Here is a 71,612-nt window from a genome sequence, read left to right as displayed (position 1 = left end):
TTTAAAACATTTTTAAAATGCATGTTTACTTTAAAGGCACAGAAGAAAATGTTCATTGTCAACAAATGATAAGACTTCTTATTACCAGCTGCTTCCTGAAGAGATTATTTACCTTACTGAACTGGTGTTAAATTAATCAAAAGAACATAGCAAGCTTATATAAATCCTATATATTACTTAGCTGTATATTACATTAAAAAAATCAATGGATCAATTTTTTTCTCTTAATGCCAGTATAAACAAAGGGCATCATTTTGAAAAAAATGCAGGAAATGCAGGGGTTGTGCCCTGCAGTGACTGTTTAAGTGAATATTTCAACCGAAGGTCAAAGCGCCTGCCTTACATTTGAAAATGCTACTTAACTGGCTGTCTCTTGTTTCATTGCTTCCCGAATCACTGACCTGGAATGAGCAAGTCAGACCTTCTTCTCTGCATACTTGTTATATGTCAGTGACTCAAAGTATTGAACTCACAGTAATAAAGCTATTTACTTTCCCAAGCTTTTTTTTGTGTTGGCAGTTTTTGTCACATACATTTTTTTTTTTTTATGGATTAAAGTGATATTTAGACTTTTTAACAGAACTCTGGACCAGTCAAAATCTTTTCATATTGGGTCTAGTATGGGCACTCAGCACTTTTTTTTGCAAATTCTATTTATTGAGTATTCAGATGTGTATTATAATACCCAGGCTTGGGTAACAATATATAAAAACTTAAAAGACATAAAAACAAAACCAACTAATTACATGGCAACCAATCCCCTCCGGCACTCAGTGCACCATTCACAGTAGATTTGTCATGGATGGAATGACAAAAAAAACTTCCAACGAAACAAATGAATGCCCCCCCACCCCATGAGAGAGAAAGAAGTAGCACCACAAAAACGAATGGGACATATCAATGGAAGCAATAGTGTTAGTGGAATCCATACAAAAGATCCCAGACCTTACAAAAAATTTAAGTAAATTTATATAGCACCACTCCTGCATTAACTAAGTGTTTTCAGAGATCAATTGTGGGAACCAGAGGGGACTTTTGAAAACAATAGCCTTATACGCATAAAACAATAGCAAGCCTAGTAATTTTCTCCAAGAGATGGACCAGACCCAGGATGAAAACATCAATAGTTTATATATATATACACAGTGGCCCAGATTCACAACCGAGATACGACGTATCTCTGAGTTGCGCGGTCGTATCTATGCGCCTGATTCTTAGAATCAGTTACGCATAGATATCCATTAGATCCGACAGGCGTAAGTCTCTTACGCCGTCGGATCTTAACTGCATTTTTTTTTTTGACCGCTAGGTGGCGCTTCTGTCGAATTCCGCGTTGAGTATGCAAATTAGCTAGATACGCGAATTCCTGAACGTACGCGCGGCCGACGCAGTAAAGTTACGACGTTTACTTTAGGCTTTTCCCGGCGTAAAGTTGCCCCTGCTATATGAGGCGCAGCCAATGTTAAGTATGGCCGTCGTTCCAGCGTCGAAATTTGAAAAAGTTACGTTGTTTGCTTAAGTCGTCCGTGAATGGGGCTGGACGTCATTTACGTTCACGTCGAAACCAATGATGTCCTTGCGGCGTACTTTGGAGCAATGCACACTGGGAAATTCCACGGACGGCGCATGCGCCGTTCCGAAAAAACGTCAATCACGTCGGGTCACAGTAGTTTTGCATAAAACACGCCCCCCTGATCCAAATTTGAATTAGGCAGGCTTACGCCGGCCAATTTACGCTACGCCGCCGCAACTTACGGAGCAAGTGCTTTGAGAATACAGCACTTGCCCGTGTAAGTTGCGGAGGCGTAACGTAAATCAGATACGTTACGCCTGCACAATTTTACGTGGCTCTACGTGAATCTGCCCCAGTATATATAAAGGTTATGGAACTTATGCACCTGGACACAGCTTCCCAAAAAGACTGAATAACAGGGCATTCCCCGAAAACCTGTATAAACGTTGCCAGATCTTCTGGACAACACCAACAGTTAGAAGGATGTGCTGGAAAAAAATCTACCTGTGTAATTTTTTTGAGGGGTAAAATATATTCTATGGAGAAATTTAAATTGTATTAATTGATCCAGGGTAGAAACCAGTTGCTGTATAGGGTAATCCCATATGTCCTACCAGTCTTCTGTGCACCGGTACCCTCTCACACCAACAGGACAACAATTTGTCCGTGCCATCATGGAGATGATAAAAGGGCCCTATATATAGCTGAGAGAGGTTTCACAAGTGAATCATCAAGCAGTAAAGACTCAATCCCCGGAACAACTAAGGTGACCGGTTGATTGTGGAAAGCATGGCGTAGTTGGAGGTACCGGAATAGGCACGAGTTTGGGAGAGCATATCTGCATCTTCATGTCTGCAGTTGTACTTAAAGAGGAAGTAAGCCCTAATGAGTTTTACTTCCTCTTTATTCCCCAGCAAAGTAAAAGCATAATGGACTAGTATGCATCGCATACTAGCCCATTATGTGGCACTTACCTGCAAAAGAAGCCTGCGATGTCCTTGCTGGTGGACGCATCCATATTCATCCCTCTTAGTTCACGGGCCACGGACTCCGGCTCTGTGACTGTCCGGAACCGCGTGACGTCACTCCCACGCATGTGCACAGGACCCGCCAGTCACAGCACACGGTGGGGAAGAAACGACAAGGAGGGCCCATTCTTCACTGTACATGTGCCGATTACATCATCGGTGCACTACAAGGTAAATATCTCCTAAATGGCGCATGTTTAGGAGATATTTTCAGTACATGATATAGGTAAGGCCGCGTACACACGGTCGTTCCAAACCGATGAGAATGGTCCGACGGACCGTTTTCATCGGTTCACTGCTGAAGTAGCCTGATAGTCTGATGTGCGTACACACCATCAGTTCAAAATCCGATCGGGTCAGAACGCGGTGACGTAAAACACACGACGTGCTGAAAAAAACGAAGTTCAATGCTTCCAAGCATGTGTCGACTTGATTCTGAGCATGTGCGGGTTTTGAACCGATGCTTTTGTGTACTAACCATCGGTTTGAACCTATCGGTCAGCGGTCCATCAGTTCGATTTTAAAGCAAGTTCTATAATTTTTGTCCGAAGGACAACAGATCGATGGGCCGTACACACGGTAGGTTTGGACCGATGAAACTGGACTTCAGGCCCTTTTCATTGTTTTGGACCGACCGTGTGTACGCGGCCTAAGCCTTATTATAGGGGGGTTTACAGGCACTTTACATATTTTTTACCTTAATGCATTCACTGCATTACGGTAAAAAAATGTCCCAGTAATTGTATTGCCTCCTCTCCTCCCTTAATACTTACCTAATTCTTATCTCGACCCAGCGCTGTGCTCATCTGCAGAGATGCTGATCTCTGTTGCTCTCCTCACAGGACACAGTTTCAGCAGCCAGAGCTATTGGCTCCTGCTGTTGTCAATCAAATCCTGTAAGAAGGTTGTGGGGGTGGGGGTGTGGGCTGAGCCACACTGTGTGTGTCTATGGGTCTACAGTATAGACACACACAGCCTGGCTCGGACACAGGTGTGCCCCTATTGCAAGTAGCTTGCTATGGGGACACACACAGAAGAGGAGGAGCCGAGAGTACCAGCAAGAAAATCCACAAGAGGAGGTTTGGGGTCCACCTTGTGGAATGGTAATAAGCAGGTAAGTATAAAATGCTTATTATTTTAGGGAAAAAATCCTTACAACTGCTCTAAGCATTATCACTTACTTCACTTATTTTAGTAAAAAGAAATTGCTAAATACCTTTTCTCATCAGCAGTCCAGCCGAGCAGTGTATTGGTTAAAGCTTTTTTCATTCTCATCTCACTGTCTGTACAGTGCTGATTGGCCCTGCGACGATCACATGCACCCCCCCCCCCTAAAAAAAAACTCTCTAGCAATAAATACCAAACTAAGCATGTGCAGAGTGCCTCCAATGCTCTGTACTATCAGGAGATGGATTGGAGACTGTGGAAGCAGGGGAGGATCAGAGAAGACAGGATCACACAGCCTTTTTACACAATGCGCAGGATTAACCCCTTAGATTCCACAGTGAGCTTAACAAGTATTCTTTACTGCATATAAAGATTGATTTTTACTGTTGGCAAAGAAGATTGATTGTTACTATCCAGGGAATAAAGATAATGTCAGTAATGTAAAAACAATTTTGTTCAAAGAGCTTGATATTCGAAAAATCACATGAAGCAAATTACAATTGAAATGAAAAAAAAGCACGGATCGTATGTTGTCAAAATATTACGTATAAAATGATAAGCATTTAGGGCCAGATTCAGGTACCTGCGGCGCAGCGTAACGTATCCCGTTTACGTTACACCCCTGCAAGTTTTCAGCGTAAGTGCCTGATTCACAAAGCACTTACCTGTAAACTTGCGGCGGTGTATCGTAAAGACGTCCGGCGCAAGCCCGCCTAATTCAAATGGGGCGTGTACCATTTAAATTAGGCGCGCTCCCGCGTCGAACGTTCTGCGCATGCTCCGTTTGTAAATTTCCCGACGTGCTTTGCGCGAAATTACGGCGCCCCGACGTGTTTGTGAATGGCGACGTGCGTAACGTACTTACGCCGAAAAAAAAAATTAAAATTTGACGCGGGAACGACGGCCATACTTTAACATGGCTTGTGTAAAGTTAAGCAATGAAAAAGATTGCTTAACTTTGCGATGGGATAAACCGACGTTACGCACGCGAGTAGCTTCGTGGATCGCCGTAACTGCTAATTTGCACACCCGACACTGGAAAAAGACGCGAACTCCACCCAATGGCGGCCGAGGTACTGCATCCTAAGACCCGACGGTGTAAGTCAATTACACCTGTCGGATCTTAGGGCTAGCTATGCGTAACTGATTCTATGAATCAGTCGCATAGTTAGAACGGGCGGATCACAGAGATACGACGGCGTATCACTAGATACGCCATCGTATCTCTTTTGTGAATCTGGCCCTTAATGTCTAAGGGGCCAATTTTCGAAGTTCGAAAATCAGAAAATTTGGAAATTCGGAAATCCATAAATAAGAATGAAAATCCTAAAATTCAAAAGATCGAAAATAAGAACTAAATTTTCAAAACCCAAAAAATCTACAAGGTGGTTACTGATTCGAGAGAAATAATTATCTAACTGTATAATAGTCAATATTTAAAATAACACAAATGAATATAAGGTGAAAATCAATACGGCAAAAATGACCCTTTCCAAAATGGCTACTGGTCTGAAATGCTGGTTACCAGAGTTTTAAGATGGCTGCCGTGGCTTTGAAGGTGGCTTCTGCTTAAAGAGGAATTACTTATTGTGACCTCCGAGTTTCAAAGCATAAGGTGTCGAGGAATCTTCATGAATGTGGAGATATTAACTGATGAATGGAGTGTGTGTGTCTGATTGAGTGTCCTTCCATGGCATCTATCTTGATCCTACATACCATTTCGGACAATAGGCTCAAAAAAATAATAATAAGCCTAGCCCAGAAGGTGTAACTTCCTTTCCATTGGTTGAACAATTTATTGATTTCCTTATAGTATATTTAGGTAATACGGTACCACTTCCAACCCCTAAGCATGTTTAAGGGCAGAAATACTTGTTCTGAAATATCTTTTAAATAATATGTTACATTTTCATAAAGTGTATCTGTCCCTTTCTCATGGTACAGGTGTGGTCATCTGATATTTTTAATATACTGTATATCTATAAGGTTCAGGAGGTCTGGTAACACCATTTAAATGATTATGTATTAAATTATACTGTTTAGGAAAAATTTTACATACAAATATATATATATACAGTGACCAGACCACGGCTTGCTCCCCTCCTGGTGGGGTGACCCTGAGGACCGTGACCTGGTACTAGCATGCAGTAAAACCCATCTCCACCATCAGAAGCAGCACACAGAAGTTTTTTTTTTTTACCTTCATGCATAGAATGCACAAAAGGTAAAAAACCTTCAGCCTTTACAACAACTTTAACAAATCTGTTAAATATGTGTTTTGTGATATTTAGCACTTAACTTTAGTGTTATTTTTTCATTGATTTGTTGTATTTTTTTTACAGGCGAACACTGCATTAGAGGATTGTTCTCAGAAATGTATTTAGGTTTTGTGCTGCCCTAGGCCTGACTAAACTCGTGCACTCCCTAATTAAAATATGACCCACCCCTTCCTGTCAAGGCCACACCCCTTGCTGTTTAAGACCTGCCCTAAAACTTTCAAATGGGGACAATAGTTCTGAGGGCTGGTGGGGGGGCACAAATTTCTGATAATTTTATGAAGAGGACTAAGAAGATATAACCACGCCAATGGTTCAGCAGAAAACATATAGCACAGTGAGGAAGGGTTGTGGTCCAGGATGATAGGACAGTCAAAATTAGAAGCGCCCCCCCCACAGTTGCTGAATGCCAGCCGCCTGCATATCGGAAACAGTGCGACCGCTTTATGGGGGCACTAGACTAATTTGCCTCTCAGCCCAGTCTGCCCCATAAGACTTTTGTTACACTAACAGTGTATCGCAAGCCAGCGGGGACTCTTTTCACACTGCCCCCCTGCAAAGTCCTGCCCTAGGCCTGGGCCTTGTTGGCCTAGGCCAGGATACAGCATTGATTGTTCTATGAATGAAGGCACACAGAAATGTTGTGAAAAAATGAAAACAGTCTTTGTATGCCTTTAATCACAGAACAATCTCCTTCTAGTGAAATGTTACAATGTATTTACATCCCTGAGCTAAGGGCATACTATTTCCACATTGTATACTTTTAACTTACTGACCAGTGCAGAGTTCTTTTCATTGTTAGTTTGTACACTTCCAAAATATCAACTTCCTGTAACATGAGATAAATAATGAATGTGTATTTCATTTTTTCTTTTCTTTTTTGTGAATTGACTTTGGGGTATTGTTCTTTACCAGTCTTAGATGTGGTGGCTGCATTAGGTTCCTTTCTTTCTTAGGTTTATTACCCTGCATTTTCTCCTGGTGATCTGGGCAGTAACACACCTTGGGGCAGATCCACAAAGATCTGCACCGGCGCAGAGTATCTAAGATACGATACGCCGCCGTAACTTACTTGGCTTTGGTTTGAATCCTCAACGAATTTGCGCCGTAAGTTACGTAAGGGCGCTGAATTCAAATGCGGCGGGTAGGGAGGCGTGTTTCATTTAAATTAAGCGCGTCCCCGCGCCGAACGAACTGCGCATGCGCCGTCCCTAAAAATTTCCCGCCGTGCATTGCGCTAAATGACGTCGCAAGGACGTCATTGGTTTTGACGTGAACGTAAATGGCGTCCAGCCCCATTCACGGACGACTTACGCAAACAACGTAAAATTTTCAAAATTAGACGCGGGAACGACGGCCATACTTAACATTGAGTACGCCACCATATAGCAGCTTTAACTATACGCCGGAAAAAGCCGAACGAAAACGATGTAAAAAAATGCGATGACCGCTCGTACGTTCGTGGATCGTCGGAAATAGCTCATTTGCATACTGGACGCGGATTACGACGGGAACGCCACCTAGCAGGTATTAAGGAAGTCCTAAAACTGCACCGGAGAGGACTGCCTACTCCAACTTCAAGCGGGGTGTCAGGCATATTAAATAGTCCCTAAAACTTATTAATAGCTCCCCAATCGTTCCAGAAATCATTGCAAACACTTGCCTTATATCCTCCAGCTCATGTTGTGGCCGTTTCCATCATATGTGTGGGCATGTGAAGCCCAGTTCCTTTTTCTTCCTGGTTTTCAGGGAGAGGTGCATGCTGGGTGATTTTTAGGCACATCAATGCCCAGAGACTCCTGGGAAATGAGTGTCATCATTTCCCAGGAGGCAATGGGGTCTTAGGACAGGAAGTTGAACCACATAGAACCAGGAACTAGGCAGATTACGAATACTGCCAAGTAACAGCCAGATAGAAGCGAGTAAAAACATTTTTATTTTTTTTTTATTTTTTTTCCATTGAGGCTGCATTCACACCTGAGCGTCGGTCGTTTTTTCCGGCGTTTTGTCGCGCGTATTCATGCTTATTTGCACGTTTGCATACAGCGTCGTCCGACGTTTTTGTACTTCAACGTTTTTTATTTTAGCCAATAGGAAAAGTTATCATGTTTTCATCACTTGTTGCTATGTTGGTAGATTTTTTTAATCTTCTGCCTGGGTGAAAAGTTCTATTGATTAAAGCGACGAAACGCCCGTAGCAAACGCTCGTTGTCGCGCTAGTCGCTTGAATCGAGCGTTTCCATTACTTTCTATGGCAAATGGAAATGCTCAAAAACGACCAAACCGCCCAATACGCGGGTCCGGAACTTGTTTGAGCTTCAGTCGTTCAGCGTCAGGCTTATTGGCGGGGAGATGTGAACCATCTCCATAGGGAATAATGTATTTTTTCCCCTCTAGCGTATTTGAGCGTCGCGCTTCAGGCGACAAAACGCTCAGGTGTGAATGCAGCCTAAAGGCAAGCTGTTAATAGAAAGTTCATTTTTAGTGCGGAACTCCGCTTTAAAGGATAAGTTCCCCTTTCAACAAAAAAATAATAAATACACATTTTTTTGGCATGTAAAAAATGTGCATTTATTATTTTTTGTTTCTAAAACCTCTAAAGCATTGCACCAGCGATCAGCAGATCACTGGTGCCATGCAGGTCTCCTGCAGATCTGTGTGCCCGGGCAAGCAGATACAATCTAACAGAAAGACTCAATGAACTACAACGCTCTACAGCACCATGGTAGTTCACTGAAAACTACAAGCTGACAGCCGCAAAGGTTGTTGGGACTTGTAGTTTTCCATCAACCCAACTGCGTTTTTTTAAAATTGTGATAGCTAGTGGAGGGGGAAGTTCCGCTAGCTGTTAGAGCAGGGGATAGGGTGGGAGCAGGGGCCGCCAGTGCCGTAATCGGCGACCCCCATGCACATGCGCAGGAGTGACGTCATCGTGGCTCCGGTAAATCACTTTGGGTCCATGAACCCGGAAGCAAGACGGTAAAGATGGGAACGCCTGCAGTGCTGACATCTTGTCGCTGGAAGGCTTTGTTTTAAGCTATTTTTTTAACATAATGTGCTAGTATGTGATGCATACTGGAACATTATGGGGCAGATCCACAAAGCGAGTACGCCGGCGTATCTACTGATACGCCGGCGTACTTTCAAATTTCCCGCGTCGTATCTTTGTTTTGAATCCTCAAAACAACATACGACAGCATCTGGGTTAGATCCGACAGGCCTACGGCTTCGTACGCCTTCGGATCTTAGATGCAATACTTCGGCGTCCGCTGGGTGGCGTTCCCATCGTTTTCCGCGTCTAGTATGCAAATTAGCTATTTCCGATGATCCACGAACGTACGAGCGGCCGTCACATTCTTTTACGTCGTCTCTAGTCGGCTTTTTTCGGCGTATAGTTAAACCTGCTATTTGGTGGCGTACTCAATGTTAAGTATGGCCCTCGTTCCCGCGTATAATTTAAAACATTTTTTTTCGTTTGCGTAAGTCGTCCGTGAACCGGGATGGACGTAACGTCCTTGCGACGTCATTTAGCGCAATGCACGGCGGGAAATTTAGGGACGGCGCATGCGCAGTTCGTTCGGCGTGGGACGCGCTTCATTTAAATGAAACACGCCCCCCTACTTGCCGATTTTAATTAGGCGCCGTTACGCCGCGAGAGATACACTACGCCGCTGTAACTTACGGCGCAAAATTCTTTCAGGATTCATAACCAAAAAAAGTAAGTTACGGCGGCGTAGCGTATCTCAGATACGCTGGGCCGGGGCAGATCTTTGTGGATCTGCCCCTATGCCTTTACCTTGCAGGATGTGGAGAAAAAAGAAAAAGTCCAGTGGATTACAACCACTTTGAGGTTGCAAATTGGATGTGAGTTTTCCGCATCCAATTCGCATGACAGGAGACTGTGACTGGCTCTCACTGAGGGAGGTTCACACACCCCTGGGGCAACCGCGGTCCGCATTTGGAAAGGGTCCTGTGCGTCTTCTGGTCCATTTCAGGTGTGAATTCAGCCATGAATTCAAACCTGATTTGCACCTGAACCGGAGAACAGGGAGGCACCGGACCCCCTACTGTGAGCCCCAGCCTTAGAGCTTATTTACATTGATTGGTGATGTTTATCTTTCTTATGCGCTTTCCATTGAAACTGATAGAAATGCATGCCTATTTGAATTGAGGTGATCATGATACATGACAATGCATGTGATGATATACTTTTTGACGCATTTCCATTTATATAAACCATAAAGAGATTGGGGGAGATTTGTGTTAGGAGGGGGAATTTGGGGTTGATGGGGGGGTTAAAAATCATTCTAGGAGGACACATTTTTTTGGGGGGGTGCTAAGAGTGTTGATTTGGGGGGATTTATGTTGGGGTGAGGGAACAGGATTTGTGCTAGGATAAGGCGACCAGATTTTTAAAATTAAATCTGGGGATATTTTTTTATACTAGCAATCAGCGACTCTCTGCCAGTTGCCGCCTGCCTCACAGCCTGTCAAATCTTACTCTTCGGGCCCCGGCTACTTCTGGGTGGGGAGCGGAGGAAGATCACTCCGCCAGGGAAGGCAAGGAGATAGGCAGGTGGCTGGCCGGGACTTAAGCCAAGGCAGAAGAACATGCGAGCGAAGCTAAATGGTCATGCACCTGAAACTGAAGGAATAGTCCCTCCGCTCTGACCAGCACATGGTCATCAGAAAGGGGCACAGATAATGGACAAAAATACACCCCCTCCCTAAGGTAGTAGGTGCGGCAGAGCAGGGGGTGTAATTCAGATTTTTTTTTCAATTCTGCACTGACTGTCTTTGAAATTGCCCCAGGACCTGTTCAAATTCAATCCAGGGACAAAACCGGGGACATTGTCCTCAATCCAGGGACTGTCCCCTGAAACCGGGGATGTCTGGTTACCCTAGTTTAGGGGTTAAGCATACAGATTAGTGCTGTTTTTTTGCTGACATATAATGCTCATACATCTTGGGGGGAGGGGCAGTTTGGCATGTTCGCCCTGGGCTCTAGTGATACCATGAGCTTAATGAGAGGCGGTTGGGGGGCACTACAAGCGTGGCTCGGCCGAGCATTTTTTCCCCCCCCCCCCCCCAACGAAACATGGTTGGCTGATCATTGCATATAATACAAAAATCGTAGGGCTTACTGCGTCTCCACCCAACAACAACCATCACAGATCAGGGGTTTTTCCTTTCTCACTGCCTGGTTGCATACCTCCCAACTTTCTGAGATGGGAATGAGGGACATCTATCAGCAAATGTATGCAGGCATAGGACACACCCCTTGCCACGCCCCCCTTAAAGAAGAATTGTACAAAAAAATAAGATTGGTTAAACCCACAAGTGCTTTTTTTACCACTACTATTCCTTTATATTGGCTTTTGGAATTTACAAATGCAGCAATTTAGATGAAAGCTTTAGCACTGGGAAACACGTTTTGATAGATAAAAAGTGCATTTTATATACATTTATATAGATCAGACCAAAATGAGGGACAAATGAGGAGAATGAGGGACATTGCTCCAAATCAGGGACAGTCCCTCCAAATCAGGGAGAGTTGGGAGGTATGCTGGTTGTGACACAAATAACTAAGCCCACAAACAGGCAGATGGTATTTTCAAAATGAGGCTTGCAATGGCAGTCTAGTAATGCTCCCATTTCCTCTAACAAAGGACAAAGCTGGTCTACCCTAGGGCAAGCAAGGTTTTGTGAATGGCCATGATGAATAGACAAAGGGCGGGAGCCTCGTCTCGCGATGAAATCTCGCGATTCTACAAATTGGAGGACGAGGGCGACCAGCACGAGCCAACCTAACCTCTCAACCAACCCTTTCCTGAGAGGGTGATGAATGAAGCTCCGCCTCAGCCGCACTGACTGTCTCTGCTATTGGACGCTTCCCTGTCCATCAAATCACCAACGGGCAACGCCGCTCTGGCATAGGATAAACGTGCCGGTGACGTTGATGAGCGCTGGCTAGTCGAGTGCTAGTGGATCCGGAGCCCAGAAAGGAACATGGCGTACACACAAGGAACAAAGAAGAAAGTGTGCTATTACTATGATGGTGAGCGTGGCCTGGGTGAGAGGCGGGGTGGGGGATAGAGTCAGAGGTAGGAGGCACATGTGGGGGAGGCGAATGGGTTCCGGGGTTACCATTGGGGCGGCTCTGTGTGTACCGAGACCCATTTCACTTCCGTCTCCTTCTTATGGGATTGTCCAGGCTTTTTTTGGCTGCACGGGGAACGTGTAGTTGTGTCTGGAAATGGGGGTCGTGCCTTTCAGGGGCAGTGTGGGGGTCATGCTACACATGGGGGGGAGGGGTGCTTGCTACACCAGCCCATTTATTTATTTATTTATTTATTTATATATATATATATATATATATATATATATATATATATATATATATATATATATATATATATATATATATATATATATATATATATTTTCCTCTGGGCAATGTAAATGGTGTATCCCATTTATGACATCAATAAAGTACGGGACACGTAATAACCAATTATTGTACTTCTTTATCTTCACTGTGGATTCTGATTGGCTGCTGTGGGTTAGCGCTCTTTGCGCTTTATAGTGAACAACACTTTCCCCACTGCCCCCCCAGTGTTCAGTGTATGCCCCAAATTAATAATGGGTATGTCACCTGCTAATAAGTCACAATATTTTTGTTTAATGTAATTGGGAATATAAAGTTTAGTGTGTGTATGGAAGAATATTTTTTTATATATATATATATATATATATATATATATTCTCAGCCACTTTTACTGGTGTGTATCCCATCTCTTTCTGCTTAAAAATATCCCCCCCCCCCCCCCCTCTGACGCTGTGAAGTTATCTGCAGCCACTGCTCCTGAGAAAAGTTGCACCTCTCCCTTCCTCTGCCATTCACAGGTCTCGTATTCCTGCTGTCACACCATGCATTGTACTCTGTAGATCTCCTGTCCTTCAGCTGCTGCTCCTCCATTCACAGATTGTGATGCATCGTGGGTGAATGGTTATATGAGCAATACAAATGGCAGAAGGGGGTGGGTGAATGGCACTTTTTTCTCTCTAGCAGAGGTTGCTGTGAAATTGGTTCTACAGTTTAAGGCTCACACATGTACGGCTGCAGTTTGCAGTCCAGTGTGGCTTTGTTCACCGGTTCAGGTGCAAATGTTTACTAGAATTCGTACCTAAACTGGGCCCAGAAACGGACCGTGGCTGCCAGAGATGTGTGACCTGCTCTATTAAAAGCTGGTCCGATTCACGTGTTATGCAAATCTGATGTGGTTAAAAACGCATCGGATTTGCATATGTGAACCAAGCCTAATATAGGCCATAGTGCAAATTTCCCGTGGTTGCAGGAAAGGAATTTGCACAATTCCCCCATCAACACAGACATACTGAAAAGGAACCCCCCTGCCAAGCTATTTTCTCTATGCTGGGAGAAGACATTGACGGCGTGCACTGTGCCCGGCCACTGAGGAGGCGATCTTCTGGGACCTGTGATGTGTCCCAGAAGATTACAAGGGGAGAAGAGAACTTCCGCTTAAGCAGGTATCTGTCAAAACTAGGTACCTGCCCCCCCCCCCAAAAAAAATTACATGCCACATGTGGCATGTAAGGAGTCCTTAAAGCGAAAATGTTTACTTTTGGGTGAAATTTCGCTTTAATGTAGGTGTCAATTTCATTGTAGGCTGCATCAGCATTATGGTTGCCCTCAAAGAATCGTTTGTGTCTAACACTAGATGTCCAGCGCACCACCTCACCCTCCTCCCTTACATTATATGTCAACCCTCCCTTGCCGCACATTCTGAAGGAGGGCTGGAGTCTGCTGAATTGACGAGGCGGAGATGAGGGGGTGCTGAAGCTGCACAGAGATGCAGGATCTGTAGGAGTTTTTGGCGTTCTGTTCTCCACTCTGCTGCCAGCAGCTGAGACAAGGTGGTGGGGTCCTGCAGGCGAAGTGCGAAGGCCACATGTAATGGCCTGTTGGGCCGGATTCAGACCATGGGCCACGTGTTTGACACTTGTACCTTAATGCATTCCCTGCATTGGGTTAACAACTCCCAGTTAACTGTCCATCCACCCCAAACACTTAGCTGGGTCCTGTCAGCCATCTTGCACTGTTGCGGCTGCAGGTCCTCCTGCTTCATTTATTGATCTCGCAGGCAGCGGTGGGATCCGTAGACTCCTGCTGTCGGTTAAATCATGGGTGCCCCCTATAGCACAGGGCTTGCTATGGGGGGCACTGCCAGGATACTCCAGGAATGAAGGTAAGGGATCATGCTGTGAAATACCATTGCACGGAGAGCAGGTACATATAACACAGGGTTCGACAAAATCCGGTCGCTGTTGCGACTGGAATTGGCAACCTGGCGCCCGGGGAAGGAAGCTTGGGCCTGCAGAAAGCCACGGCCTCAATTACCGTCCATTCTGTGTCTCCGTGCGATCGCGCTGGCTGGTAATTGAGGCCGCGTCTTTGCGGTTTTCTGCAGGCCTAAGCTTCCGTCTGATCTTGCGCTACCTTGTGATGGCCGTTGGCATGACAAGTAAACCAGCAATTCTAATGGAGCTTCCCCAGTGTTTTCACTGCCATCTCCTTCCCTCTAATTAGAGCCCCCAAACATTGTGTATTTTTTTTATTCTAACACCCTAGAGAATAAAGTGGCGGTCGTTGCAATACTTTCTGTCACACCGTATTTGTGCAGCGGTCTTGCAAGCGCACTTTTTTGGGGAAAAATTACACTTTTTTTTTAAATTAAAAAATAAGACAACAGTAAAGGTTTTTTTTTTTTACATTGTGAAAGATAATGTTGCGCCGAGTAAATTGATACCCAACATGTCACGCTTCAAAATTGCGTCCGCTCGTGGAATGGTGACAAACTTTTTACCCTTTAAAATCTCCATAGGCAACGTTTAAAAAAATTCTACAGATTGCATGTTTTTGAGTTGGAGGTCTAGGGCTAGAATTATTGCTCTCGCTCTACCAATCGCGGCGATACATCACAAGTGGTTTGATAACCGTTTACATATGCGGGCGCTACTCACGTATGTGTTCGCTTCTGCGCGTGAGCTCGGCGGGACGGGGTGCGTTTTCTGGCTCCTAACTTTTTTAGCTGGCTCCTAGATTCAAAGCAAACTTTTAATGGGGGGGGATGAGGCTTTAGAATCACTTTAACTCTCACGGTTCTGGAAAACGGATGCTCAGGATAATATCCAGTGGCTCTGAGGAGGCACTGCAAGTATGATTTATTTTTAGCAGAAGCAGTCACCTGAAGGTAATGGGATACACACAATTCTACTTATGTGTTTGGTACTGTATCCCGAAAACGATGTATTAAACCTCAGCTTTAAAGTAAAGCTTCAGCCAGCCTTTTTGGTCTTGAACAGTGTGGGTAGGGCTATAACCTGTGTTGGGTTTCTATTGCTCCCTGGGGAGCTTTCTAAAAAGCGGAGGTTCACTTTTGGGTCAACCTCTGCTTTAATGCATTAAGAGAAAAAACCTTGTGTGCAGCAGCTCCCCTGAGCCCCATCTCTGTCCATCCTGTCTTGGCCGTCTGGGACGCAGTTCCCGATTGGCTGAAACACAGCATTGGTGCCATTGGCTCCCACTGCTGTCAAAGTCAGTTAGGCAATCGGAAGAGAGGGAGTGGGGCCTGGGCTCAGTGTCTGAAAGGACACACAGAGCTGTGACTTGGCTCGGGTGCCCCTATAGGAAGCTGCTTGCTGTGGGGGCACTCGAGAGGAGGGAGAGGCCTGGAGCAGTGAAGAGGGACCCGAGAAAAGGAGGATCCAGGCTGCTTTGTGCAAAACCAACTGCACAGAGAAGGTAAGTATAAAATGTTTGATTTATTTTTTTAAACAAGACTTTACAATCACTTTAATGTCTGAAGAATGCACTGATGAAGGAGGTAGAAGGACAGGTTTTGGGTGGAAGTGAGCAAGGCTTCCCTGATGAGATGAATGTTCAAGGATCTCCTAAAGGCAGACACAGTAATAGAAAACCAGACAGATTGGGGTAGTGAGTTCAAGAGGATGGATGAGACATGGAGAAATCCCGAAGGTGAGCTTAGGAGGTAACGAGAGATGGTTCTCGGGAGGAGCAGAATGCGCAGTTTTGTCGTTACTTTGAGGTGTAGCCAAGGACAACCTCGGAATTGGTAGACCTAGACCCAAAAAAACAGGTAAAAATGAAATGTTTGACCACTGTTTTTACTTGCAGAGCAGCAGTCTTCTCTACAGCCTGCTGCATTTGTTTTGGATTTTGTCTGGTGCTCAGGAGCTAATAAAACCATTCACTTCTGGTCTCTGTGTCCAATAGAGAGGAATCAAGGGGAAATCAAACCGGCAGGGACGTATACTGCAATTAAAGTATTACAATAATTCAAACGGTTCTTCACCCTATGCTAAAGTGAAAAACAAACAAATGGCTTAAGTCGGACTTTAAAGTGAACCAATGTCTAAGCTATGGACAGTAAAGTATTTAGATCTTCTTGTCGAGCACTAAATTAACATTAGTGGTTCTAAAGCCTAAAGTTTTTTTTTTTTTTTTACCCTAAAGTGGTTGTAAACTCAGTTCATGAAATTTGACCTAAGCACATGTATAGGTAATGTTTACTTGTCTCTCTCCAAAGCTCTAAGTGCAGTTAAGCTCTGTTATCGGCAGAGTTGCATCTGACAAGCTCTCTGACACACAAGAAAACAGCAGCTAAAAATTTGTGTCGGGCATGAGCTTGGAGGTAGATTGGCAGAAAGGGGAGGGAGGGGCCTGTAAAAGTTTGTTGTAAAGCTACTTTTTGTTTTGTAAGTTAAAAACAGACATGTTATATTTACCTGCAGAGTTGACCTCCTCTTTTGGTGTCCCCCCACAGCATGCTCCTAAGCCGGGCTCGGTGCATTCATAGACAGTGTGACATGGCCCGCCCCCCACTCCCTCCTTACAGGATTTGAGTTGACTGACATCAGCTGGAGCCAATGGCTCCCTCTCCTCTCAGTAAAGCTTGTGAATACAGGAGGAGAGGAGATTGAGGCTGCACTGGATCTAGAGTGGTGCCAAGAGGGGGGAGGCACAGAGATTGGAAGGTTTTGTTTTTACATTTTGAAGGGGTTGTAAAGGTTCATAAATTGTTATTTTTTAAAAAAATGGCATACTTGCCTCCCCTGTGCAGGGGTTTTGCACAGGGCAGCCCGATCCTTCTCTCCTGGGGTTCCTCAATGGCGCTCCTCTTTTAATGGGGGCACTCATGTGGATGCGCTCCCGAGTCACTAAATTTGATTGACGGCAGCGGGAGCCAATATCTCCAGCTGCTGTGCCCATCCCAGTCGCTAGAATGATTTGGTTCAGCCTGGTAAGCTAAATGGGGGGGGTTCTGCTGCACTACACGGAATTCATGAGTTTACAACCCCTTTATTGCAGAGAATGCCTTAAAGGGGTTTTGTAAACCTTCGGTTTTTCACCTTAATGCATTTCTATGTATTAAGGTGAAAAACCTTCTGATGTGCAGCTGCCCCCAGAGCCCCCTTTACTTGCCTAAAACCGATCGTTTCAGCGACCGGGACAAGCACAACAGCTCCATCTGCTTTATTAAGTCTTCATTGTATAGACTGATAGCAGCAGGTGCCACTGGCTCCTGCTGCTGTCAATCAAATCCAGTGACACAGGAGCCGGGGGCAGGGCCGAGTTCTGCTGTCTGTCAATGGACACAGCAGCGGCACTCGGGAGCGTGCCCCCATGGACAGCGGCTCTCTGTGGGGGCACACGCGAGAAGAGGAGTCGGGAGCACCCGCTGGGGGACCCCAGAAGAGGAAGATTGGTGCCGCTCTGTGCAAAACCCTTGCACAGAAGTGGTAAGGATAACTTTACAGCCCCTTTAACCACTTCCAGAACGCCCACCTTCATTATACGGCGGTACTTTGAAGAGGAATATTGTTATGGCAGCAGCTGGCATCCTCTTCAGCACGTGGTCCACTTTCAGATAAGTGGTCTCTGTGGCGGATTCGCCACAAGATCACTTTTTATCGCTAGGGGTAGAGAGGGGGGGGGCTTCCGCCGTGCTCCGGAGCCCTCTGCCGCTTACCGTAAGCCGATCCGATCCTGTGTCCTCTGTGGTATGGAGCGGAGTGAGGGGAAGATGGCCCCCACCCGGCTCTATACCAATTGCAGGGCGGAAGCGACATAAAAATGTCACTTCCGCCCATAGCTCTTAAAGCAACTTTATTTTTTTATTGCTTTTTAGTGTAAATATGAGATCTGAGGTGTTTTTGATCTCATATTTAAGAAGTCCTGTCATGCTTTTTTTTTTTTTTTTCTATTACAGGGGATGTTTACATAATATTTGGGGGTTCTAAGTAATTTCTAGCAAAAACAAAAATGATTTTAACTTGTAAACCACAAGTTTGAAAAATAGGTCTGGTCTTAAAGGGGTTATAAAGGTAAAAATATATATATTTTTCCCTCTAAATGGCTTCCTTTACCTTAGTGCAGTCCTCCTTCACTTACCTCATCCTTCCATTTTGCTTTTAAATGTCCTTATTTCTTCTGAGAAATCCTCACTTCCTGTTCTTCTGTCTGTAACTACACACCGTAATGCAAGGCTTTCTCCCTGGTGTGGAGTGTCGTGCTTTCCCCCTCACTTGGACTACCGGAGAGTCAGGACTCTCTCTACGTTGCAGATAGAGAAAGGAGCTGTGTGTTATTGGGCGTTATCCTGACTCTACTGCAGTCCAAGGGAGTGGGCAAACACGACACTCCACACCAGGGAGAAAGCCTTGCATTACTGTGTGTAGTTACAGACAGAAGAACAGGAAGTGAGGATTTCTCAGAAGAAATAAGGACATTTAAAAGCAAAATGGAAGGATGAGGCAAGTGAAGGAGGACTGCGCTAAGGTAAAGGAAGCTATTTAGGGAATTTTCTTTTTACCTTTACAACCCCTTTAAAGTGGTTAAGGTGAAAAAAAAAAACCTTCTGCCCTTTTTAGAATTTCTTTAATACCTGTGAGAGTTATACTTACACTTTACTATGCATGCAAACATCAGATGTTCCATCCCTTTTAAAGCTGAGCTCCAGGCTAAACGCAGAGGGCTCAAATTGCTAAAACGGGAGAGTGCAAAATCTTGTGCAGCTCTGCATAGAAACCAGTCCACTTCCAGTTTTTTTTTTTTTTTTTTTGTCGACTCTTTATTGAACAAGCTGAAGATGGTTGACGACCATGCAGAGCTGCACCAGGTTTTGCACTCTCCAGTTTTAGTAAATCAACCCCAAATTGTCTGAATACAAGGGTCATGCATTATTTAATCTTCCAGATTTGTGTAGTAATTCAACATGAACAAATCTCCTACACTTTACCTGTGTGCATAATTTTGGGTATTAAAGTGGTTGTAAACCCTTGGGGGGTGGGGGGATTCCCTGTATAACCGAGGCATAATGCGCTAGTAGGTCTCTGCACAGACTATGTACAGCACAGTGATTTATATCATTGCCTCCTTACAGTAATGAATGCGTTTTTGTCCCCAGAGTTTAGCTTTGAGTATTTCCATAATGTTTTGGCAATTCCAATGACCTGTTTTGTTGTGTTTTTTTTGTTTATAGGTGATGTTGGTAATTATTATTATGGGCAGGGGCATCCAATGAAACCTCACAGGATAAGAATGACCCACAATCTACTTCTTAATTATGGATTGTACAGGAAGATGGAAATCTATGTAAGTGCTAATTGAACTGATGCTAACAGTTTGGTATACCAGACAGTAAAAAGAAAAATCCTGTTTTTATTTTAATTATATATGATTACATAGACAATTTTCTAACTTTACACAAGTCCTTCCTTTTAAATATACTTGTATGTGAAAAAAAATTATTTTGGCAATATGATTGCCCAGGAATTTTTTTTTTTCATGTAGGATTTAGTACTAGCTAGTCAGAGTTGTTATGCCATCTAGTGGCAACAAGATTAAGTACAAGATGAGTATAAATGTTCTAGAAAAACAAAATGTGTCCCTAGTTTTTTCTAACAATATGGTAATGACCAATTTCACCTTTTAGGAAAAGCAATAAATGCACGTTTTTGCCAATTTTAAATGTACACTGGAGAGGAGCCCAATCCCACTGTCGCAGGAGAAGGGGCTCTGAGGGTGAAGGGGAAAGGAGCTACAACAACAAGTTGAACTCTAAATACAGGTGTAACATGTTCTGTAATGCGAACATATCCTTAACCACGTATGACGTCCTGGACTTTGAGTGGGGATATCTAAATGATGGCTGCAGGCATCAATTCAGAGATCCTCTTTTTCAGATGGCGATTCTGTGCACTGTAAGAACAATCATAGCAGCAGTTCAGCCACTTGATCGTGCTTACAGGCGGCAGAAGGGGACATCTCTTCCCGATGCCCTCTGGTGCTTCTCCGAGCTTGCCCATGCAATTGGCGAGCTGGAGAACGAATTGGTCGCCGCTAGAACTTAGTCATAGAGACTTCTGGTCACCAGTCATCTCTATGACCCTAGGAAACCCGGGCGCGACGTTATGATATCACGCCCAGCGGAAGTAAAAAAATAAATTTATCTATTTTTTAATCTCGGTCTTTCCAGCCTGGAGGCGAGATGTGGATTCTTAGACCCCACATCTCTCCATAAAAAGGACATGTCATGCACTATTCCTATTACGAAGATGTTTACATTCCTTATAATGGGAATAAAAGTGATTAATTAAAAAAAAAAAAAAAGTTTAAGCGTGTAAAAATAAAGGTAAAATAGAGAATTTAAAGCGCCTCTGTCTCCACGTGCTTGCGCACAGAAGCGAACGCTTACGCAAGTTGTGCCCGTGTATGTAAACCGTGTTCAAATCACACATGTGAGGTATCGCCACATGCGTTGGCGCAACAACAATTCTAGACCAAGTGATTCAAGGAGGAGAGGGGTTGGTTAAAGAACCTGGGGAAAGAGTTGAGAGGAGAGAAGAAAAGGGGAGAGAAAAGAGAAATAAGAAAGAAGAAAAGAAGGGGAGAGGAGGAGAGAAAAGGGCGTAGGGGGAGAAAAGTTGGAAACACAAGGATAGCACTCACATGGGCCACATCTGTAATAATATTAGGGGAGAAACAATATCAAGCAAGTGGACATTGATGGTCAGACTTTAAGGCCAAGGAAGTATGGTTTTGTAAAAATATATAATTTAATAGCATATAAATTAAACAGGATATACATAAAATAAATAAGTTCAAGAAAAATTATCACAAATTCATCAACAGTAAATGACCACTGTACATTCCTCCGAAGTCGCCAACGCACGTTTCGCCGTGGGGCTTCTTCAGGGCGAAGATGAGGAATATATAGTTAGCAGAGAGATAGAAACTTATATGGCTGGTGGTCCCTCGATGGGTGCGTCCACGGGGCATATAAGATGGAAATATACCAAGTCGGGAGGTAAGCTTTAGGCACAAGCTTCCATATATCGAAAATCTTAGGTGAGTCGAAAGAGTCAAGACTGCAAGTCCAAGAGGTGGAAGATATGTACCACAGGAAGAGTTAATACTCGGACTATTTTTATGAAGTCCTGAGCACACTGAGACAGCAGATGGCAGTATAACAGCAATGTGGAGGGGCTTACATAGAGAAACCCTTTCTGTAGCAGCCTTTGTATGGGGCTTTTGTACAGGCCCTATAACTGATTGCAGTAATGCGTCTGTGTCCCAGGGTGTACACACGGCAACACCGTGTGTACACCCTGGGACACAGACGCATTACTGCAATCAGTTATAGGGCCTGTACAAAAGCCCCATACAAAGGCTGCTACAGAAAGGGTTTCTCTATGTAAGCCCCTCCACATTGCTGTTATACTGCCATCTGCTGTCTCAGTGTGCTCAGGACTTCATAAAAATAGTCCGAGTATTAACTCTTCCTGTGGTACATATCTTCCACCTCTTGGACTTGCAGTCTTGACTCTTTCGACTCACCTAAGATTTTCGATATATGGAAGCTTGTGCCTAAAGCTTACCTCCCGACTTGGTATATTTCCATCTTATATGCCCCGTGGACGCACCCATCGAGGGACCACCAGCCATATAAGTTTCTATCTCTCTGCTAACTATATATTCCTCATCTTCGCCCTGAAGAAGCCCCACGGCGAAACGTGCGTTGGCGACTTCGGAGGAATGTACAGTGGTCATTTACTGTTGATGAATTTGTGATAATTTTTCTTGAACTTATTTATTTTATGTATATCCTGTTTAATTTATTTATATGCTATTAAATTATATATTTTTACAAAACCATACTTCCTTGGCCTTAAAGTCTGACCATCAATGTCCACTTGCTTGATATTGTTTCTCCCCTAATTCTAGACCAAGATCTCCTCTGTAAACAATTTAAAGTGTCGCCTATGGGAATTTTTTAGTTACAAGTTTGGCACCATTCTACGAGTGTGCAAGACTTTCTAGGTATCTATTTACTCATCGTAACATCATCTTTCCCATTATACAAAACAATTGGGCTAATTTTGCGGTTTGAAAAATTTGGGCGCAAATACCCTGTGGTGTAAAAAGTTGCAACGATCTCCGTTTTATTCACTAGAGTCTCTGCTAAAAAATATTTTATATGTATGTTTGGGGGTTCTACATTTTCTAGCAAAAATAACCTTTTGACCCCCCCCCCCTCCCCCCCAATGACTAATGTTGGTGTCTTTTGAAGAATGCGCACAGTTTTAAATGGGAGTTCTATGTACAAGCAACCAGGGAAGTGTTGTCTAAATGGTAGCACCTATTCACTGTAAATTGTAGCTTTGCTTTACTTGCAGGCTTCAGTGTTTCCCTGTCATTCATTGCCAGAGCAGTCTTTGGGAAAATCTACATGGTGGCTTTTAGTGCAAAAGTGTGTGTGTGTGTGTGTGTGTGTGTGTGTGTGTGTGTGTGTGTTCTTCTTCTACAGTCACTGAGAGCAGTATTTAACTATATCGCACTGTGACCGACTGCATCAAGTGCTTAGTGAAATATGTTGCCAATATTGTTGTTTAAAATAAATAATTTCTCATCCTACCAGAGACCACACAAAGCCAGTGCTGAAGAAATGACAAAATATCACAGTGATGATTACATTAAATTTCTGCGTTCCATCCGGCCAGATAACATGTCTGAATACAGCAAACAGATGCAAAGATGTACGTTCTTTCTCAATACCTTGTTTGGTACAGTATGTCCACATGTATAGTTCAGGATCAGGTGTCACAGGTGTTTATGCACTGACATCTGCTTCCTATCTCCTGTGAATGGTGTTTTCAAACTATGCCTTCACTATTTTAATCCATAAAAAGTATTGGCGGTAACTGGGTTTGGTGTTCCATATAGGGGCTTCATCGGTTACACTTTTGTAATGTATTTTTGCTGAGATCCATGATCCTTATATGTACAGATGGAGGGGTACTTTTTGAACACTTGACCAAAGAGTTTGAGATATTATATACATTTTTTTTCCCCCCCACATACGTGAGGGGAAATTCACTCCTGTAAAGGTTATTATTGGAAAAAGGTGTCTCCACTGATGCTTTATCACCAGTCCATGTTTCCCTAACGACCCAAAATCCAATTGTCATTGGGACAGGGGTGATAACCCTTCCCTATGCAAAAAGCTTAAATTAGATTTCTTGGCTGGAGCTACCAAAAAAAAATGTACCTGTTCCAAATTAGATTCAACTTGAGGACAAACCTACAGATCCTGTCTTTATTATTTTTTTTGGTAACCCAGGGACTGTGTCTCTCAAAATTTGCCATAGCAATGTTTAAAAATGATAAAGGGTGTGTATGATTACGCGCAAAGGAGAAAAATACCAGCAGGGGAAAAAAATATATAATGTGGTAAATCAAGAGAACTGCTACAGATTACCACCACCTAGGTGGAGAAAATGAATGAAGGAGAAAAATAAGTAGGTGTGGCGCTGTTCAATGGATTATAATTGACTCTCAATGTGGTGGTGATGTAATGTGGGTGTGAATGTAACGCACGGATAAGCCACACTTGCTGTGATCACTTTGTGAAGAGGGAAAACTAACAGTGATTACTTTTCACGAGCACTTTCTTGAACTGTATTGAATGCTCTATTGAATTTATTTCACCCAGAGATCATTTACATTAGAGATCACTTTTCACAAGCACTTTTTGGCCTTTTTTTAATATCTAATTGGTACTTTTTGGAATATCTAATTGGTATCTTTTCTGGACTTATTTGAATGCTCAATAGGAGTTTAACTTTTAAAACTTGTATTAATTTATTTCTGATTTACATGCACATGTTTATGTTCACTTATAATTTGTCATAATTTTGCACATTATTTACTGGTGTTACATTCACACCCAAATTGCATCACCACCACAATTATAATCCATTGAACGGCACCACACCTACTTATTTTTCTCCTTCAATGTTTAAAAATGGTGCATTAAGGTATCAACATGATGGGTGGGAGTTATGTTCACCGAATCTGCCAGATATTCGCATTATGAGAAGGAAGAACCAGTTTGTAGATCTAAAGCAGAAGGGAGAGCCAGGGTATGTCCTAAGCCAGTGGTTCTCAACCTGGGGGTCGACTGATGATTTGCCAGGTGTCATCGACTCCTGGGCTATTCCTGAAGCCCACAACGCTCTCCCAGCAGGGCTGTTCCTGGAGCCTGTGGCTGCCCAGCTAGGCTGTTACTGGAGCCTGTGGCTTCCCATTCAGCCTCTTCGCAGCCACCCATTCAGTTCACGGCATGGCTGGAGGGCAGAGACAAGAGGTCAGCTGACTGGTGAGGAATGTGAAGTGGGAGGGGCTGGAGGAGACCCCATCTCCTGATTTCAGAATAGGTGTCACTGCTACGAGACACCACAAAGTCGGAGACAGTGTAGCTGGAGATAGTGAGTAACACCACCTGTGATTATTTTGCCATTAGAAGTCCCCACTACAATTCTCAGATCAGATGATGACCTGGATCAAGAGCACCTAAGTTGGGTGATCAGGACCCCCCCCCCCCCCCCCCCCAGCATTACCACCCATCTCAACTCCCTGCCAGCACTGCCATGGGATAGAGTGAGATCCAAGGGAAAGAAAGGAGAACAAAGAGTGGTACATCCTAAAATGTACCAAAAGGGGTTTTAACACTGTACGAGTGGAAGGGACTCGGGGAGTGCTAAATGTCCGTGGGTTAGGGTTGCAAATGTCTTGACTTGGGTGCTGACAACCCACGCTACGAAAATAATTTTACTGTTGGGGGTCCCCACAAGGGGTCAGGGCACTAGGTTGAGAACCCCTGTCCTAGGCAAATATGGTTGACCTTGTATACATTTATTAATGCAAACTATACATAGAAACTAGGCTTCCTTCTTGACCATTGAGGGACACAAGAAGATTCAGATAATGTCAGGTTATACTCCGGCCTACAGGTGGATTGAACACTGGCAAATTTGTATACCAGCCTCAGCATAACCCCTCTGCTACCCATCATGCCTCCAGGGTGTTTTTTTTTTTTTTGTCCTAGTTACTTGGAGGATAGATGTTCTCTACAATTCTTTATTCAACCATCGCTGCTTGAACTTGTCTCTATGCTGATCCAGATAGCTGCTTTCTTAAGCCTGATATTTGATCTTAAAGGCAAAGCTCCTTTAGCTACGCATGAAGTGAGATTGGCAGCCTGAGCCTGGCCTCCAGACAGGCCACGCACCCAACGTGTGTTGCTCCACCCCTTGGAGCTTAATCATGGGGAGCATGATTAAGCTCCCAACGGGGCGGAGCAAAATGTGTTGGGCATGGCCGGATTTCAGGCTGAGGATGCCATTCATGTCACTTCATGCACCTTGGTCTGCTTCATGATGTGCAGCTTATGGAACTTTTCCTTTGACTTTGCTGCAGCTTGGAGCCAGGGCTAGCTCCCTGTCCCTGCCTGCACTTACAGCCATCTAGTTTGACTTTTCCTCTCTACTTGAGCGACACCTAATTTTTGTTATTGTCACACTCATATTTGCTTACCATACATGGACCCCCCTGGACTGGATGTGAGGGGCTAGCACAGAATGTGACCTTTGCACACAGTGTTCCACATTGTGCGTGCTGGTTTCTAGGCCTTCGTATGCTGGTAAGATTTAGCCATAGAGCGTGTTCCAGGTCCAGAGACATTGCATTCTCTGGGCTTAACCTCATCTTAGAATCAAAGCTGTGTGGGCTGATGCACCAAACAATATTTTATTTGCATCTTTGGGTGCCTATGAAATTTCCTGATACTAACGGTTCTTTACTGACCCGCAGTTGGCATCATTCCCCCCGTGCATGCTGTCCCAAGTGATGAACTGAGCACTCTAGTTAAGATGCTGCTGCCACATACTAAGGGCATTTGCCTTCCTTGGCCCCTATGCCCAATACTGCGATAAGGGTGCCATGGAAGTCAATAGAGCTCAAAGTCAGAGGTCATCTAAGCCCTCAAAAGCATTTTGCATGAAGTTACCCACACTCTTCTATACGTTATTGGCTGATTGTGAACCCTGCTGGTTCTTTGTATAGTTGTCTCAATGTCATTCTGTTGCAGAGAATGTAGTTCATATATTTGATCACTGCACTCCAGATTTTTTTATTTTTTTTTATGGCTAATCAAGAGAGAAATTCAAAGTATTGAGTTTTAACTCTATAAGCTGTACTGTTGGTGTGATGTGGAGGGTGGATGCAGAATCCAAATCTCAATATGACCTCTATTGCACTTTGTCTTGGTCAAAAGGCAGAGACGCGATCAATATGAGATGTATTGGATTGATGTGTAATGACAGTAAATTTTAAAACGCACAAGTCCAAAACACAGTGCTCCAATGGTGAACAAATTTTAAGAGACACTGAAGAAATCACTTGATACTTCTATACAGAGAATAAAGCAAACAATGCCGCTTACCGGATTTGCTGGATCTCAAATTGTAGAGATCCCTTGATGACCCTCCTCCCATGGGTTCATCCGATGCAGGGATCCTAGTAATACAACAAACTCTCCCGCGGTATGGTTATCCTGTATTTGCAACAGTATACTTATCCAGGAAATCTCCAGCAATGGGATAAATCATAGGATGGAAAAGAGAGGCTTCATGGTGCAGTACTCCAGATTAACTTTTTAATAACTTGAGGTGATTGTAGCCGTGCTGGTGCAATTGTGACAGAGAAAATTGAGTACTGTACATGATACTTTTGCACTAACATATCATTTTTCATGGACGTGCTTTTCGGGATGTGTCCCCCTTTCTTCAAGGTCCAAGCGGTACGGATTCATAAAAGTTTTAGCAGAAGGTAAAATGTTAAAAAAAAAAAAAAAAACTTAAATGTTTTGCTTGGGCACCAACATCCAAAAAAGCCATTGAATGGTACATTCAAGTGCCGATATTCCACCATACACATTTTAGAATTATTATATAAAAGCATTTGAAGTAAACCTGTAGTCTGAAAGTACGAAATGCTGGCCCTCTCCTTTTCTACAGAATAACTGTCCACTGGATCAGCAAGGAAGTATGAAGATTAGGTAGTTATAATGTACAAGTTGTTGCAGATTAGTTGTTCTGTCTTCTACATGCTTTTCCAGGACAGTGGCAGAAAGTATTGAAAGCAGATGGCAACATGAATAAAATGGAAGCACCTAGGGGTGCATACATATAGTTTTAAATGTTCTTATAAGCACTGGAGGCTCTTTAAACTGTGGACTGTTCTTTTATGGGATTCCTGACTGCTGGTAAGTCAACTACTGGTCTTCCTTCTGCATCTTGTTGGTGGTCCCTGCAGTGATACTGTGAGGGTAGGACAGCCTTCAGAATTACCAAGGTGTTGGGGCTTGTGAAAATGTTTTGAAACTGTAAACAGGGACCTCTAGGTGCATCATATCACTTTGATGGTATTATTTCAACAATAGAAAATTTGTTTGTAACCAATGTTTTATTCCCACAGTTAATGTCGGAGAAGACTGTCCTGTGTTTGATGGTCTCTTTGAGTTCTGCCAGTTGTCAACAGGTGGATCTGTTGGTGAGTATTTTATTTTGCTTCCAAAAGTGTCTGGAGATAATACATTTTTTGAGCTTTGTCACATCCCCCATATTCAAAGATTGGTAAGCCTATGCTGTATTTACTCCCTTTTTTTTTTTTTTTTTTTTTTTTTTTTAACTATTTTTTTATTCTTTTACAGCAAGCTCTGTTAAACTAAACAAGCAGCAAACGGACATTGCCGTAAACTGGGCAGGTGGACTTCATCATGCCAAGAAATCTGAGGCATCTGGCTTTTGCTATGTCAATGACATCGTGCTTGCCATTCTGGAACTTCTTAAGTATGTATTCATTGCTATGCGAACAATTTTTTTTTTTTTTTTTTTTTTTTTTTATGCCTGTTTTTTTTTTATTTAATTATTTTTCTTTCTAGGTATCATCAGAGAGTACTGTACATTGATATTGATATTCATCATGGTGATGGTGTGGAAGAAGCTTTTTACACCACAGACAGAGTCATGACTGTTTCTTTTCATAAATATGGAGAATATTTTCCAGGGACTGGGGATCTGAGGGTAAGTGTTAAAAATATAATACATGTGGTTGCTGTATTAAGTGGCTATTTTAGGAGGTCACCAAATGCAAAACCTGATATTTGCCCCATGAAAAAAAACACTTTATACATGCCTGTCGGTCCATTTGCTAAAACTTCAAGCTTCAGCAGAGCTCCCAGGACTGATCCGATTTAACACTTAAGTGCCTTGAATAGCATGTCCTCCTTTAACCGATTTTGGCTTCTCATGGTGGCCCCTGCGTAACTTTTATCCTTTAATGACTGAAGGGCAGCATGTGAATACGTCAGACGTTTGCTTTTTTAGATTTTCCCAAAAATGGGAGTGGGGGGGGGAACTTCCCTGAAAGGGATTGGGGGGGGGGGGGGGGCTGGAGAGTGGAGGTTGGGTCCCCAGAGACTGAGTTGACATGTGGACTGGATCAAGGGGTCTAGGGTGGGTGTCCAAGGAGACTGGTAAGTGTGCAATAGCACAGGAAACCAGGAAGTAAAAGGGGTGCCAGAGGGATGGCTAAGCCTGTAAGACCATAAGGGGTGTTCTATGCACCTGAATTACATTGAGGCAACTATCTAAAGAACCAGCAGGGTTCACAATTGGCCAATAATTTATAGAAGAGTGTGCAACTTCACGCAAAATTATTTTCTGAGGGCTTAGATGACCTCTGACTTTGAGCTCTATGGACTTCCATGGCACCCTAGACTTTAAGCCCTTTATGTTCCTCAGGCCTTAAAATGTGGCAAAAAAAAAACCTTTCTGACAGTGAAAGGGTTAAATATAGCTTGCAGGTGTTTTAATGAGTTTAGCTAACATCAGTATCTGAATTTAGCATTTTTTTTTTTTGTTGCATTGGGTTGTTGGCAAGCAAATATTTCCTACATGTGGGGTGACTCTTTAACCACTTAACCCCCGGACCATATTGCTGGTAAATGACCGGGCCACTTTTTGCGATTCGGCACTGCGTCGCTTTAACGGACAATTGTGCGGCGTGGCTCCCAAACAAAATTGTTGTCCTTTTTTCCCCACAAATAGAGCTTTCTTTTGGTTGTATTTGATCACCTCTGCGGTTTTTAGTTTTTGCGCTATAAACAAAAATAGAGCGACAACTTTTTTTTTTTTTAATCGGTACTGCGACACTATGGCGGACCATTGGCATTTTTATAGCGATCAGTGCTTATATAAATGCATTGATTACTATAAAAATGCCACTGGCAGGGAAGGGGTTAAGTATGTTCCCTAGGTGTGTTCTAACTGGGGGGGGTGGGGACTGACATGGGGAAATGACAGATCGCTGTTCATACATTGTATGAACAGACGATAAGTCATTTCTCCCCCTGACAGGACCAGGAGCTGTGTTTACACACACAGCTCCGGGTTCTCGCTCTGTAACGAGCGATCGCGGATGCCCGGGCACGCGCATCGGCGCCAGGGGCCAGTGGTGGGCGCGCGCCCCTATTGGCTGAACGGCGTGATGACGTAGATCTATGTGATCTGCGGCGGCTGGTTGGCAAGCAGTTAAAGGAAATTAAATCTGGTGTTGAAAGAAGCCCACAGCGTTTAATTGTCAGGAAAGTTTATAAAACGGTTCCTTTATCTCAAATCGCATGTTTGGGTGGGTACCTTCATTTTCAATGGCACCTAAAATGCGTTTGTTTGCTGCACGATAATTGTGTCAAAACTGCAACAATGCAAAGCTTGTTGCCCAAGCTTTGCATTGTTGTGGATTGCTGTGCAAATATTGCAGCAGAACGCCTCATTTAGGTGCCAATGAATGGCACCTGAACTTTTTGTGATTGTGAGCAGAATTGCTGCGATTTTTGCCCAAAATGTAAAGTTTGAATGGAGCATTGGTGATGTCTGCAGTTGAAATTTTTATTGCGCGCCCCACCCTTTTTTTTTTTTTTGTGTGTTGTATAACACAACATTCAGTTCCTGATGACACAGTACATGTAGGGCTAGAGCCTTAACACTGACGTTTCAAGCCACCTGGGGGAGTGTTTAAAAAATTTACAGTACAATAATGGGCACCATTGAAAGTAGTGTGGGGGGTTTTTTCCCCCCATTTTCTTGCAGTTTTGTGTGACTCAAATTGCATCTAAAGTCACACTAGTGTGAACTGAGCCTAAATGTCCTGACAGTTATTTTGGGTATCTCTTTGAGATCTCGCTTTTTGAATGCCTCGGTCTGCACACTTGCTGTTGGCGCTATGGTATAAATTGTAACTCCTGGCAGGTGGTGCGAATTGCAGCTCTGTTTTTACAGCGAACTGACTAAGTGTTTTTCAGGTCAGGATTTTATCGTGTTTACAACTGAATATCATGTGCGATTCGGAAGCATTCCCATAATAGTCAATGGGCTTGACTTGGCACCTGTGCCAGACTACACTGCTCAGAAAACTGACAGAACCTTTTGCACAAACATATGTGAACAGATCCAATAGAAAGCAATGTTCTGTCACACATCACGCAAATTGGATGTGGTTCAAAACACATCAAATTTGCATGTGTGAACCTAGCCACAGGGTGGCTACACTGTAGATTCAGGGTAATGATGTAGTGGAAGATCCGAGTTTAAGCAGAGAAGAAAATGGGTGTTTATTAAGAGGTTGTGGCAAACGGGAGTCTTTGTCCAGGCAGAGGCTGAGGTCCGTGGCTGGCAAGAATATGACTAAAAACAAGTAGATTTGGCAGTTGAAGCAGAAGATATGGGCAGAGTCAGGCAATGTAGGTCAGTAACCACAAAGGCAGAACGGTAATCTCATAAATTAAGTAGTTGGCAAGAAGCGGCATCGGCCACTGTGAGGGAAGGCGTTTAAATGTCCCCCATCGCCTGTGTGCACACCCAGCATAAAGATGAGTTTACTAAAGTTACGAAAATTCTCGTTGCGGTTGCACTCTAACAAATGCGTGCCTAACCAGTCACAGGCTAAATGTCATGATCTGGCACATGAGACCAGCTGAAAAAAACAGGCTGGACAAGGTTCCAGGAGGAACATGGACCTTTAAGATACTGTAACACACTGGGGGTTTCCTGCTTTTCCTTTTGTGTGTGATGGAGGGCCAGAGCACCCAAAACTCCCAGGTGGACAGAAACTGAGTTTGAAATTATGGTGAGATTTCACCGTTTTAGTATCCAAAACACAAGAAGGCAGAGGCTGGCTCATTCCACCAGGCTGCTCTTATTATACCCCTTAACTCCTGCTTTCATTCTGAAAGGGATTTGTTAAATTAAAATGGCATACCTTAAATCACTGATTTTATTGTTAAATAGGATATCGGGGCTGGAAAAGGTAAATACTATGCAGTAAACTACCCATTGCGAGATGGCATTGATGATGAATCCTATGAAGCCATATTTAAACCGGTAAGTGTACATGTTGGTGATCAGAAGATAATTTGTAATGACAGTAAAATCAAGTTTTGTTCAAGCTGGCTCATGTCCTATTCTGCAACTTTTCTTTTGCCTATTAGGTCATGACTAAGGTTATGGAAATGTACCAGCCTAGTGCTGTTGTCCTGCAGTGTGGTGCAGATTCACTTTCTGGGGACAGACTTGGGTGCTTTAATCTAACTATCAAAGGTGAGTCTCCGATTAATTTTGCTTAAACTAGTATGTGATTTTATCTCACTTACTGCAAACTTTTTATTGTCAAATGGTAGTGTGTGTGTGTGTGTGTGTGTGTGTGTGTGTGTGTGTGTGTGTGTGTGTGTGTGTGTGTGGTTTTTTTTTATTCTCTTGTAAAATATTCTCCACACGCTTCAGCCATCATATCGTGTAGTTAAAGCGGAGGTCAACACAAAAATGGAACCTTTGCTACGGGGGCTCACCTTCCGTTTGCAAATTTCAGGGGGGAGAAGATATTTGCACCCACTTCCAGGCATAGCTGCATTATCTGCGGGTATCTATGCCATGTCTGGCGACACCCCCCCGTTGTCTTCTAGGAAACGCACAGGTCCCAGAAGACCGCAGAGACCATTCAGATTGCACTGCGCAACTCGCGCAGTAGGGAACCAGGAAGTGAAGCTGCAAGGCTTCACTTCCTGATTCCCTTACCGAAGATGGCGACGGCAGCATCCAAGAGCCGAGAGGTAGATCGGCTTGGGGTGCCAACATCGCAGGCGCGTTGGTCAGGTAAGTGTCCTTATTTTAAGTCAGTAGCTGCAGTGATTGTAGCTGCTGACTTAAAAAAATAAAATAAAACTGCAGACCTTTAATGTGTGCAAATGTGTTTATCCCAAAACGACAATGGGTGGTAAAAAAAAAAAATTCAAAGCAATGCAAGTGTTGTCATGAGCCTTTTCAACTGCATAGCGTTCATTGAAGCCTACCAACAATGCTGCCTCTGTGTACAGTGGGTACCAGTGAGGGCACAGATCCTCTTAACTTACAGTTGTGGTTTGAGCATGTTCTGCATTGCTTTTGCTAAATGATTCTGCAGCTGTAACAGAATATTTTAAATATATATATTGCCGAGTTTTTCAGCACTTTTCTTTTGGGCTGAAAATGCCACACTCAGCTTATACTCGAGTCACCTTTTTGCGCCTGATCTCCCGGACTTTGGGAACTCGATACCGGCCGTAGGTCCCCTGGACCCCAAACTTGGCACACACTTAGCCCCACTCTTCCTCTACAAGAGTGCAAATTTATTTTTATTTATTTTCAAATCCGGGAACCCCTTCCATAGACTCCCATGTTAAACATCAGTCTAGTCATGGGCACAGTGAGGCATGCAGATGGACACCCTAGGCCAGTGATGGCGAACCTTTTTGAGCCCGAGTGCCCAAACCGCGACACAAGAGCAATTTATTTCTTGCAAAGTGCCAACACAGAATTAAACCTTCCAGCGGCTCTGTACAGAGGTTGGGACTTATCTAAATGAGCCCCAAGGGACTAGAAATGGACGATTCTGCCAGATTCGCTCAGACTGCAGGGATTAGGAATGCATTGTGCAACATACACTGACCATTACACTCACCTACCTGACCATTACACTCACCTACCTGACCATTACACTCACCTACCTGACCATAACACTCACTTACCTGACCATTACACTCACTTACCTGACCATTACACTCACCTACCTGACCATTACACTCACCTACCTGACCATAACACTCACTTACCTGACCATAACACTTACCTGACCATTACACTCACTTACCTGACCATTACACTCACTTACCTGACCATAACACTCACTTACCTGACCATAACACTCACTTACCTGACCATAACACTCACTTACCTGACCATTACACTCACTTACCTGACCATTACACTCACCTACCTGACCATTACACTCACCTACCTGACCATAACACTCACTTACCTGACCATAACACTTACCTGACCATTACACTCACTTACCTGACCATTACACTCACTTACCTGACCATAACACTCACTTACCTGACCATAACACTCACTTACCTGACCATAACACTCACTTACCTGACCATTACACTCACTTACCTGACCATAACACTTACCTGACCATTACACTCACTTACCTGACCATTACACTCACTTACCTGACCATTACACTCACTTACCTGACCATTACACTCACTTACCTGACCATAACACTTACCTGACCATTACACTCACTTACCTGACCATAACACTCACTTACCTGACCATAACACTCACTTACCTGACCATAACACTCACTTACCTGACCATTACACTCACTTACCTGACCATAACACTTACCTGACCATTACACTCACTTACCTGACCATTACACTCACTTACCTGACCATTACACTCACTTACCTGACCATAACACTCACTTACCTGACCATTACACTCACTTACCTGACCATAACACTCACTTACCTGACCATAACACTCACTTACCTGACCATTACACTCACTTACCTGACCATTACACTCACTTACCTGACCATTACACTCACTTACCTGACCATTACACTCACTTACCTGACCATTACACTCACTTACCTGACCATTACACTCACTTACCTGACCATTACACTCACTTACCTGACCATTACACTCACTTACCCGACTATTACACTCACCTACCTGACACATGCAATGACACCAATAATGAGGCACAATGTTTTCCAATGACACCAATAATGAGGCACAATGTTCCCTAATGACACCAATAATGAGGCACAATGTTCCCTAATGACACCAATAATGAGGCACAATGACACCAATAATGAGGCAATGACACCAATAATGAGGCAATGACACCAATAATGAGGCACAATGTTCCCTAATGACACCAATAATGAGGCACAATGACACCAATAATGACAAAAAATGGGAGAGCACAATGTTTTCCAATGACACCAATAATGAGGCAATGACACCAATAATGAGGCACAATGACACCAATAATGAGGCACAATGACACCAATAATTAGGTACAATGTTCCCTAATGACACCAATAATGAGGCACAATGACACCAATAATGAGGCAATGACACCAATAATGAGGCAATGACACCAATAATGAGGCACAATGACACCAATGACGACAACAATGATGGGGCACAATGTTTCCTAATGAAACCAATAATGAGGCTGAATAACACCAATGATGACACATGTTTCCCAATGACAGTAATGAGGCTGTTCTTTTTGCACAATTGATTATTTGCTGAGCTAGCACCTGATATCTGAGAGTGGGGCAGGCTTAGGACTAACAAGATAACTGTACCGTACACTGCACATTAACTCCTGTCTCCCAGTGTCTGACCTTGCTCCAGCAGCTCATTATTCCCGCCGAAAGGCTCCTCTGATTCCAGCCGTGTGTGCTCCCAGTCACGTCACCGCTGATTTGTGCGGTGTGGATGAGACAGCTTCTTTGATTGGATCAGAGTGCGTGCGCACACACGCACGCACATCACTCCCGGGAGTTTCTTCTTTGTCACTCCCACTCAGACACGTCATCAATAGCCCTAGAGAACTGTGGGAGTTGTAGTTTGCGGTGCGGTGGGGACAAATGGATTTTAGTGTGTTCTTTTCAATTTTTCATGGCGTGTGGCGTGCCCACCGAAACAGCTTGCCGTGCCAGGAGCGGCACGCGTGCCACGCGTTCGCCATCACTGCCCTAGGCTTACACTCACGTCTAAGTTTTCCCATTTTTTTTTGTGGTAAAATTGGGTGCCTTGGCTTATATTTGGGTCGGCTTATACTCGAGTATATACGGTAACTATTTTTTTATTAAATGATGTGTTTTGTTTTGTTTTCAGGACATGCTAAGTGTGTGGAGTTTATGAAGACCTTCAATCTACCATTGCTGATGCTGGGTGGAGGTGGCTACACCATTAGAAATGTTGCCCGATGTTGGACATTCGAGACAGCTGTGGCTCTAGACACAGAAATTCCCAATGGTTAGTACAGTGGTTCTGCATTTTACAGCATGCTATTTTGCTTGTATGGGCAAGGTGGTTCCATGCTAATCGGTTCAGTCAAAGGGCATGGTATAGGACAAATGCCTGTATGACTCTTGTTGCAACAAACCTGCTAGTGATATCAAATTGGTCTCCCTTTTTGCAAATTTTGCTGCCGCTTTTTATTTAATCACTCGAATACTGGTCATTTTCACCCCTTTCCTGCCCAGGTCCATTATGAGATTTCAGTGTTGTCACACTTTGACAATTGCACAGTCATGCAACACTAGCCATACAGATTTTTTTTTTTTTTCTGCACACAAATAGAGCATTCTTTTGGTGGTTTTTAATCGCCACTGGTTTTTTTTTTTTTATTTATTTTTTGCTTTATAAACCAAAAACAACCAAATTCTGAGTGTTACTAAATGAAACCAATTCATTCAGTGATTGGCCATGTGATCTCCTGTGATTAGTCACAGTAGACCAGTACACTGAGTCATTGGCTGTGTCTGACAGAAACAGCTGGTACACAGGAGGATGACTAGTTTGACGCGTTTCACACAATTGTGTTGTGACCAAGCACATAAGTATGGCCTCAACACGCAACCTTTAAATTTACAGCTCAAATGAGAGCCATCTGAAAGGGCTTGAGTTGATTGGCTGACTAAGGACATACTTAAAACACACATGATAAAAACATTAAACAAAATCAATCATTGCATGTTTTTTTAGACCAAAGGAAAAATAATACCATTAGGGAAAAACTATAAAGTCATCTTTTTCAGATTGTGTAAATTAAAACTTCAGTTGTATTTAGACAATAGTATGTCCCAAAATAAGTGCTTAGTTGGCTGCATGTACCTAATTGCTTGTAGATATGCAGCACCTCAGCAAGTATTGCAAAGCTTTGTGATAAACCTGAGGGTGGTGGTCAGGATGGCTAAAATGTTGTTCTTTGAGCTCTGTGAATGGACCTCAGAAAATCCGATTTACAACTATTTTGAGTGGTGAAGTGTAAGTAACTTCCCTTGTAAAATGTAACCTTTCACTACACCATCCCATCAAAACCAAATTCTGTTGGCAAGTACAGATGCATTGCCAGTCGTCTTGGTAGTTCCTAAAACCAAAGTCCTATCAGTATGCAGGTCCTCAGTCATTTTATTTATTTTTTTGTTTTAGAATTGTCATGACGGAGGCCTTTACTCCATTGAATGGCACAGCACAATGCAGGGTACTTCCCAATTTGCTATAGCCCCATGTTGTGTGGTGAGTTGGGGACAGTCCTTGGCATCAAAACTTGTCATTGCATACTGTAGGTGCCTATGTTTCGTAAGCTTCTAGGGTGCATTGCAGGTGGACTGTCTACATTTTGCTGTGGATGGTGGCCCTTTTGCCCTGGGACCTAAGCACTTCCAAACCATCAGACCCCATTTGATGAAAGACTTGTTCTAAAAGGGCCCCTTCATTGGATAGGATTGGCTAAATTATGCAGATTACACTGTACTTAAAACAATATCGATGTTTTTTTTTTTTTAGTAGGAAAACTGTTCAGTAAAAATAACTTTGCTTGGTTAAGAATAACCTGTGGCCTTTTTTTTTTTTTTTTTTTTTTTAAGAGCTTCCATACAATGACTACTTTGAATATTTTGGCCCTGACTTCAAACTTCACATCAGCCCTTCTAACATGACAAACCAGAATACAAATGAGTACCTGGAAAAAATCAAGTGAGTGGTTAATTGACAGTATTTTATTTGAAATAAGGTTGCCAGAAGTAGCCTGCTTTAACTGCATGACTTTGTTTCAGGCAGCGACTGTTTGAGAATCTACGGATGCTTCCCCATGCGCCTGGTGTACAGATGCAGGCAATCCCTGAGGATTCTGTGCATGATGATAGTGGTGATGAAGATGATGATGATCCTGACAAACGTATTTCCAGTAAGTTTTCTTAGAGTGACCTCTTTAAGATCAACTTGGTTAGCATTGTACATTCTAATTTTTATAAAGTTGATTTAGTGATTTTTGCATGTGCTTCTAAAGGATTAAGGCAGTCTATAGACATTGGTGTTCATAGATGTGTGCGAGAGCTTGGTTGAACTTTTATACAAATGAGCAGCTGGTCCTCTAATGTTCCTGAATGAGCAAGCTTATAGATCAAAAGATAGTGAAAAGGGATCTTCTAAAAGTCATAAAGCAACCTTCATTATATAGATGCTTGCATACATCTCTACCTAGAGTATTTAGAAATAGAAGTGAAAAAAATGCAGGCTTTCCAAATATCTTAACTTCTACCCTCACCTATGCGATTACACATTTGTCCATTTTTATGCACAATCTTGTGTTTTTACCTTAACCTATACAGCTAGGCATGATAAAATAATTTTTACATTTTTATTAAGCAGATAAAATTCCAGCTGAACCGATTTTGTTTTATCGCCATAGATCAAGTCAGGTGAAAAAGTAATTGGGTCTATCGGTCCAAATGTGAACACAATATACGTTTTTTTTTTGTTTTGTTTTTGTGTAGATGGACTCAAATTTGTCTGTCTGCCTAATTTTTCAATTGTGCTTTTATGCTGCTGATCATCTACTCCAGTGTGGTACTGACCAGGTTGGCCTATCAAGACTTTGCAGAGAAGGTCTTGATGGGCCCCTCTTTTCTACAAAGTAGCCATAATAAATGGCAGACCCTGGAACAGACATCAGACTTGCTCCTTCTCCATGGCTTTTACAGGTGCTAAGCAGTGCATGTTGTAATCGAGATGTGAAGTTTGTGTTCTACTGTATGCATACCTCCCTGCCTTGGAGTATAGTCTAATAGAGTTTTCCTGCAGATAACAGAGCCTGGGAAATGCCCAGGAAAAACCCAAGCTTACTTGCTGACTGGCACACAGACAACCAATTAAACCAGTCTAACAGTATGTGTTAAAAACTGGTTTAGTCTGCACGCATTTGCAAACGCATGCGTAAGCCACAGAGCCTCATCGCAACACCCTGGTATCTGTGATCCTAACACTAAACTATGAGTGTCCCCACAATGAAGGCACATGCATTCTGATGGATAGATGAGGTCAGGTGGACTGAAGGGGAGCCCAACCCTTTCTTAAAGGTACATGAGCACACCAAACACCCAGCATCTAGCTCAATTGCTGCAAAGGTGTTGATGCGTTGCTGGACCAATACAAACACCAATGTGATATGAAAAACTAAACTCGGAGCTGGGTTGTCCCATTTTATATATGGCTGGATACTGTACGTGCATGTGCAGTACAGCAGTAAGGTTAACCGTGCTTCCTCTTGTGTGTCTGATGGGCTGCAGAGAGGAATACGTTTATCTGGGGTTTGCTATGTATGGGACTGTTTTTAGCTTTGGAGTTTTATGCTCCTACCATGCACTTCTCTGAAGTTTTGTCAGCCATTTTAAATGCTTCAGGCCCCATTCATATTAGAACGACTCAAGTCATCAGCTGCCTGTTTTCCCTCTCGTCGTCCTTGCAATTGGTGGAAGCTTTTCATCCATAATGGGGTGGGGGGGGGGTGTTCAGCTTTGGAGGCAGTTTTATGGGGCACTGAAAGTGATGTCCCCATCAAAAACTGCTGATCTACTGAGATCTTCATGCACAACCATCTCTAGGGTTTACAGAGAATGGTACGAAAATGAAAATATCCAGTGAGCGGCAGTTGTGTGGACAAAAATGTATTTTTATTTTTTTGTCAGAGGAGAATGGGCAGACTGGTTCAAGATGGTAACAAGGCAACAGTAACTCGCATAACCACTCTTTGCAATCAAGGTATGCAGACTACCATCTCAATGCACAACACATCGAACCTTGAAAAAGATGGGCTACAGGAGTAGCATCCAGTGTGGTCTGCTGCTGCTGTCAGTTGAGAACAAGAAACTGAGGCTACCGTTCACATATGCTCACCAGATTTGGACAATGGATTGGATTTTTTTTTTTTTGGCCGCGACATTTAGATGGTATGGTCAGAATTTGACATAAACCACATGATCCATCCTGCCTTGTATCAACGTTCAGGCGGCGAGTGGTAGTGTAATGGTTTGGGGAATATTTTCTTGGCACACATTGGGCCCCTTGGTACCAATTAAGCAGTGTTTAGGTATTGTTGCTGACCATGTCGATCCCTTTTATGACTACAGTGTACCCATCTTCTGATGGCTACTTCCAGCAAGATAATGTACTATATCATAAAGCTCAAATCGTGTTTAAACTGGTTTCTTGAACATGACAATGAGTTCACTACTCCAATGGCCTCCACAGTCACCATCCTTTTGGTATGTGGTGGAACAGATTTGCATGAGACAAATCTGCAGCAACTGTGTGATGCTATGTCAATATGGACCAAATTCTGAGGAATGTTTCCAACACTTTTATTAAATCTATGCCGCAAAGAATTAAGGCAGTTCTGAAGGCAAAAGGGGTCCAACCTGGTACTCGCAAGGTGTAACTAAAATGAAGTTGGTATTAAGTGTAAATTTAGGAGTCGCAAATGCAGTGCTCTAACCTGGAGAGCTTTAATGAAGACTTTCTAGCTGTAATCTTCCTCAAGTTGTCCAAACAGTACAGTGGAAAAAAACCGAAGAATTCAACTATAGTAAACGGCCTGAAATTGCCGGTATTTTACCTGAAGCAGAGATGCATATTGATCAGTTGAAGATTCATTGAGATTTTTTTTTTTTTTCCCTTGTTATGTCATATTCCTCTTAACATGTGGAAGGTTTGGTGTCATTGGGTGCCAGCTTTGTACATTGCTCCTTCAGGTGGCACATGAGCTGCAGGCAGTCCCTAATCCTTGTTCAAGTTGGGTCTGTTGGCAGTTTTGCTGTTACCCACCCTTCAGTTGGACTGTCAAATTTTGATCCATCCTTGACGAGCTGAGGTCAGTTAAAGCCTGTAGTAACAAAGTGTAATTTTATTTTTTAAAAAGTGGACAAATGAGGATTATATATATATATTTTTTTTTTTTTTTATAAAGGTAATGACAGGTATTTTGTTATGCCTGCTCTTAGGCAGGACTTTTAAATGTTTGAGATGGCTGAAGGTTTAAGTCTTTGTGCACTGTTGACAATGTTTCTTTCTCATTATTTTAGTTCGATCTTCAGATAAGAGAATTGCATGTGATGAGGAATTTTCAGATTCGGAGGATGAGGGAGAGGGAGGACGTAGGAATCTTGCCAATTTCAAGAAAGTAAAGCGTGCCAAAACAGAGGAGGAAAAAGATGGCGAGGAGAAGAAAGGTAAGAAACTAGTAGAAGGAAATCAAAAACCATTTTAAAATATCAGAGGGTTGATTTTTTTTTTTTTCATAACCCCCTGCGTTTCTGCAGTCAAGATATTTCAATTGGGCTCCACAAAGACAGCATTTCTAGTGCCACACATACTTTAAGACCCAGTGGAGTGATTAGGTTTAGCTTCAGTGCCTTTGAATAGTGTATCCTGTAATGGTTCCCAATGAGAGCCTAAAGTACAAATATTTTTACATTTACACCAGGGGTCCCCAACATGCGCACCGATGATGGTTCGCAGCCCAGGCTGCACAGGAGGAAGTGAGCAGCGACTGCAGTCGCTGCTTACCACCTATTGTGTGGCCATGCCTGAGTGTCCTCTCTCGGCTCCTCTGCTGCCCAGCAAAGGATGTCCTCCTGTCAGCAGGGCAGGGAGTCGCAAGAAAAAAATGTTGACAGTCTGGGAATGCCAGGCCCCCTGCGAACAAGGGCACATTGGAGTGCTTAAAGCGGGGGTTCACCCTTAGAGGGCACTTTTCCCCCTTAGATTCCTGCTCGTTTTTACTAGGGGAATCGGCTATTTATTTTAAAATATGATCCGTACTTACCCGTTTACGAGATGCATCCTCTCCGTCGCTTCCGGGAATGGGCGTTCCTTCTTGATTGACAGTCTTCCGAGAGGCTTCCGACGGTCGCATCCATCGCGTCACGATTTTCCGAAAGAAGCCGAACGTCGGTGCGCAGGCGCAGTATAGAGCCGCACCGACGTTCGGCTTCTTTCGGCTACGAGTGACGCGACGGATGCGACCGTCGGAAGCCTCTCGGAAGGCTGTCACTCAAGAAGGAACGCCCGCTCCCGAAGACCCATACCCGGAAGCGACGGAAGAAGATGCAGCTCGAAAACGGGTAAGTACTGCTCATATTTTAATACAAATAGCCGATTCCCCTAGACCGAACGAGCAGGAAGCTAAGGGGATAAAAAATTTTTTTTTACAAATGGGTGAACTCCCGCTTTAACTTGAAACAGGGAGGACGTGTACCCCAAAGAAAGGAGAAAAAAATATTTAGTTGGGGGGGATGGGGAGAGATAATTTTAGGAATCCATTGAGAGGAATTGCAAAACAAATATGTGAACTTGGGAAGGATTTTCGTTTTGATGAGGTTAATGCGACCCAGCAGGGACCGGGGAAGATTCTCCCATGCTTTCAGCTTGGCTCTGACTGAGTTGACTACTGGGGACAAGTTTAATGGAATGAAGTCGGCCACATTCCCCAAGATGCGTAGGTAAATTTGTCCACTCATTGTTTCTGAAGAGAAGCCAAAGCCTCTTTTAGCATCAATAGCAAACAATTGAGACTTTGACCAATTAACCCTAAACCCTGTCACTTCTGAGAATTCTTCTAGGACTAACCATGCCCCTCGCAGAGAGGCGCCAGCATCATTTAGGAAAAGTAGGTCGTCTGTGTACAAGGCCACCCTCTCCTCCAGCCAGGCCAGTTGTAATCCCTTTAATGTGTGGTAAAACAAACACATAATGCCTCAGGCACTGGTTCTATGGCATAAAGGGCCTTGCCGTGTACCCCTAGAGAGCTCAAAAACAGGAGATGGATGATTCACCAAAACGAATGGCAGCCATTGACGAAATATAAATGGTCTGAAACCATTGGATAAACACTAAGGGAAACCCCATTCTCCCCCGAATCTCCTACAGGAAAGGCCATTCAATCGAGTCGAAAGTGGCAACCACTCTGGTACCCTGATTGTTCACCAACCTTCATGCAAGGCATGACAATCCACAAAGGTTAATATCTGTAGACTTGTGGCCCATGAATCCGGTCCCAGTCTGAGTCTATCATGAAGGAAAGTGAAGGGTGAAGTCTAGCAGTTGGGAGCTTGGTTAGAATTTTGAGGTCACTTTTTCTTTTTTTTAAATCAAAACGACTTTTATTGAGCATAGAATAAAAATGGGTGAACAAACGGGTTATAAGTGCAACATGCACTACAAGTAAAGTGACATCAATTTGACATTCATTGAGGTCACTTTTGTGCAATAGGTCTATAAGAGCCAGATAACTTTTGGAATGAGAATAACATGCGCGTGAAGGTGAGAGAGCCCTGCTCTAGGCAATAAGTGTATAGGACAGCCAGCGAGCCAACATGTCTCCATGCGCTACATAGAAGTCAACCAGAAGACCATCCGGGCCAGGAGCCTTGCCAGTGGACATGGAGTTAATCACTGCAAGAACCTCCTCAGTGTTGATTGGATCAACTAGATGAGATATTTCCCAGTCGGAGAGCCAGCCAAGGGCTATTGGATCCAGAAGAGATGCCAATCTCTCTGGGTCTAAACCAGAGGGTAAAGTTGTTGGTGTACAAGTATTGATACCATTAAAAGCTTGCAAAATGGCCTCACCTGTTGGGGAGGCAAGTTCAGGAATTGCGGTAGTAGGGGTGTCATGGTGAGACATCACCAACAGCCTGTCATTCCTGTCCCCCTGTTCAAAGAACTTTTGTATTCTACAATTCCAGTCTAGTACCTGCTATGAAGTGAAGGTGAAGACTGTTTCGATGCCTGCAACGCATTAAAGTTTGAGGCAGCAATGGAGGTGAAGATCCTGGTGAGAGGTGAGATCCTCGGTAGCAGAGATTCTGGACTCGCACTCTGTCATTCGCCCAGTTTCCACCGCCCTCAGGAGCGTTCCTGGGTTCCATTTTGGCAAGTAAGGCCTGGAGCCTCCCGACCAAGATAGCGTCTGGCAGTGGTAAAGGGGATGGCAGCAATGCATTGAGTGGACTTGGCAGTCTTGATGTTTCTTCTTTGAAGGCATCTGCACTGGTGAAGCCACAGGAGGGGATCCACAGAGCCTGCTACTGGGATGGTGCTTGCGAGGAATGCAGGGGATACCCAGATGGTGGGTGTAACCAGGCCCCAAGGTATCTCGACCGGTGCAGGTATTCAGGTAGGGATGTGGAGACTGTGTGTCCAGGCCCAGGATGGGTGCAGTCCCAAGCATTTTAGCGGGATGAAGGCTGGAAATATGGCGGCCATCACCAGGCTTCAGCAGGTCGCGGCTGACTACAGTCAGTCAGTAGCGGCCATCCAAGCCCAAGCGGGAAGGTAAGGAGATGAGGATGGATGGGGATAGCAGGTCTGTGCTCCGTAGCCTGGGATGGAGGGTGCACAGCCGCAAGTTCTAGGTCAGCAAGATTGCCGCGGCCGGCCTCCACATGCAGTGTCAGCTCGACGGCCTATGGCTGAGCAGTGATCTCCTTCTGCAACACTGCTTGATATTTGGCTAGGGCAGAGCAGGGGATGGAGAGGAATGAACTGCAGGCAGTGTCAGTGCTCACCAGACCTATGGATGCATGGATGGCATAGGATGAAAGAAAGGGATTCCCGGAGCTCTTCTGTAACACGTCCACCGCTGCTCACATCAGGACCGCATAGATAAACAGAATTTCCAATCTGCAAAGAATCCTAAATTGTATTAGCTGTGTGTGTAAATTGTATTTATTTTCACAAAGCAGCTGGCTTGGCATATAGATGTTTAGGAGAGCAAAGAAATTTTGTTGTTGAATTTGACATGTTTGGGTCTCTCTTAAAGGAGAATTTATTTCTGATATATTAAACTTTGCAGATCTCGAGGATGACAAGCTAAAAGAAGAAAAAACAGAAGTTAAACGGTAAGGACCACACTTTAAAGAACTCCGGGCTAAGCATCTCTAAAAAGCCAAGTTTTCGTGGGAATGGCAACCCATTCATTTGAATATGTTGCTGCGCCTGCATTTCATGCCAGAAAGGTTCCTGCGCCATTTTTAAAGCGCAGCTGCAGGGAGAGTGCATAGCGCTTTTAAAGCGGTAATAAAGTCCTTTATAACGTACCTACAGGTAAGCCTATAATGAAGCTTACCTGTAGTTACAATGATTAGCTCATAAATGTGTACAGTTTAGGAGATGTCTACATATGTAGAGATCAGTAACTCCATCGGTGCATGCGCACCTCACTCTAAATAGCCAGCGTGCTGGAGTATGCCGTTCATTGGAAGTGCTGGGACTGTGACGCGCATGTGTCGGTGAGGTTTTTGTAAAAAAAAATAAAGCTTTGATTTACAAGTGCTTTGGATTAAAAGCATGTACAAACCACGGTTTTACTGTATGTGTGTGTGTATGTATGTATGTGTGTGTGTGTATATATATATATATATATATATATATATATATATATATATATATATATATATATATATATATATATATATATATATATATACATACATACATACATACATACATACATACATACATACATACATACATACATACATACATACATACATACATACATACATACATACATACATACATTAAAGGACATTTAAAAAAAAAAGAAGAAATCTTCTCAGTTTAGGCCGATACGTATTCTTCTACGTACTTTGGGGGGGGATAAAAAAAATCGCAATAAGCGTAAAGTGATTGGGTTGCGCAAAAGTTATAGTGCCTACAAAAAAGGGGATGGGATTCTGACTTTTTTTTTTTTTTTTTTTTTTTTTCCCGAAACATTCATTTATACAGCAAACGGTGCTATAAATATGCACTGATAACTGTATAAATTTAACTGGCAGGGAAGGGGTTAACACTAGGGGGTGAGGAAGGGGTTAAATGTGTAACCTAGGAGTGATTCTTACTGTGGGGGAGGTGATCAGGATTTACACACAGAGATCCACGTCCCTGCTCTGTCCCTGCTCTGTCACTGCTGATCGCGGGTACCTGACAGACATTGCAGCCGCCAGGCATGCTCATCTGCATCTCAGTGCTCCCAGTGGCCGGAGGACCTGAGGCTGTAAAGACGGCCTCCCGAATCTATAGAGCCACCTTGTGGCCGTCTCTTTACTATGGCCGGGTCTCAAGAAGTTCATTTTATTATTTTTTTGAATATACAAGTACATGATTAGCCATTTTCATTATCTGCTGAGATTTCAGCTTCAAGGTTTTTTTTTTTTTTTAATTTTTTTATGTGTTTTAAAGAGATTCCATACTTTCTGTTCTGTTGTGGTACATGTCATTGACTGCATTAATGATTTTTTTTTTTTTACACTCTCCCTACTGCAGGGTAAAAGAAGAGACCAAAACTGCCTGACATTTTTGAGTTTCAGATGACATCTCTAGACCAATCGATTCTTATGGTCATATATTTTATATGCCTTGTACAGTGATACTTATATAAAATAGAATGACCTGCCCAGGCTAAATTATTGTTATAATGAATGGAGAGAGAGAGAAAGATTAGACAAGAGGAGCCTTCTTTCTTCCTCTTAGTATGTTTAGGTATTAAGTCCTGTGCCCTACTTGTGTCAGTTGGGCAGTGGTTTATTCTTAAACGCGGCTTTCCTCTTAATGCAGGAAGCCTACATGAACCCTTTTCCTGTTCTACACCATTTTGCCAGTGAAGGAGCACTGGTACAGTCGATTCTTTGTATGATATCGCTCCTGTTCAGTCTGCTTGTTATGCCTTGAAGAAGGCTGCTGCATCCCCCGATCTGTTTGGTGAAAGAGGGGAGCCCAGGCGTCTTCCAGCTGAGGTAGTCCTAGCTTCCTGGGATAGGGACATGCAGGCTCCCAGTTTCCCAACACTCTTCAGGGATTCCCTGTTTGGATAATGCTGCTAAATATACCCATTATGTTTTATGAAGCAAAAATTTTAGGGGGGCGGGGGGGGGGGAGCCTGTGCAGCGGTTACCTGTTACCTCAAAGGGATTGCTATTTGGGTTTCTACTTTTAACCTAACTATGGGAGGGAGGGGGGGGGGTACAAAGAAATGCTTTTGGGTGTATATGTCCCTTTTTTTGTCATTGGGATTTTTTTTTAAATGGTTCTATTGTGGAGAAACTTTGTAATAAAACATTATACCAGACATTGTGGAGTGTCAATTCTTTCAATCAGTTCAGACTGGTGGGTCCTTTATTTTTTTTTTCTTTATTTTTTTCTTTCTATTTTTTGTTTTGGATTTTTTACAGTCACATTCTGTTTGAAAGTTTGTGCCTATAAAGGATGTGTATCTATCTCTATCTCCTCATACTTTTTATCCTGAAAGGCAATGTCATAATGTGCTAGTATACAGCATGCTAGCACATTAGGTGAAACATAACTGAAAACTCACCCTAAAGGCGCTTCCATCTTCACCTGGTCTTCCTTCCGGGTTTGTGGCTGGAGCTGTGATGATGTCACTTCCGCACATGCACAATGATCTGCCATTTTTGGCACAGGACACTGAAGGAACGGCACGAGTATGCTTTTCAGAGCACATGTGCCAGTGACCTCACTGGCTGCATATTCAGTAAATATTGTAACCTATTTACAGTGCCTATAGGCAAGCCTTACTATAGGCTTATATATAGGTACAATTCATGCATGGAGTTTACTCACTTTAATGCATTAAGGTAAATACCTTCCAATACTGGTTAGTAATACCCCCCACCCCGTAAATACTTTACCTGAGTCCTCGGCATATTTTTTTTGTCGGTACTTCGACATTATGGCGGACACTTTTGACACATTTTTGGGACCATTGTCATTTTTATAGCGATCAGTGCTATAAAAATGCATTGGATTACTATAAAAATGCCACTGGCAGGGAAGGGGTTAACACTAGGGGGAAGGGGTTAAGTATGTTCCCTTGGTGGGTTCTAACTGTAGGGGGGGGGTTGGCCTCACTAGGGGAAATGACTGATCGCTGTTCATACATTGTATGAACAGACGGTCAGGCATTTCTCCCCTGACAGGACCAGGAGCTGTGTGTTTACACACACAGCTCCCGGTCCTTGCTCTGTAACGAGCAATCGCGCGCCTCCGGCGGCAAGCACGCGCTCCTAGTGGCCGCTTCGCCCAACGTATAGCTACTGGCTCTCGTGCAGGGGAGCCGACCTACCGCCGGCTGGTCGGTAAGTAGTTAAGCTAGTGCATTGTTGGTTCACTTACCTTTTTTTCCTTTTGATTTCCCTTCTAAATGTTTTTTTCCTTTTGTCTGAATCTCACTTCCTGTTTCTCCTCGGTAAGCTTTCCACCATCATCCGAGCGGTGGAAAGTCATTTAGAACACCTTACTGAACACCTTACTGAGGAAGAACAGGAAGTGAGATATTCAGACAAAAAACAAAGAAAAAAAATATTTAGAAGGAAAATCGAAGGAAAAGGTAAGTGAACCAACAATGCACTAGCTTAAAGGAACCTATTTAGAAAATAGAAAATGAACCTTTACAATCCCTTTAATGATTCCCATAGACATGATTGCCAAACATAGGCACGCCTACTGTACATTACATGGTTTAAAAGTTTATGGTTACCCCTCTAAAATAAGTTCCAGTATTTCCTGTTAAAAGTTTTGATTGCTACAGCCGCAAACACATTTGCGTGCTTTCAACTTTGCAGCGCTAGTTTGGTGTAGAACCTTTTCTGTTTCAGACTGCCCTTGTACATGGTCAGATACAGACATGGTTTTTAAAGCTTGGTGTGGAGGTATTTGAGAGGCTTGTACAACAGCGTGGACCTCCGTGCTAATGAGCACCTTTTGAGATGAATTGGAATTCCAATGGAGATGCAGTCTAACATCAGTACCTGACCTCACAAATGCTATTATGGTTGAATATGCCAAAAATCACACACTCGCTCCAAATTCCTGTGCAAAGAAAGTCTGTTACAGCTGCAAAATGCAGGAGGGTAGGCCTTATTGATGGCCATAAATTTGGAATGGGATGTTATTTAATATGCTTGTAAAGGTGTAATGGTAAGGTGTCTACAGCCTTTTAGCCTAATGCCATGTACACACAATAATTTTTCGGCTTGTAAAAAACTACGTTTTTCAGCCTCTAGAAACAGTTTTTTCCCAACTTCATCATTAAAACGACGTTGCCCACACACGATCGTTAAAAAAGCGCGGTGACTTACAACACGTATGACGGCACTATAAAGGAGAAGTTCCATTCGGATGACGCTACCCTTTGGGCTGATTTCGTGTTGGTAAAAGACGGTTTGCGCTTTTCTGTCTGTTACAGCGTGATGAACAGTGGCGGCTGGTGCTCAAAATTTTTGGGGGGGGCGCAAAGGAAAAAAAAATTGCAGTCTCACTGTGCCCAAACGCAGCCACTGTTACATGCCATCAAATGCAGCCACTGTGCCATCAATTCGCACCACTGTGCCATGCCATTAAACGCAGTCACTGTGCCATCCATTGTCACCACTGTGCCATCCATTGTCACCACTGTGCCATGCCATTAAACGCAGCCACTGTGCCATCCATTGTCACCACTGTGCCATCCATTGTCACCACTGTGCCATCCATTGTCACCACTGTGCCATCCATTGTCACCACTGTGCCATTCCATTAAACGCAGCCATTGTGCCATCCATTGTCACCACTGTGCCATCCATTGTCACCACTGTGCCATGCCATTAAACGCAGCCCCTGTGCCATACATTGTCACCACTGTGCCATGCCATTAAACGCAGCCACTGTGCCATCCATTGTCACCACTGTGCCATGCCATTAAACGCAGCCACTGTGCCATACATTGTCACCACTGTGCCATGCCATTAAACGCAGCCCCTGTGCCATACATTGTCACCACTGTGCCATGCCATTAAACGCAGCCACTGTGCCATCCATTGTCACCACTGTGCCATGCCATTAAACGCAGCCCCTGTGCCATACATTGTCACCACTGTGCCATGCCATTAAACGCAGCCCCTGTGCCATACATTGTCACCACTGTGCCATGCCATTAAACGCAGCCACTGTGCCATCCATTGTCACCACTGTGCCATGCCATTAAACGCAGCCACTGTGCTATCCATTGTCACCACTGTGCCATGCCATTAAACGCAGCCACTGTGCCCTTTAATGGTCGCCGCTGTGCCAATTGTCCCCACTGTGCCCTGTAAATTGCGTTCTTCCCCCGCCCGGCACTTACCTTTACTGTCAGGCATCCACGTCCCACGATGTCTTCTCCCGCCCTCGATGACTGAGAGGCGTCTCAGCCAATCAGGTTACAGGTAGCCAGAACCGGCCAACGTGATTGGCTGAGACGCCTGTCATCTTATTCAAGGGGCGTACAGTCTGTGCGCTCCGAGAATAAGCTTCCGGGACCCGAGGGCTGTATTGGGAAAGCCTATCAGAGCCGTTGGCTTTGATAGACATTTCCCTACAGCCAACCAGCTGGCGTTATTCAGATGGCCGGACATTGAGCGCCGACCATCTGAATAACAGCGGCAGCGGCGAAAATAACATAGATTCGTGCAATGCATGAATCTATGTTATTTCACTCAGTGGCGGTGAGAGCCAGAGGGGGCGGCGCTCCAGCGCCCTCTATGGACGAACCGCCACTGGTGATGAATGTGCTTACTCCATTACGGACGGTAGTTTTACCGAACAAGCACTCCCGTCTCAAAACTTGCTTCTGAGCATGCGCAGGTTTTTAACGTAATTTTAGCCCACATGATAATTTTTTACAACCCGAAAAACGATATAGTTTAAAACGTTGTTAAAAATGCAGCATGTTTGAATTTTTATTTTTTTGTCGTTTTTCACAATCCTAAAAATTATATGAAGCCCACACACGATCATTTTAAATGAAATTTTTTTAAAACGTTGTTTTTTTTACATGCCAAAAAATGAGCGTGTGTACACGGCATAAGGCCTCATGCACACAGGATGTAAATCTTAAAAAAAAAAAAAAAAAAAAAATCTTCTAGAACTCAAAAAAAATGCCCAACGCTTATTAAAGTGTCGACACCTTTTGTAAAGCTATTACAGGCGTCAAGCTCTTGGGCATTTAATTTCATTGGCTGGAATAAATCTATTCTGGCCGTTGAAATGAATGCTCTAGCTTTTAGGTGAGTTTAGTCTTTTGGGACAGCAACCATAGAGAACCTGGCTCTTCCCTTCTCAGGAAACGCAGCCTTCAACTCCAAGATTTAAGCCTCATCCTCCCCCCTCAGTTAGCGGTGTTTTCCTGCCGGAGGACACACCATAAGGAACCAAGCTGAGCAGCCGGGGAGGCTGAGGCTATTTTGTTCTCTCTCTCGCACGCGCTAGGGAGCCCATGGCACCGGATGTGGCTGCATTCCGCGCACCCCGGCTTCTCTTGGGGAGGTCCGCTCTTCGTTTGCCATGGGGTGGAGCTGCGAGAAGTGTACTAGGTCCTCCCTGCATTCGCGGTCGGCTCTGGAGGCCGGATAGTGGGAGCGTGCATTTCCGCGGGATCCACGTTTTCCGGTTCCAGGCGTGGCCTACGAGAGCGGACCGAGTGCTGGGCTGGTGTTCCCTTACCTCTCCCCATTGGCTCCATGGGTATTTCTCCCCTCCCTGGTGGTCGAGGGGAAGGAGGGTGCATCTGGGACCCTGGTGGTGGGTGGTCCGGTGTGTTAAGCGCTGGTGGGCTCTAGCTTATGCAGCTCTCACTCACACACAAGTAAGTCGCCCCATGGGTCTAAGAAGAAATGCCCTTTGTGCAGAACTGCCATGGGAGCGTACTAGGCCAAGGCACTCTGCAGGGAGTGTATTGAGGGGCTAGTAAGGGAGCAGGCGGCAGAGCAGGGTGTGGACCTGGCAGCGTCAGTTAAAGAGCTTTCGAGCACTTTTCAGGCACTGTTTTCCAATTTTCAGTCGCCCCAGAGCAACCTTTCACCAGCACAGCGGAGTGTTACACCTAGCCTAGCGGAAGTTCTTCCTAGTAGTGGTGAGAAGCCGGAGGGCTCCAGAGAGGAAATTGAGGAAGAGGCAGACAGCGCTGATGCAGATTCTTAGGGAGAATCGGATGGACAGGGAGTCCAATAAAACCTCTCGGTATAAGCATTCCCTTGAGGAGGTGGAGGATCTCTTAGAAGCGATCCACACCACTTTAGGAAGGCTTTGTAGCTACACGATCGGATGTACAAGGGCTTAGGGGAACAGAAAAAGAGGGTGTTACTAGTCCATGATGTCTTGATCGATGCCATCAAGAGAATGGCATGATCCTGAAAGGAAACTCTTTTCAAAGGCATTGAAAAGTTCCTCAGGCTGGTGGTAAAAACCAGAGAAGGGTTTTTTTTTATCTTCAGTTCAGAGCGCTCCCCTTTGGTCTATAATCTCCCCCCCCCCCCCCCCTCGCATCTTCAACAAGGTGATGGTGGAAGTCTTGCCATTCCTGCGACTCAAGGGAGTCTCAGTAGTCGTATACTTAGATGACCTTCTTCTGTTTGCCCCTTCTCCAGAGCAGTTGTCTTGGGATCTTCAGGTAGCAAGAGACATCCTAGAAAACTTGGGGTGGCTCTTGAACCTAGAGAAATCCAGCTTAGTTCTGTCCCAAAAAGTCACCTTCCTGGGCTACGTGTTGGATTCAACAAGTCAGAGGGTCTTTATTCCCTCAGAGAAGATTCAGACGGTAGACAAAGCATTGTTGCTTCTCCAGGGTAGCTGTCGGGTCTCGGTAAGAAAGGCATTGTCAGCCTTGGGCCTACCGAAATCGATGCTCCTGGCAGTTGAGTGGGCGAGGCTGCATTTTTGCCCTCTACAACTGTTTATTCTGAGAGTCTGGGACCACAGTCGGGGGTCCTTTGGATTCCCTGATTTTGGTACCAAGTCGGGTCAAGTAATGCCTCTGGTGGTGGAGAAAGGGGGTAAATCTGTTGCAGGGTCTGGAATGGATCCTACCGCTATCCAGGACTGTCACGACCGATGCGAGTGGAACAGGTTGGGGATCGCACCTAGATTCCCGGATTGTACAAGAGACCTGGGGGGAGAGAGAGGATGCAGAGAGGTCCTCCAACTGGAGAGAGCTGAGGGCAGTAGCGCTGGCACTCAGATCCTTTCAGGGAGAACGTCAAGGTCAGCATGTGCGTGTCCGGTTGGACAACTCCCCAGCGGTGGCCTATATCAACAGGCAGGGGGTGGTACCAGAAGTGGATCCCTGTGCGTTCTGGCAGAAGCCATCGTCAGATGGGCTGATGTCAACATTCTGTCCCTCTCTGTGATACATTTTTTTTATATATATATATATATATATATATATATATTTTTTTTTATAACGGATCCGGCCTTTTTGCAAAAAGTGGCCTCTAGGTTTCGTAGAGGCCAGAAAATAATTGTACCTACTTTCTGTTTGAATCCTGTGGGGGAACTATTAGGGGTATTAGGACACATTCCACCAGGGCAGTGGCGACTTCTCAAGCAGAGTGGGCTGGTGCTTCTCCAGAGAAGATTTGTAGGGCTGCAACATGGTCCAGATTTGCCACGTTTGTGAAGCATTACAGATTGGGCCTGCTGTCAGCCAAAGACCAGGCCTTTGGTCGTAAAGTATTGCAGGCAGTAGTCCCATCCTAAGATGAGGCGCTCGCTTATCCTCTCTATGGTTGCTGTCCTGAAAGACGAACAAGGGAAAAACTGAGTTACTTACCGGTAACATCCTTTGCCAGGAGTCTTTCAGGACAGCAACAGTACCCACCCAATTTATTGGATATCCCTGTGAACTCATCGCATGAGACTGTCAGGTATGATGTGTTCTTGTGTCTCCCTAGTTGGCTGGAGGTACTCTTGAAGAACTGAGGCGCCGGGGGAGGATGAGGCTTAAATCTTGGAGTTGAAGGCAGTGTTTCCTGAGAAGGGAGTAGCCAGGTTCTCTCTATGGTTGCTGTCTTGAAAGACTCCTGGAAAATGATGTTACCGTTAAGTAGCTCAGCTTTTCCGGCTTTTAAAGGCTGTATGCATTGACACATATGCCAAAATAGAGGTGCATTTAGAAGCGGGAAATAGTCAGATGCCCCTAGAAGTAGCTATAAAAATGTTCAGTGTCATAGATGCAATGACCAGCGAGAACCATCATGCATGATGGTTCTCGCTGGTCATTGCATCTCCGCTGATCCACCAACCCTGAACCCCCCCCCCCCCCCTTGCGCTGAGAAGACAGAGATGCATAAGTGGAGTGGACGTGAACACGGCCCACTGTCCTCTATGGGTTGTCGGATGGAAACTGACCACCCGTCCATTTCCACCTGACTCGTCTGATTTGCCAGACAGATGCCGTCTGTTTTAATGGACAGGAACATATGGTGGCAGTTTTCAATGAAGACATGTTGTTTGACATCCACTACTCCATAGAGGGCAATGGGTGGTCCAACGGGCAGACCCTACCTGTGTGAAAGGGGCCTTATAGTTACTTGCTGGGCGCTAGGGTGAAAAAATTGTTTTACAGTCAGACATTTCATACATTAGGCTTAAAGTAGATGTAAACTTGCTTTTCATGAAATTTTAGCTGGACACCTATATCTGCAGTGTTTTCTTATCTCCTTATCTCTCTTCAAAGCCCTAAGTTCTGTAGCTTTCTCCTGCTCCCTTTTTCTGTTAGCAGGATAACTTCTGACAGGTTCTCCAACAACTGAGATAAAATCACCCTGTGACTAGACCAGCTCTTGGGTTGCGTGTGTGTGTGTGCGCGCGCGCGCCTTTCCTCCAATCGGATGGCTCAGTGTATAGCAAGAATCCGCACCCACAGGTGAATCAGGAAGAGAAAATTCAAACAGGACGTGCACTCTCTAAACTGTATAAAAAAATCTGAAGACAGCAGATATACTTGTGAAACTTATGTAGGAGGATTTGTTTAATCTGAGTTTGTTCACTGCACTAGGTATATCTGAGGGTCTACATTCACTTTAAAATTAATCGGTCTAAAACTATTAACTGTATTTGGTTATATTAGTCACCTGAATGCGACTTGTTCTAACACCACCACAGATTATAGGCTCAGATATTTCAGATTTGTATAAATGATATGAAAGTGTATTTTATTATCATCAACCTAAAATAATGGACAGTAGAGATTCTTAAAAAAAAAAAAAAAAAATCTGATAATAAAGCCTCAGTTCTTCAAATACCTTCATTCTCCAGGACCACTGGGCTGCTTTACATTGAGCGACAAAATAAATGTATAGCCCCTGTCTTATCTCTGGTTAGCCTCACGCAGCTGCTGTGCGCAATTTGTTACGGAGCTTGTTTTTTTTTTTTTGGTGTGATAATTGAACATACCTCAGGGAAGTCATGAGACATTGTATACTGTATTGAATAGTGGTCACAAGATGGATGTTTGCAGTGTAACGCTTGTAAATGCATTAATACAAGATTACTATGGAAACAAACATTTGCAGGAAAAATATTTGACATGCATTTACGGTGTCCTAAAATATTCCCTTTAATTTAACCATTTGGACTCTCAGTATAGTGCATTGAACAAAACGAATCAAAGGGAAGCAATACCTGCATTTAACAAAAGTGAGGTGAAATAAAATACAAACTGCTGGAACATCTTGGATTTAGTAATTTTTTGGAGAAATACGGGTTTTTTAACATACCTTTTATAGGAGTTGTAAAGGAAAAAAAAAATTTGGGCTAAAATTAATGTCTGCACGGTAGACAGAATAGTGTAATGATTCTGTTAAAAAACAAGTAAATACCTATTAAATTCTTTCCTCTATATCACCTCCGGCGTTCTAGTTTCTGTTCTCATTCACTTCCTGGTTTGCGGCGCTCGTTCATGTAAGAACTACATTTCCCAGTATGAATTGCGGCACGCCCAGTAATTCACACCTCCTTGAAGTCTCTAACATGTAGAGAGCGTCCTGCCGCACAGATGTAGTTCCCAGGAGGGGGTGAGCACGTTACTGACCACCGCAGTAAAGCCTCCCGTCACGGTGGTCAGTAAAATCAGACAAGCAGGAAGTTAACAGAACAGAGAAGAAATAGAGCAACTTCTGAGCAAAATCGAACAATGAGGAAGTGAAAAGAGGAATGTCTGCAGGTAAAGAATGCTTATTATGAAAAACATTTTTTTTCTTTTACAACCCCTTTAAGAGGTAGCTGGTACTTGTAATATTTCCCTGTAGCCTTTCATGATCTATAGAAGATGTTCTCTTTCACAACTTTATGTTGTGTTTTTGCAGAGCTATTGAGCTATATTTTTGCATTCAAATGTACTCCTGCGTTCAGGTTAATGCTGGAGAACATCATATCATCATTAGATTACCTCTTGATTACCCACAATAAAACTAAAACTTTTTTAATCTGCTGTTTGTATGGTTATTTGCATCCAGTGGAATGTGACCCTAATTGGGTACATGTAGCTAAATCCGTTTAATGCTGAAGTGGTGCCTTGTGGCCAAACTTGGTGCTTACCCCCTTGAAAATGCTTGTTGCCAGACTTACTATGTTGACCCACTAGCTTTAACATTCTCGACTGGGGAGGAGGGGGGCAACCTTTTAGGAGGTGAAGATCTGCTTTGACAACATGGGAGAAATCAAAGATCACCAGGCACAGTGTCGCCGCCTCACGCCTGATTTAAACCTCTAATTGCCATAGTACTGTGATGCAATCGCATGCATTGCGTGACAATCATGGGTTTAAATCAGGTGGTGAGGAGGCAACCTATTGCCTCCTCACCACCTGTCAAACAGACTGATTGCTTTTCAGAGGAGCAGTAGTGCCTGCTGAACGCTCCAGTCTGTGCTCTCAGCCATTGGCATAGAGCTGGAGACTTTTTTTTTTTTTTTTTTGATTATGCCCCTTTGACAAAAGCCGTCTGAATGGCTTTGACATTCAGCCTGGTACTAGACTTTATGCTAATTTTGTTTTAGTGTGTGGGCTAATGTCTGAAGTGTTCACTAGGTGCCTGCCATTAGCTATCTTTTTTTATTTATTACATTTCATTCATTTGGTGTTGAGAACTTCAGGTGTGTTGCTGAAGGCAGAAGAGAAATTACCACTGCAGGTGAGCCAAGGAGATCCCAAAGCAAGTAACCCCTCAGGTGCTGGCATGGCTCGCCACTGTGACAAACAAGGTAACTTGGAATGGGCAGCTGCACAACGCAACAGGATACCAACAAAAACATCTATGTTGTACTGTATGGAAAAAAGAAATGTTCCTGGACTGCCGCACTCTATCAGAGTGCGGCAGTCCAGAAACATTTCTTTTTTCCACGGATCAGCACCTGTCAGTACTACAAGGCAGGAGCACAGCATATGTCGCAGGGCTTGGAGCGGTATTCTTTTCCTTTCCTATGTTGTAATGTAGATAGTCACACATCTTGTGCTTAGTTATAACATGGTGAAATTTAGGCAACCCACTTCAAAACGCCACTGGCACACAGATAACAATGTTTTCTGTATACCATAGCAGTGAGGCTACGTTGCTCTGTGCAGGTCACTGTACATGGTGTGAACAAGCTCTTAACTACTTGACCATGAGAAGGTTTTACCCCTTCATGATCAGGCCATTTTTTGTTATTTGGCACTGCGCTATTTTAACTGACAATAGCTTGGTCATGCAACACAGTATGCAAATGACATTTTTTTTTTTCCACACAAATACTTTTCTTTCGGTGGTATTTAACCTCTTGCCGACTGCCGCACAAACTTATACGTCGTCAGAATGGCTCAGCTGCAAAAATGGACGTATATACACACGTCCCCTTTAAATTGCCGCCGCTATGCATACTAGCTCATTATGCCTTTGTCTTGCAGGTTTTTATTTTTTTTTTAAGAGAGAGTTTACTTCCTCTTTAACCCCCTTCACTGCCCATGTCATTTTTATAGCACTGGTCGCTGTAAAAATGACAATGGTGCCAAAATGGTGGAAAATTAAGAAATTAAATAAAAAAAATCACTATATACTGTCACCAGTGCAGTATCATCATATGACTGGTGTGGCGGTGATCAGGTATACTGTCATCAGAGTGGTTAGTTTTCAGTATCACCCTAGTACTGTACTACTCTGGAGGAGGGCTGTCTGTTATGTTTTTTTTTTTTTTCTCCCCCCCCCCCCACCCCTTTCGACTATTCTTGCCTATACCAGTGCTGATCACCGTTCTAAGCAGCAGTTTTAGATATAAATGGCTCTCATTCATGACAGCTTGCTTCCCATTGTGATCTGTAATTGGCTAGAGCTAAGCACATGGTATAGGCAGGGCCGGTGCAAGGATTTTTGTAGCACCCACAATTGCAGTAATATCAGCACCCATGCTTTTAACCTCCGCTAGCAGCTGAGAAAGGGTTTAAAAAAAACACCTGCAAAGCGCTGCTTTGATTTCAATGGGCAGAGGCGCTTTAGGATTTTTTAATGTCCTGCCAGCGCACCGCTCCAGTGTGAAAGCACTTGGGCTTTCACACTTGAGTGAATGGATCCACTCTTTCAGGGCGCTTTGCAGGCGCTATTTTTAGCGTTATAACGCCTGCAAAGTGCCTTAGTGTGAAAGGGGTCTTAGGCTACTTTCACACCGAGGAGCTTTGCAGGTGCTACAGTGCTACAAAATAGTGCCTGCAAAGTGCCCTGAAAGAGCCTCTTTTCTCACTCCAATGCGAAAGCCCGAGAGCTTTCACACTGGAGCAGTGCCCTGGCAGGGTGCTCAAAAAAGTCCTAGTAGCTGCATCTTTGAGGCCCTGTAGAAACCGTGTACACACTGCTTCTAAAGCGCCCCTGCCCATTGAAATCAATGGGCAGCGCCACTGAACCGCCAGAAAAGCGTCGCTGCAGCGGGGCTTTGCAGCCGGTTTTTAACCCTTTTGGGTCTCTAGGAGTGTGCTGGCAGGACGCTCAAAAAAAAGTCTTTGAGGCCCCCTGCTAGTGGCCGAATAGCGCCGCAAAAACGACAGTAAAGTGCTGCTAAAATAGCGGCGCTTTACTGCCGACGGCACAGTGCCCCAGTGTGAAAGTAGCCTAAGTCATGTGCCAGGCACATAACCAAACAGATTCAAGCAGACAATAAAATATAGTGCTTGTTCAATATGGATTAAATACATTAGAATTATGCATAACCATAGATATAAATAAAGTGATTTGTGCAACAGCAGGTACTACTTGCACAAATCACTTTATTTATGATATCTATGGCTATGCATAATTCTAATTTATTTTATCCATGTTGAGCAAGTACTATACATTCTGGCTGCTTGGCACTGTCTGGCAGTTAGAACCTGGCACACATCATGATACAGTGCAACAACATACACATGATACACGGTACCTGGGCTGGCCTCACCTGCTGCTGCCTGGGCCTGGCTTTGGGGTTCCCGGTTTCTCAAATTGCAAAGTCTCCTCTCTGTCCAGGCTGTCCTCCACCCCACAGAAACCTCACGCGATGGGTGACGTCACGTCACTCACTGACCCGCTCTGGGGAACTTGATGAAGGCGAGCAGAGGAGGGTAGGTGAAGCTTTAGGCTCCGCCTATGCTAGCTGGTTAGCCAAATGACGCTGGTCTGGCCGGTCACACTTTTCACCAAGCATGGGGGCGCCTGTCACACTCGGCTCCTCCATGCATTGCTGCCAGACACAGCTGAGCTCTTTTTTTGCAGGTAAAGACGTGCTGTGCCGCCACCGGGGCTTGCGGGAGGCGGCCGCAGCCGTAGGAGGATGGGTGGGAATCTTTTTAAGAGCAGGGAGCTTCTCCCCCCCCCCCCCATAGTGCCGATGGCACTTCCCATGGTGGAATACCATAACGTGGTGGATATCATACACAGACACTTTGTGGCGGTGCAAATAAATAAATAAAAATCTCGGTCACTTTTCCGCCCTGTTCCCAGGGCCGACGCTGGCGCCGTAAGGCAAGTGCCCATGTTGCCTTGCGCTAGCGCCGGCCCTGGGTATAGGGTGCTGTGACTGGTCAGGTACCATGTGATAGCTATGGGCCAATTACAGCATCACAATAGTAAGCAAGACAATCATGAATGAAAGCCATTCATGACTGTTTTACCTACACGCCATTGCTATGATTGATCATAACAATCACATGACACCATGATCCGCTGTGTCTGATCATGGGGCTGTGCGCCACAACTTACTAGTATGTCGTTGTGCCTGCAGCTGCCTCCCATGCATAGTAAAAGTACTGTGGGTGACAAGTAGTTAGGATTCTCAAATAACTATGTGGCTGACTACAGTGGTTTTTAAACTGTATTATACAACTGGACATGTCTTATGTAGATAATAGTGTTACAAGAAAACTGCTTGTATAGGGATGATATCCTTTTTGAGAGTGATATTTTCCTTTTATAAAAAGAAAAAAACTATTGTGAGTCGTAAGGAGACTGCCCTTACTAACCCTCTGACAATACTGTACTTGGTTGGAGTTGTGTAATGCTACTGGGTTAAAGGAAGTTCAGTCCTGTGCTGATTTGGTCTTGCTCCTTCTCTCCTGAGTCACCATATTTAAATATTGTGTGGTGTGTATGTGCCAAGGGTCATTGGGACCCAGAAAAGCCCGGTGGCACATTTCTGCACGCACAGTGGGTTTTTACGTCTTAGCACATGCTTGTATATGGGACCTTGATACATCTGCAGAACCCCCTCCCTGTGTGGTGTGTGCTGCAGGTCACAAAACATGTGGTGAAGCACTAAAAAGGTTAGAGACCTTTATTTATAAAAATATTCTCCAATTGTGGAGAGAAAAGTAATCCTGCTTTACATGTTTTCTTTAATAATTATGCAGATGAGACAAAGCAGGTCTCTTCTGCATTAAAACCCTGCCTGATCACCCATGTTTTGTTTTTGGACTAGCGTTCCAGTTTAAATTTTCTCTCAAAAATGTTTTTGTTTAAAAAAAAAAAGATATTGCGGTCTGAACTTGTGTGTCCATAACGCTATTACTTACCAGAATTATAAAACAGCATTGATGAAGTGTGCTCACTGCTAGTCTTGAGTGTGTATAAAGCTTGAAGTAAAACTTTGGGTAGCCCCCTCCCTGTCCATAGGTCTACTACTGTAAGCCCTTTCAGCTTTGCTAAGATACTTACCAAGGCTACCGTAAAGCTGTAGTGAAACCATTGAGCCGGCAAAACTTTTTACAACTGGTTCAAAAGCCCTTCCTCTTCGAGGGAGTCTTTTATGGTTAATATTATATACAAGCTCCTCTTATCAGACAGAATCTGAAAGTATGAATGCTGTCATTGTGCAGGCTTATATTGTGGTCTCACTAATTTTTAGTACTCATAGATGACATTTGCATGAAGCCTGTACAGGATTGTTCAGTGAAAATGACTTACAAAGTTAATAGATAGCACAGGATAGCCCTGAAACCTGGCACCATTGATAGGACTGGAGAAACTCTTGTATTCCCAGGTTTCCTTTTAACTTTGTAGGCTCCAGGTTTTCATCAACAGCCCAACTTTTCTAATATGTTATTGACCCAGAAAAAGTATGTAGCCAAGGGCATTCAGCTTCCAACTTGTATGCTTGGTCCAACCAGTCAGTATAGGATGACAGCACTAGAGCGTGTGACTTCAAATACCAGTTTCTAGCTTGGATATTAGGCCATTCCTCTTGGTTAACAAAATACATTTTTCTGAATTCACAGAACAGAAGCAGATAAGACTTGTAGTGGGAATAACTGACCTTAGGGCAGATACACCCCTATATATAAAAAACACTTGGCAAGAGTTATTTCCTATGGATTTTGATTATCAGCCTTTGACCAGAATGTTGGTTGCAAAATCAAGTTTAAAAAAAATAAAAATCGACACTACCAATTTATGAAGGTGTTGGATACAAGAAGCTAAAGCACTTACTGCGCAGCGTGGATCAGATCGAAATTTGACATTATCAGGCCAAAACTAAAGTTGGTCACATGTACGAGTCTAACTGTAAAATCTCCTCTATAGTTACAACTGTGTGCTTTATATCCAATGTATTTGCTGGGCTTACTTATTGCATAGTTGGAAGTAGTATAGTAAGCGACCCAATTGTTGTTCAACATGGGCTGAATTAACCAGGCTACATCTTCAGACTAACCTACACAAATACTACATGGAAGGATATGACCAATGCCAACAGGAAAAAGTGGATTAGGCTGGCCATACATGGTTAGAATCTCAGCCAGTTCAGCAGGAACCATCCAAGATTTGAACTGTTAGGCCTCATTTCCACTGGCGTTTTTACAGCCACGTTTCTGAGCGTTTTTTTACAGCTTAAAAACGCCTGTCCATGTTATTCTATGGCTTCATTCCCACATAGGCGTTTTTGAGCTGCAAGTGGCATAGACGTTTTTGAGCTGTAAAAAAAACGCGGGACCAGGGCGTTCTGAAGCTCCAGAGTAGAGCTGTAAAAACGCCAGACGTTAAAAAACGCTCAAAAACGCGGCCGCTGCATTTTTAAAGCTGCAGCTCACAAAAAAAAAAATTTTTTTTTTTTTTTTTTTTACAAAATAAACATGGACAGGCGTTTTTAAGCTGTAAAAAAGCCTAACAACAGTGGCTGTAAAAACGCCAGTGGAAATGAAGCCTTAATGTGCAGGCACACGGTACAAAATTAAATTGATCAACTTGGGTAAAACCAGCCTGCCAGATTCTCACTAGAGGCTACTATAGCTGCTAATGATAATCACTGCCGAGATGAAAACAATTGCCGATTCCCCTGTCAGCACTGTCTGTATTGATTGGGGAACCATGCAAAATTTTCTGCAACCCATGGTTTCAGGAAAGAAATTTGCACTGTGCATGCATGTCTTAGCAACACAATGGAAGTTATTTTTATGCAGAGGAACCATGAAATAGATGTTCGATACAAAAACTATTCCACCATCTTTCAAAAGTACTTATTTAATAAAATAGTGACATCAATTAAAGCTGTCCTATGCACGGAGCACAGATGAAATCTGGCTTGGTCTTTAGGCTGGATTCACACAAATGCTATGAGGGAAGCAGTGCGATTCCAGCATCACACGTCTCCTCACAGGAACTTCACACTGCCCCACCACTGTCTGCAGGTGTCAAAACAAAGTTAATGGCATCCCCAGATCAGTTCGCAGTGCCAACTGCAGGAATCAGATTGCATGGGTGGGAAGACCCATGCAATGCGATTCTAGTGCGGGAGGAAGAAACTCAAGTCATGCACCATTTTGGTCCAAATGCAATGCAAATTCAGCCATACAATCTGTATGGCTATATTTGCATCACATGTGATCTGTAATGTGGTGCGAATCACATGCAATGTCCGACAATGCAATAGTGTGAACCCAGCCTTGCCATTTTCCTCCCCAAATTCTAATCTGCCTAGTTTAATGCTTTCCTGCAGCAAGGAAAGACCATTAAAACACCATTCATTAATTACCATACCTAAACCCCTGCTGTCTGAGGCCTAGGTTGAGGAAATAAAATGCATGAACAAATGGAGCAATAAAAAAAAAAAAAAAAAAAAAAAAAAAAAAGACTGTTGTGCCACAAAATAACTTTAGACATCTTGGAGTAAAGGGATTAAAATTTATTTAAAATATCACAATGGAAAAAAAAAACAACAACTTAAAAGAAGTTAGAAAAGTCACCACAGAACCAGACCATAAAAAAAAGTATTTACAGGAAAACATTCTCATTTCACGCACACACACACCAGAAGAACTTTAGTAGGTTGTAGCATGGTGAATTCACAGCTCACACCCTGAGAAGGGAAAGTTTACCACGCTCAGCCACCTCTGAAAAACTGGTTTCAGGGTCACTGCTTAGATTTTGGAATAAAGTCCACTTCTGGGAAAGCAGCCCCTTGCATCCACCTCAAATTCCAACTAGTGTTGTCCTCAAAGCTACGATTGTCGATGGAACAGATCATGAGTTTCAGTCTGGATGATAAGAGTTCACACCTTTACCCGATCAGTCCTAAACCTCACCAGTACACGTGTTTTAGCTTTAACATAAGACATAATTAGGGTAGTGAAGATTTTCACGGAAGGGGGACCAGAAACTTTTGGCACATAAAGGTCTGTTCACACCCTGCATAGGTTAGATACAGTACCCAGGGCTGTGGTGAATGACAGGTGTAAAAAGGGCTCAATGTAGTCTGATGGAGGGTTCCCCCTGCTACTCCTCCTTAGGCAGCTCGGCAGCCGGCTCCTTACTGGGCTGAGGTTCACTCTGCTCAGCTGGGGTAGCATCTGGGGCAGCAGCAGGCTCAGGCTGGGCGGCAGGAGCTTCTTCTGGGGCAGCTGCAGAAGCGGTACTGGCATCCTCAGGGGCGCTGGTGGGCTCTGCTACATTTTCGCTTTGTGGTTCCTCTGCCTTAGCAACATTTTCTTCCTTGGGGGAAGCAGCCTCCTCTCCAGCTGGGCTCTCCTCTGCAGCAGCAGCAGCATCAGCATCAGCAGCCTCCTTTTTGTTTTTGCGGAATGGCAGCTTGAACGGCTTCTTAAAGAACTTCTTTTTCTTTCCCTGCTTTCCTGGGGGCTCCTCTGGCTTGGCATCTCCATTGGCAGGTGGGGCTTGCTCAATGGTCTCCCCAGATCCCGCCTCCTCAGCAACTGGCTCCGCAGAGCCATTGGATTCAGCAGCAGCATCCCCGTTCAGCTTCTGCACAGCATCCCCGTTTGTCTTTACATGCCCGTTTTCCTGTACAAAGAAGAAACATTGGTTTTATAAGGGGATTTTTTTTTTCCTTCATTAGGTGGATTTTTTTTTTTTTTTTTTTTTTTAATCTAACCCCCCCCCCCCCCCCCCAACCTTCCTAGCTCCTGGCAGTCAGATTTTTACAGAATGAGGTTGTCAAAGGGATCTTTTGGTGATCTCATTCTTAAAGTCCAAAAGATTCCCAGAAAAAAAGTCCCTTTAATCATTCTCTCAGGTATCTGATCTTAACAGCTGATGGCTAACCACACCCCTCCATCAGACTATACAGCTCATCAGTATGGCACATCAGTCACAAGACCCCCCCCCCCCCCCCTACACTCCACACCCCTCCATCAGACTACAGATCATCAAGACCCCCCCCAGCAAACCATATTTCTCAATCAACTACAGCTCATCAGTAAGATCTGCTATAAGACCCCCGCACATCTCAGTCACAAGAAGATCCCCCATCCCCCAGCTCATCAGTCACACGAAGACCCCTCCTTACACTCCACACCCCTCCATTAGACTACAGATCATCAAGACCCCCTGCACTCCACACCCATCCATCCGTCTATACAGCTCATCAGTCACAAGAAGACCCCCCCTGCACTCAATCAGCGATCGCCCCCCCTCCCCCTACCAGATCTATAGAATGGAAGATCGCTCCATAACGATCAGACGGCACGTAACAGGTCACGTACTGCCCCAAAACAAGGCGACAAAGCCCCCCCTTCGTCTACAGACAGCGGACGCGCCCAAAAGACAGGCACACATCCACTTGTGGATCGGTATCGCTCAGGAATTTACCTGCTCTGCTGCTTTGCTCGCTGTAGCGGTCTCTGCATTCTGGCTCTTGGACTCGACGCTCCCCATGATTGACAAGCAAGTTCGCTAAAACTGTATCCAGAGGAAGAAAAAAAAATGAAAAACGAAATCTTTCCACCCTAGTCTCAGCTCCCAGAGCTATCTGCACCGCTCCACCTCTGCACCGATATCTCGCTTTGCGCTCTTTTACCCTCCCTCCTCTTTTTATATAGCTGTGTCGGGCAAAGGAGGCAGCCAATCAGACAGGAGAGTTGACCGATGAGAGGAACGGCTCAGCCAATGGGGCCGGCGAGGGGGGTAGGGGCGTGGTGTTCCTGTTGCGCTGGATACAGCGCCCAGGGCTGTGCTAGCGTGCTTTGGGCTACAGAGTGTGGATGATGGACATGGCTGAGGAGAGGAGAGGGACCATAGATAGTAGCTGGGGGTGCTGTGTATTTAGGGGGGACCATGACTGAATTCACTCACTACAACATAAAGAAATGAATTAGAACGTAAGTCACACATGTGGTGAGAGGACGTGACAGAAACGTTAGCAAAGTTGTGAGGAAAAGTAACATAAAAGGAATTTGGGATGCTGGTCACACAGTCGTCGTGTGTGGAAAGTTTGGGGGGGCTGCAGGACGATTCGTGAGGGAGTGTTTAGAGGGCGTCGGATAGGGCTGCTCCCGCCAGCATTTGTAGGGTTAACTTGGGAAGATACGGGATATGCATTCCTAAGACGGGACATTTCCTGTGTGTTCCTTCTGTCTGTGGGACAGACTCGGCTTCCAGCATTTACTTCATAAGTTATATACAGTATATACCACTGATGTTCATTGAGGCTCGCACACACCATCAGAAAATCAGATAAAAAAATACCGCTTTCAAAGCGACCGTGGGATAATGTGATCGTTAGTACACAGCTTTCGAGAACCGATCACCACGGTTCATCTGAAATTATCTCATGTGATACCAGATCGTACATTATTCGTCTGAAAATACAATACGGCTGGGTTCACACTATTGCAAATTGGATGAGGTTTATCCCGCATCCAATTCGCATAGCAGGAAATTATGACCAGCTCTCTTTGGAGCCGATTCACAAATCTCCGGAGCGGCTACGGTGCGAATTGCACAAGGGTCCTGTGCGTCTATTGGTCTGTTTCAGGTCCGAATTCAGCCAAAAATTTGGGCTGAAATCGGACCTGGAACGATGAATGGGTGAACAGGACCACCCTGGCAACCAATTTTAAGGTGAGAATCCATTGTTCACCAAAGATAGGCAAATACCAGAGCTGATCCGAACTTTGGTTCCGCCACATCTTGAGTATGCCACCTGGTTTTGGTCACCAGTCCTCGAGAAGAAAGAGAGAGAGTTTGGTCAGGGGGACCTTGGGAAGGACGTAATTGAAATCAAGGGAGTCCAGAGAAGGGCAACAAAGCTAAAGAATGGTCTGGAGGACTTTGGTTATGAGGAACGTCTGCAATTAAAGCTGTAGTAAAGTCCAAACAAACATTTGGGCTCCTGGGCAGTTAAAAGCAGAACTCCACCCAAAAGGGAAAGTTCCGCTTTAAGGCCGGATTCACACTAGTGCGGTGCGAATTTCAGCTCTGTTCTCTCTGCAGAGAGATAAGAGAACTGTTCAGCAGATCATCTCCGTTTTAGCTGCGAATTTGGAGACCTGGGAGAGGAGGGAAGTGTATTGAGGTGAATGAGACAAATCCTGAAGAGAAATGAACACATGTGCGAATCAGATGCGTACCCATAGAAGATAATGAGCCTGAATTCGCACCTGAGCCGCACAACGCCTAGAAAACGCACACGTTTTTTTTGGCAATGCGCAGTGCGAATGCATCGCACATATGTGAACCAGCCTCATTGAAAACAATGTATTCAGAAATGTTCTGCGAATTGTATGCGGTTTAAGCAGCACTCAATTCGCATAGGTGTGAACCCGGCCTAAAGCCTCCCCCCAACTTTTTTTGTGGGGAGGTGCGGGTACCTGATATTGACAGGTACACGCTCCCTCTTCCACTCAGATCGCCTAGGAGATTCTAGCAGAAATTTTCTCCCCCTCCTCTCCACATTCCTCTGGGACACGTCACGGGTCCCAGAAGACTGCGGGACCATTCACGATGTGCAGTGGGCACCCGGCTGTGACAGCTGCCAACAGTTGAGATGCCAGCACCGGGGACAGAGAACTGTTGTAAGGAATGGCTCTGGTGAGCATATCGCTGAATCTTGGGACAGGAGAGTGTCTGTTTATTAAAAGTCACCAGCTAAAATTTTTGTAGCTGCTAACTTTTAAAGCGGAGTTCCACCCAAAAATGGAACTTCCGCTTATCCCACTCCTCACCCCCTTACATGCCACATTTGGCATGTAATTTTTTTTGGGGGGGGGGAGTGGGGGCTTCAGGAGAAGGGGACTTCCTGTCCCACTTCCTCCTTCCGCCGAGGGGCTGCAAAGGCGATTAAGCTTAATCGCCTTTTGGCAGCCCCTCCCTGTAGGCGATGGCCTAGGACACGTGACAGGTCCTAGGCGATCGCCTGTCCAATCAAAGAGCGCCGGGCCGCGCGCGCATGCGCAGTGCCGCTCGCGCATGCGCAGTGGGTGCCCGGCAGTGAAGCCGAAAGCTGTCACGGCCGGGTGCCCACAGTGACAATGAAGACGCTGGCCGGGGAGAGGGGGAGAGGAGCAGAGCCCCGGCCGGCGCGTCGCTGGAACGCTGGAGCAGGTGAGTGTATGTTTATTAAAAGCCAGCAGCTACACTTTTTGTAGCTGCTGACTTTTAATAAACATAACTATTGGCTGGAACTCCCCTTTAATAAACACAAATATGACTGGAGCACCTCTTTTAGGCTCAGTTCACACTGCCGTTACTTGTCATGCAACTTGAGAGTTCAAAGTTGCATGACAAGTCACAGCCCATTAATGGCAATGGAATCGTTCTAATCAGTGCAACTAACATCGCAGCAACTTAGGAAAAGGTTCCTGCACTACTTTGAGGCATCATGACTTGCTTTGACTTCTTTTGATGAAGTCACAAGCCACAATAACGTCCCGCAGGATATCAGTTTTCAAAGTTGCGCGACTTTGAAGCTGCGTAGATATGAACTGGCACATAGACTAAAATGCCTGAAAACTGCCTCAGTGTGAAAGGGGTCTTAATAGCGCTCCCAAAACGCCCCTGCTTATTGAAATGACTGGGCAGCGCTTCCAAAGTGTCTTAAAAGAGCAAATCTGATCTTTTTTCATTTTTTTTTTTAAGATCCCGTTGTCACGAGACCTAAAAAACCGGCCCGCTGGTGCTGTTTTAGCAAGGCTTCCGTGTGAAAGTAGCCTTATCCCGCTCACACACGATTGGTCAAACCGATGAGAACAGTCTGATGGAACGTTTTCATCGGACCAAACCGATCGTGTGTGGGCCCCATCGGTTATTTATCCATAGGTTAAAAAAAAGCAATCTTGTTTTAAATTTAACCGATGGATACCTAACCGATAGAAAAAAAACGATCGTTTGTCGGTTAAAAATCCACGCATGCTCAGAATCAAGACGACTCATGCTTGGAAGCATTGAACTTCATTTTTTTCAGCACGTCGTTGTGTCACGGTGCATACTAGCTCATTATGGCTTTTGCTTTTCAGGTGTTAAAAAAAAAAAAAAAACGTCATCGGGTTTACTACCGCTTTAACTCCTGCATAACCCAATAGTAACACAGTGGCCACAGGGGTGGTGGGGGAGGTAGGCAACTGACACTCCTGAAAGTGTATTATGTGTGTTGATCCCTCAGGTGGATTTTCTCACCAACAGATCAAAGATTCTGTGTCTTACAACAATACAGCAGATTTTGTAAATGTATTACTTTCCAGAAATAGAGTTTCTTTAGAATTGTAAAAGTGGACGCAGGTAGACTTTAAGCAATTTTTAGTGGCTTAAAATACCAGTACAGGACTGTATTGTTTACAGGAGATTTTTTTATGTTATATTTTTTCAGGAACAGAGTTACTTTAGTATTTTAAAAGTGATCTTTAAAGCGGATGTTCCCTGGAAAAAAAAAAATTAAAAGCCAGCAGCTACAAATGCTGCAGCTGCTGACTTTTAATATTAGGACACTTACCTGTCCTGGAGTCCAGCGCCGTCCGCAGCAGAGGACGAGCGATCGCTCGTCACCCTGCTGCTCCCCCCTCCATCCACGCTGAGGGAACCAGGAAGTGAAGCGCTCCGGCTTTACTGCCCGGTTCCCTACTGCGCATGCGCGAGTCACGCTGCGCCTGCCGATCGGCTCCCGCTGTGTACTGGGAGCCGAGTGTTCCCAGCACACAACGGGACTGGACGGGAGGTGACGTAATGCCCGCAGTCTGCCCAAGACTGTTGTGGCCGGAAGTGGGTGCAAATACCTGTCTTTAGACAGGTATCTGCATCCCCCTCCCCTGAAATGTGACACCGGAGGGGGGGAGGGTTCCGATCAGCGTGAGTTCCACTTTAGGGTGGAGCTCCGCTTTAAAGCAAACCTGTGCTTTGCCCACACCGGCACAGCAACAGATTCACTTTAATTTAGCCCTTTAGCCGGCCATAGACAGTTTGAATCTTGGGCGGTTCATCAGGGATCGGGCAAGATTCAAACCATGTATGGGCAGGCTGAATGTACCCAAGTTGATTGACCGATCAACTTGGATAAAACGAGCCTGTCGGATTTTACGTGCGATTAGTACTAGCTGCTATTATAGCCACTAGCAGAAATCACTGTGTTCTCCCAGTGGGGGACGCCTCTCCCATGCTGGGAGAACACAATGGTTCCACGGGAGGGATTCCTCCATCGACACTGACTGTGTGGCACTGGCACTAAGTGTTGGTAGGAGAGAAATAAAAGTAAGTATATGCTGGGATGGAAAATTAAAGCAATCCTGTTGCCAGTTTAAATGAGCAAAGCACAATATAAGTATCATTTTGGGCTATATACAGTATACAGGTTTGAATAGACGCATACCCCACTTTTTTTGGTGAATGCATGTTCAGTTATGGCTTACTTTATTTCCATCCTTTGGTAGAAGCTTGATCCATATAGTCTTGTTCACCCTAGCCAGTTTCCATGTTTCAGGCTGTTCTTTGCTAACCATTTTACCATATTTTATTGAACTATACCACAGTTATAAAGTGGAAGCTGTATCTACCGCCTTTGCAGCCTTGCAGGCTTGCCCACATTTTGTGCAGGTTACTGTGAATTGGTAAATGGTGACATCATACAGCCATAAGAAAATAACAATCTTCCTCTCTTAAGCCTCGTACACACGATCGGATTTCCACTTTTTCAGTCAACATACACAAAACTATGTGGCTTTTCTGCTCTTTAGCGCCACCCTTTGAGCAACTTCTGCTAATGTTATCTTATGGTTAGCATTGGTTCGGAGCATGCATGTTTGTACTTTGGATTTTAGTCCGAAGGTCTTGTGTACACACGATCGGATATTCCGACAGCACACATTTGTTGACGGAAAATTTGAGAGCATGCTATCCCACATTTGTTCTCGGAAATTCCGACAACAATTGTCCAATGTCGGATTATCCGACAAAACCCTGCCATCGCACAATTGTTGACGGAAAATCCAATCGTGTGTATGGGCCTTTAGGCTTCCGAGCTGTTATTGCGGCTGTGGAATGAAGGATATGACATTGATCCGATTGCCTTGTTGCTGTTTTTTCTTGTGTTAGTTATAACTTAAAGCGGAGGTTCACCCTAAAAACATGTATATAACATTACATTCTGCATACTTCCAACATGTACAGTATGCTGTTTTTTTTTTTTGCTGTACATACCGTATTATTGCTATTTTCCACCCGACTTCCGGGTACACAATCCCGCGGGAGTAGGCGTTCCTATGCAGAGGCGCAGTGTCATGTGGGACTTCGCCCAGATGATTGACATCTTGAGAAAAACTTCCCCTCGGTGGATAAGGTGCATCACGAATTTCCGAAAGTAGCCGAACTGCGAGTCGGCTCTATACGGCGCCTGCGCACCGATTAGGAGCCGTGTAGAGCTGACTGCGCAGGCGCCATATAGAGCCGACTCGCAGTTTGGCTACTTTCGGAAACTCGTGACGCGCCTTATCCGCCGGGGGGGGAAGTTTTTCTCAAGACGTCAATCATCTGGGCAAAGTCCCACATGACACTGTGCCTCTTCCTAGGAACGCCTACTCCCGCGGGAGTGTGTACCCGGAAGCCGGGTGGAAAATAACAATAATACGGTATGTACAGCAAAAAAAAACAGCATACTGTAAATGTTGGAAGTATGCAGAATGTAGAG

At 44.2% G+C, this 71,612-nt stretch overlaps 2 protein-coding genes across 2 annotated transcripts; one reads left to right on the top strand and one right to left on the bottom strand.

Annotated features, from left to right (window-relative positions):
• The first annotated feature begins 11,875 nt into the window (after nt 1-11,875).
• Nucleotides 11,876-46,684, top strand: HDAC1 (histone deacetylase 1). The gene is made up of 14 exons (XM_040337040.1): nt 11,876-12,042; nt 19,571-19,683; nt 23,009-23,126; nt 27,907-27,981; nt 28,142-28,280; nt 28,373-28,514; nt 31,779-31,871; nt 31,979-32,087; nt 35,742-35,882; nt 37,499-37,607; nt 37,688-37,818; nt 40,991-41,137; nt 44,764-44,809; nt 46,236-46,684. The coding sequence occupies exons 1-14, from the start codon at nt 11,994-11,996 to the stop codon at nt 46,261-46,263; spliced, it is 1,440 nt and encodes a 479-aa protein (XP_040192974.1). The 5' UTR covers nt 11,876-11,993; the 3' UTR covers nt 46,264-46,684.
• Nucleotides 46,685-63,368: 16,684 nt separating this feature from the next.
• MARCKSL1 (MARCKS like 1) lies at nt 63,369-65,526 on the bottom strand. The gene is made up of 2 exons (XM_040337039.1): nt 65,312-65,526; nt 63,369-64,504 (listed from the first exon to the last, which is right to left on the bottom strand). Exons 1-2 carry the CDS (start codon nt 65,375-65,377, stop codon nt 63,980-63,982), a joined length of 591 nt encoding a protein of 196 aa, XP_040192973.1. The 5' UTR covers nt 65,378-65,526; the 3' UTR covers nt 63,369-63,979.
• Between the last annotated feature and the right edge of the window lie 6,086 nt (nt 65,527-71,612).

Source organism: Rana temporaria, chromosome 2, assembly GCF_905171775.1.
Source record: "Rana temporaria chromosome 2, aRanTem1.1, whole genome shotgun sequence".
Lineage (NCBI taxonomy): Eukaryota > Metazoa > Chordata > Amphibia > Anura > Ranidae > Rana > Rana temporaria.
Note: the sequence above shows the minus strand (reverse complement) of the source record. Positions and strands in the feature narration are given on the sequence as shown.

Excerpts from the sequence above, each read along its gene's own strand:
- HDAC1 (XM_040337040.1), top strand. The coding sequence starts at position 11,994 with ATGGCGTACACACAAGGAACAAAGAAGAAAGTGTGCTATTACTATGAT. Across the intron at positions 12,043-19,570 it reads AGTGTGCTATTACTATGATG|GTGATGTTGGTAATTATTAT; the intron begins GTGAGCGTGGCC and ends TTTTGTTTATAG. Across the intron at positions 37,608-37,687 it reads GAGTACCTGGAAAAAATCAA|GCAGCGACTGTTTGAGAATC; the intron begins GTGAGTGGTTAA and ends ACTTTGTTTCAG.
- MARCKSL1 (XM_040337039.1), bottom strand. The coding sequence starts at position 65,377 with ATGGGGAGCGTCGAGTCCAAGAGCCAGAATGCAGAGACCGCTACAGCG. Across the intron at positions 64,505-65,311 it reads CGAGCAAAGCAGCAGAGCAG|GAAAACGGGCATGTAAAGAC; the intron begins GTAAATTCCTGA and ends TTCTTTGTACAG.